General features: G+C 33.1%; 1 long non-coding RNA gene across 2 annotated transcripts; it reads left to right on the top strand.

The window, feature by feature from the left end:
• The first annotated feature begins 16,495 nt into the window (after positions 1-16,495).
• On the top strand, positions 16,496-60,815 carry LOC140687741 (uncharacterized). 2 transcript variants are annotated; one of them, XR_012062260.1, is made up of 8 exons: positions 16,496-16,565; positions 29,857-30,009; positions 35,518-35,619; positions 35,731-35,894; positions 37,775-37,874; positions 51,873-51,911; positions 57,660-57,780; positions 60,739-60,815. It is a non-coding gene; the product is annotated as an uncharacterized lncRNA (long non-coding RNA). The 2 variants fall into 2 exon arrangements; XR_012062259.1 differs by lacking the exon at positions 60,739-60,815 and having other exon boundaries at positions 57,660-58,281.
• The last annotated feature ends 11,274 nt before the right edge of the window (positions 60,816-72,089 follow it).

Raw genomic sequence — 72,089 nt, 5'->3', positions numbered from 1 at the left:
TTTCCTGAATTCTTCCTCTACACCTTTCCAGGTGCCTTCACTGAGACTGTTATCCCAAGATCTAGCAGATTAAAAATGAATTAGAAGTATTGAAGATATAATGTACATGATCGCTTTATTTAACACTACTGTATACTATATTTTTGAGTTGCTAAGAGAGTAAATCTTAAGAATTCTCATTCCAAGAAAAACAATTTTTGCAACTCTACGAGATAATGGATATTAACTAAAATAATAATAAAGAAGAAAAGAAGAATGAGTTATGTAGGACTGAATGAGCTGACAAGGGAAATATTATTTCTTTGAAATACCATTGATGTTGTTTTAATGTTCTGTTTTATGTATAAGGATATCTTTTCTTTTTAATATAACTGTTGCTCATGAAGAGTAGCAGAATATGCCACCCCAAAATATTCCACTTTGGTATATTAATTATTTGGGGTTGTAGGAACTTGGAAAACAGCAAGGGAGAGGCTTTCTCTGAACTCCTCTTTTCTGCCCCAGGACACATCCTCCTAAAGGCACTCAATTGTCATAAATTCTCTCCCCTGGAGTTTCATCAACCAGGGAAGATTGACATTTATCACAGGAAAGGAGACTACAAGTGACACCATACCCAGATAAACTTTGTCACAAACTATTATTTACAGAAAAAATAAATAAAATAGGCATATTGATACAAGAAAATGAGATGCAAGAGGATGGTCATGTCCCACGTCTTGGACAAGTACTTAGGATGCACCCCACCAAGTAAGGGTCCTTGGTTTTGTGTAGGAAAGAATTCAAGAGAAAGCCATAGCTGAGTAAAAGTAGATTTATTCAAAGAGATGTACACTCCATAGACAGAGTGTAGGCCATCTCAGATGGCCAGAGAGGCCATGAGATGTTGGGGAGGTGGGTGGTTTAAAGTAAAAATAGATACACGTTCAAAAAAACAGTATAGGCCATCTCTGAAGGCAGGAGAGGGTGACCACAAGATGTGGCAGTTAGTTTTTATGGGCTTGGTACTTCATATGCTAACAAGTCAGAGGATTATTCCAACTAATTTGGGAAAGGGGAAGGGATTTCCAGGAATTGGGCCATTATCCACTTTTTGGCCTTTTATGGTTAACCTCAGAACTGTCATGGTGCTGGTGGGTGTGTCATTTACCATGCTAATATATTGCATTGAGTGAAAAGTGAAGCTCAAGGTCTACTGGGAGTTGAATGTTACACTGTTTTGGCCTCAAGGTCCAAGGGAGTTGAACTTCAATTGCTGTGTCATTCTTTTAATGGTTGTACCCTGTCCCCTTCCCTCCTGTCTCAATATTAATTTTTTTTAAAGTTTATTTGAGTAAAAATCAATTTGAATAGGGCAGCACCAGACCTTAAATGGTTAGGAATGTTTCACAGACAGGAACTAGGGAAAGGCTTTTGTAGACCAGACACAGAAAAAAATTAAGAATTTTTCGTTGGCTAGAGGTTAGGTGGTTGCCTTATTTGGGAAAGCCTATTTGGTTATTTTTGATTGCTTGTTCTTAGATTTTAATTTCTTAACCTTGTGGCATTTATGGGAATATATTCTGGCTTAAGTTTTTGTTCAGTTTTGTAGGCTGCCAAGGCATTAGAACACCTTCAGTCTAACAGTCTTCTTGTTCAATTACTGTAACACTATCATACCTCCTATCTATTCTTCATGGAGCCCATTCATCTTTCCTGAAAATTGTTTACTCTCCTCTGTATGACCTGCATGCCCCCCTTTTTTTCCCTAGTAAGATAGTATTTAAGTCTGAATTCTAAGCCACCTGGTGAATTACTCATTTTTCCCATGGTAGCTCCTTTGTGTACATGAGTGATGCATGTTAATAAACATCTAAATGTTTTTCTCTTGTTGATCTGTTTTTTTTGTTATAGGGTCTCAGCTACGAGCTCAGAAGGGTAGAGTGAAAATTATTTTCTTACCTTGTGCCCACAAAAGTAGTGGTAGTAGTCTACAAAAGTAGTAGACTCTACTTTTGTAAAATGGAACATTTTTAATTCTTATCTAATTTTCCTCTCCCCCACCCCCATCCTCTCACAAGAATTCAGAACATTGCATTGAGTTTCCTTCCTATATGTGGTTATTATATTATTTGCATATATCCATTAAGAATATGTCCTTCTCTCTACCATGGTGTAATTGTTTACCATGATGTTAGTGGGTTAGTTATTCCCACTAACACCTGGCCTTACCTGAAATGTGGTATTTGAGAATGATGCAGATTTAATCAGATCTGACCAACCACTTTAAAAGAGCTAATTCTGATTTTATGTAATCCAGATTTGCAAAGGCCACCCAGGAAAATTGACCTGGTACCTGATTTATAGAGTTTATGGTAAGGGAATTCATCTCAGGCGAGTTGGGCACCTTAGAATATTTTGGGGACCTTAGAGAGTGGAAATTATCCAAAGTTGTAAGTACTGTAAATCAAATCTCATAGAGAAAGTTTCTCAAGATTGGCTCCCTGGGCTCAATGTAGCAAAGAATAAAAGACTCTTATTAATCTAATCTGAGATTCCTTTTGATAACATGCAGCAAAGTAAGTTTAAAAAGATCTAATTGGTAGATTAAGATTCTTGTTGAATTTATGTAAATAATCAGGCCAAATTTAATAAAGCCATTTTTATTTTATAGTCTATAATAATCTTTCTTTGAGATTATTTTTTGAATTAAGTGGGAGGAGCTATAGAAACAATCTGTGCTTTGATGGAAAGCTATACATTATCTAGAGCACTCCATTCCTTCTTATTTGATTAGCCTTTCACTGACTGTGAGCTGTTTTAGAACCTTTATATTGTAGGTAAATGACAGAAATGCAAATTCTTGTCTATAGACATGCAAATACATTCTGTCTGATAGAGACTCAGTTGATTTCCCTTAGCATCTTGAAGCCAGTTTTGCTTGTATTTGTACATTCATTTCAATATTCTTGATCTATAAACTTGATGTATTTAGATTCTCTTTTTTAACATCTTACTAGTTTCCTTATTAATGATTTTAAAAGAATCTTTAACATCTGTTCATTTCGTATCTGTATGAGTGTTACGATTTTGCATTTTAAAAAAATGTTTAGCATATTGTAAACATTTCTTCTGCTTTCATACCACTCTAGTTTGAAAATGTATCTTCTTTGATTCCCTCTCAGTTTTCCAAAATTATTTTGGAAGTTTCTTCAACTCCCCTTGCTCAACCACTCTCCTTTGTGCATGGTGGGGAGGGATGAAAGAGGTCATGGGGATAGAAAGTGATCAACAGCAGAGTAAAAGCCACTGTTCATCTTTTCTATTTTTGTTTCCCCTCTGGTTCTTATTTTTCTCACTTTTAAGGATTTTTTTTCCCCCAGACTTATCATCTTGTTACTTGATTTTTGCTTTTAAGTAATAAAGATGTGTCTGTTTTACCTTCTGGGTTACAATTTCTTATTTTGTTATGAAAATGAAAAAAGAGCTAATGTGTAATACAAGTTAAGCACATTGTTCTTACTTTAAAAAATACTCAAACATGAGAAGTATTTCTATGTGGAAAGCCCAGGCTTAATTCTAGCAGTAGTCCTGCATACCAGGAATAGTATTATTTTTATTTTGAATATAGTAAAAAAAATTATATTTAAAATGCTGGGGAATATTCCCAAATTTGCACAACCACTAGGTAGATATGTTGTCAGAAAATGAGACACCAAGGTCAGGAAAACAAAGCAAGGATTCATTAAGGGATAGATAATACACTCTCAAGGCAAGAGCAGGTAGACCCAGGTACATAGATGCCTGGGCTTCTTTGGCAAGCTGGTTACATGGGATGTAAAAATGAATGGGAAAAATATTTATTGGCAGAGAGAGATTCGGGGTTTCCTGATCATTATTCCAGCTCCACCTTCCTGGGTGGAAGGAGGGATTTTTTTGTCCTAATTTAGTCTTGATCAGAAAGTCTGATGAGATCATGATGAGCAAAGGTTACATTCAGATGAGGGTATAATGAGCAAAAGGTTTCATTGGGGTGGTGGAGATTCCTGTCTTGTCTCACATTTCTTTGTCTGCCTCCAAGACACTTGTCAACCCAGAATGTATGGTTTCTTATAAGTCCAGAGGTTCCTGCTTTTCTTGGTCTGTTTAAGGACCTATGTTGTTCAGAAGATGTATGGTTTCTTGGCACTTGGTCCATGTTGTTCTTTCTCTGCTCATATCTAGCTACCCACCTGCTCTAACAGATAGAAAATAAAATCAAAGTGGTAGGGGGAGGTCCAGATGAAAATCACTTGTTAGTTCAGACTATTAATTTCCTTCTGTTCTTTTATTGTCATATCTCTTCTCATATTTTCAGAGAAAGGTTATGGTGAAATATTTTTACCATATTTTATATCTAAGTGACTGATAAGTCCAGAAGTTTGTCTTTCTAAATTATATTTTTGTATATAAAGTATTATGGCTAAGTAGAGGTAGGAGATATGAAATATTTCATGTGGTTCTTAAGCTTAACTTACTTTTTTCCAAGAATATTATGACACACAGTCAGTCAAATGCTGGCTCCCCAAATATCACCAACACAACCTATTGATAAAATGAAGCTGAGTAATCATGACAAGGCAAGGTGCTACCTGGGAAAGTTTTGGCACTGTTTTAAGGGGAAATAATACAATAGTTTAGGATTTGTGGAAACAGCAAGGCAAAGATTTTGAAGTGAAGGTTTCAGTGAATCTTAAGGCACAGAATGTTTGTTGATATTTTCCATTGGAGAATTGATGAATTTTGCAAGTAGGCCTGTAGTGAACAATCAAATAATTTTTCTGGACAGCATAGCCCTAGAAAAAAATGAAGTCATGTTACTGAGGACAGAGAAATCGCAAAACCATGCTAATATAGAAATAAAGGTGTGGTTTCAGTTCTCAGTGTTCAAACTGAGTATAAGAGTAGCTAGTTTTGTTTCTGAAAACTAACATTCAAATGCAAAAAAAAGGTTTTAAAAGTTGTTTTGAAACTTTTTTGTTACCTTTTAGTCTCAGTAAGATTATCATAAGAAGCAGAGTATGTCACTTGTCATGCAGTGACTAGGAATGTAACTGACAATGAAAACAAGGATGAGAAAGCATTTCCTTAGTCTAATGAAAAGCTAGTCAGAGTATTAGAAAAACAATTGAGATAAGGAGCACAGAGTACTTAACAACACACACACACACACACATACACACACACAAATAGAAATTCTTAGCACTAAGGTATCCTGAAAACACTTGTATTTTACCCAAGTAGATCTCTTGAAAATGTACTATCATTGACAGAATTTGTACCATATTGTCAATACAGCTGCCACTGCCTCATTTCTGTCTCTTCAGATTTCTCTAGAGCTCTCATAAAATAAATGTGTCCATAAATGTTATCACATTAAAACAACAAAATAATAAAATTCTAAAGGGGACTTCAAGATGGTGGAATAGAGGATATGGAGCTCACCCTCTCCCATGAATACATCAAAAATTACATCTACACATGGAATAATCTCATAGAATACCAACCGAACTTTGGCAGAATATCTCTTACAATTGGAACTACAAGAAAAATCCTCACAAAACTGGGTAGGAGAAGAAAAAGGAAAAGGAAACCAGAGCAGGATCTGCCCCCTCGGGAGGAAAGGCAGAGAAGGAAAAGTGCCCTCACCCTAAGAAGCCCCCTCTCCAGTGGAGAGGTTGCCTGGGACAGAAAGGGAGCTCCAGAGGCTTGTAGGAGAAAGTAGTAGCTGCTTGTCAGACAGAATGGAGAGAAACCAGCACAGAGGGTCAGTTCAACACCAGGAATGACCCGGGAGCCGATGAGTGCAGGCTGGGACTGGGTGCTGGGGCTTGGGTTTCAGAGGATGGGCCCAGGAAGAGAACTGGGGCTGACTGCAGAGGCAGCCTCAGGGGGCTGGAGTGTGGTGCAGGCTGAGGCTGGGACTGTATGCAGAACAGCCTGGGTTTACCATAGGACCCTCCACTACTAGCACAGCAGAAGGAGGCATTCAACACAGCCTGGCCACAGCAGCCTTTTTCACAAGCCCAGAGGGTATCCCTCAGCACGATGGTTGGTGTCACACAGGTTGGGGTCCAGACATAGAAATCTTCTTGGTTTGCTCTGGAGGGCCCCAGTTGCTGGTGCACAGCTCCCAAGAAGAGGCAGAGATGAAAACTGAGTCTACTTTCAGTGGTCTCAGGACTTCTCAGGTGGGACTGAAATTTAAGTCAAGCCTCAGGCAGATGTGGTAGATTTGCTCCACTGGAGACTTTGTGGACCAGCACCTCTGGGATAACTGAGTGGAGTTCTGGTGTGTGGAGGGGGCAGCTCTTAGATTAACAAGGGTCTACACATGTGGAGGTGGGGCCGGTATCTGGGTTGGCCCTGTAGCTATTGCTGGATCATAATGCATGGCTGCACACACACTATGGTGGTCCTGGTGCCTTATGTCAGCAGATCTACCCTGGTGGCCCTGCGGGCACAGAACCTGGGAGATACACAGGTTGCCGACATTCTCGCAGCTGAGGCAGGGAAAAGAGCAGTGTCAACAAAGTGTACTTTGAAGCCCACACAAGTGACAAACAACATCACAGAGGGCACTTACTGGTGGACCTCTCCTGCAGAGGAATACTCAGTGGCGCATCTTCTAGCAAATGTGCTCCAATGATCAAAGGAGCAGTACAAGAAGAGGCCATTGTACCCATTAACACATATGCACCCCCATATTGGAGCATCTAAATATATAAAGCAAATACTAACAGACATAAAGGGAGAAACTGATGAGAATACAAGAATAGTAGGAGCCTAACAATGACATCATTGGACAGATCTTTGAGACAAAATCAATAAGGCAACAGAGATACTAAATGACACAATAGAACAGTTGGACTTAATTGATATTTTCAGGACATTACATCCCCAAAAAACAGAATGCTTTCTTTTCAAGTGAGAATGGAACATTCTCTAGGATGGAGCACATACTAGGACACAAAAGAAGCTGCAGCAAATTTAAGAAGATAGAAATTATTTCAAGTGTCTTTTCTGACCACAATGGCATGAATTCAGAAATCAACCACAGAAAGAAAAATGAGAAAACAACAACAATAACAACAAAGAGACTAAACAACATGCTTCTGAGAAACCAATAGGTCAACAATGAAATCAAAGAAGAAATTAAAAAATACCTTGAGACAAATGAAAATGAAAACACTACCACACAGAATCTATGGGATACAGGAAAAACAGTCCTAAGAGGAAAGTTCGTAGTGACACAGACCTTCCTTAAAAAATAAGAACAATCTCAAATAAACAGTTTAACTTACCATCTGAAGAATTAGAAACAAACAAAACCTAAAGTCAGCAGAAGAAAAGAAATAATAAAGATGAGGGAGGAAATAAAATAGAAATTTTAAAAATAGAAAAAAATCAGTCAAACCAAGAGCTGGTTTTTGAAAAGGTAACAAAATTGACAAATCTTTGTCCAGGCTCACAAGAAGAAATGAGAAAAGACAAAAATAAACAAAATAAGAAATGAAAATGGAGAAATTACAACAAAGACCACAGAAAAACAAATAAACAGACAAAAAATCATAAAAAAGTACTATGAACAACTATATGGCAACAAATTGGACAACCTAGAAGAAATAGACAAGTTTCTACAAACTTACAGTCCACCAAACTGAATCAAAAAGAAATGGATAATTTGAATAGACCATAACACTAGAAATGAAATAAAATCAGCAATAAAAAAACCTCCCTGCAAACAAAAGTCCAGGACCAGATGGCTTCACTCAGGAATTCTACCAGATATAGAAAGAACTTACATACATCCTTCTCAAACTCTTCCAAAATATTGAAGAGGAGGGAATACTCCCAAAGTCATTCTTTGAAGCCACCATCACCCTGATACCAAAACCACCCAAAGACACTACCAGAAAAGAAAATTATAGATTAATGTCTTTGATGAATATAGATGCAGAGATTCTCAACAAACTATTAACAAACAATCTAAGATCCACTATGATCAAGCTGGATTCATCCCAGGGACAGAAGAATGGTTCAACATACACAAATCATTCAATGTGATACAACACATTTACAAAAGAAAAAACCAAAAATCACATGATTATCTAAATAGTTGTAGAAAAAGTATTTGATAAAGTCTAACACCCATTTATGATAAAAATTCTTACCAAAGTGGGTATAGATGGAACATATTTCCAAATAATAAAAGCTATTTATGACAGACACACAGCCAGCATAATGCTCAATGGTGAAAAGCTGAAAGCCTTCTCATTAAAATCTGGAGTAAGACAAGGATGCCCACTCTCACCACTTCTATTCAACATAGTATTGGAAGTCCTAGCCATAGCAATCAGACAAGAAAAATAAATAAAAAGGATCCAAATTGGAAGAGAAGAAATAAAAGTGTCCTATCTGTAGATGACATGATACTATATATAGAAAACCCTAAAACCTCCACACAAAAACTACTTCAGCTGATAAAATAATTTGGAAAGGTAGCAGGATACAAGATTAGCATAAAGAAAGCAGTTGCATGTCTTTACACTAACAATGAATTATGAGAAAACAAAAGTAAAAAATTCCCTTTTAAAATCTCATCAAAAAAATAAAATATGTATGAATAAACCTAACCAAGGAGGTAAAAGACTTATATGAAGATAACTGCAAAGCATTTATTAAAGAAATTAAACATGATTTAAAGAAATGGAATTATATTCTATGCTCTTGGATTGGAAGAATTAATATTGTTAAAATGGCCATACTACCAAAGCAGTCTACAGATTTAATGTGATCCCTATCAAATTACCCATGACGTTTTTCACAGAACCAGAACAAATAATTATAAAAATTATATGGAATTATGTAAGACCCAGAATTGCCAAAGATATATTGAAGAAAAAGAAAGACATCGGAAGAATAACCCTCCCATACTTTAGACAATACTATAGCTACAATAATCAAAACAATGTGGTATTGACACAAAATCAGATATATGTATTGATGAAACAGAATAAGAGCCAAGAAATAAATCCACACACCTAGGGTCAATTACTTTTTGACAAAGGAAGCAAGAATATACAATGGAGAAAAGACAGCCTCTTTAGCAAGTGGTGTTGGTAAAGCTGGCATATATCTAGAGGGAACTCTAATTTGAAAAGATGCATGCACCCCTATGTTCATAGCAGTACTGTTTACAATAGCCAAGACATGGAAACAACCTAAATGTCTACTGACAGAAGACTGGATAAAGAAGCAGTGGTGTGTATATGTGTATGTATATATATGCACATACATACATACATACATATGCATACACACACACACACACACACACACACACACACAGACAATGGAATACTACTCAGCCATAAAAAATAATAAAATAATGCCATTTACAGCAACATGGATGGACCAGAAGATCATCATACTAAGTAAATTAAACCAGAAAGAAAGAAAAATACCATCTGATACTACTTACATGTGAGAATCTAAAAAAAAGAAAAATGACATCAATGAATTTACTTACAAAACAGGCTCACAGGTGTAGAAAACAAACTTAAGATTACCAGGGGTAAAGTGGGTGGGAAGGGATAGATTGGAAGTTTGAGATTTGCAGATACTAACTACTATATATAAAATAGATAAACAACAAGTTTATAATGTATAGCACAGGAAACTATAATATTCAGTATCTTAAAATATGCCTTTAATGAAAAAGAATATGAAAATGAATATGTATATGTATGATTGAAACGTGCTGTACAATTATAAACTGACTATACTTCAATGAACATAAATATAAAAAAATTAAAATTAACAAAACAAAAGAGATTCTAAAGAATAGGGGAACTCATATTTTTGTTAAACATGTTAAATGTTTAAAAGGTTATTTATTAGATCTGTGTGTTTGTATGTACGCATGTGTGTATGTAACGTTGAGCTTTACCTCAGCATCCTTTGTTTTAGGGAAGCAGTTTTTTTGTTTCCCAATATCCCCCCTTTGTCTTTCAAGAAAAGAACTAACAGCAAAGGGCTACTCTGCCCTGACATATTCCAAGATAAAGGCCTTCTCCATTATTCCTCATGACTTCTAGAAGATTTACCAGGGATTCCTTTGTTTACCTTCCTGTCAAGGACCCAAGTTTCTCTTCCTTTTCTTTGAGATGTTCTTTATTAATGAATGTTCTCCATAGTGCAGTAAGTTAGTACTGAAAAAATAATCTCTGTAACTTTCTGATGTTACGTATGCATATATGGATATGTATACATAGATAAACATGTTTGTAGATATAAATAATTATATTCTGTTAGATCGTAAATGACAAATTAGATAAACTTTCTCTTTGATGTCCACAATGTCTGTTTTTGGCCTCTGTGTTGCTGCCACATCATTGACAAACACCAAATGAAGGGGCATGAAAAGACACATTAAGAGAAGAATAAAAGTTCTATGTTATTCAGGCTTAACTTTATTCACATATATGGAGCAGCTCATTTTATTCACATGTATGGAACAGCTGTAGAAAAGTATGGGGCTTTGGCATTTGAGGCTTTAAATTTTAGTTTCTTCACTTTTTATTATAGTTGAGCAAATCACTAAATCTTACTCTCTTTATCTGTAAAATGGGAATAAAAGAGATCACACAGAAATATTTTTAAGTTGTATAAGATGTGTATACATTTCCTAGTAGAAAGTAGATGTCAGTATTCTTCCCTCCTAATTACTGTGTTTTATTCTATCACTTCATTAAGAAAGATATCTAATAAGTTCATTTATATTAATATATAAATGTGGAAGCCTAATGTTTCCTCTATTACAGGTATTTGATTTGAGACATTATCAGAGCTATAATCCAGAGAAAACACAAACAAGGATGATCTGATGCAGTTAATATAATTCTCTGATATTATAAAGATTATGAAAATGTTCCTGAGGTCAAACCATCAGGCAGGCATCTTCTCTGCCTCTGTGTAGGTTCAACCTAGAATGCAATTTGAATATGCAGATACAGTTATCCATACTTATTATATATTTCTGTCTTCATTCAAACTTAGTTAATTTGGTTTTCAGACTTAGTGGGACAAATAATATAACTTCCGTTTGTTCAGAAATGACAATATATATAAAACGGAAATGATAATATATAAACATCTCTTATATGTAGGCACATGTGTGGGAAAATAGCAACCAGACATTAGGACTTTTGAAAACCTGTATCCCCAAATCCAAATCTCACCTTCAGATTTAATTACTTGATTTCCCTAGGATTGTTGTTAAAAAAACAGGAAATTTTGATAATCATTATCATAACTGTAGTTTTTTTTTATGTGTGTATACTTGGCATACTTTGTTTTCGTAGTAAATTGGCAGACATTTAAGATTAACCTATCCTTTGCTGTATAAAGTAGTCTGGAATTATTTGAGAAAGTGTTTAAATCTCTGTGGAGGATTTAAAAATATTGAGGAATTGAGATGTATGCCTTAAAAAAAAAGTAAATGAAAATCCTTGAATAGTTAGTGCTATGTTAAGGTGACCACACTAAAAGTGTTTCAGAAATTCAAAGAGGAAAAAAAAAAACAGTATAAATTAGTGTAATTGCATTATTGGCTTTCAAGGCTAGAATATTTGTTGCTCTATTTAATTCACAATAGGCAATTGATCGTGTTTTTAAATGAATAAATGAATATATGAATGAATGATTGAATGGTAACACTCACAGGCACATACATGTACAGTAAAACATTCATGATGGGATGTTAATGATCCATCTCATGTTAATGATTTGTCTTTGACAAATGTATCAGCTAGGTTAATGTAAAGAAAGCAGAAAATAATTACACATAGAAGGGGAATGATGAGCAAAACCACAGAAACCACAATTACAATGAACTAAATGAACTATAGGGTTAAGTAAAAAGCATCCATGACAAAGCTATTTAGAAATAGAGTGAATGGGTGAAATAAAGCATCTTTTAAAACTTATGCATATATATATTTTTAAAAGTCAGTATTTCCATAAAAATCTTTATAAAAACTACTGATATCCTTCCATCTACCTTCCCTGCTCAAAACCTTTTTTTCATTTCTCATTGGTAACACCACTTTCAAATTGTGACATAATTTATAGGTAATCAATCACCTCCATGTTTATAAATAGAAGCTATTACTATTTTTAATATTTTAGAATAGATATTATCAAATGATGTCTCAAAATAAATGATTAATACTTCGATTACTTACTGTCTTACCTCCTTTTCTCTTTTTCTTTTTCTTACACTCACACATGCATACTCAAATTCATGCACTTCTTCCAACTACCCAGTATAATTATATTTTAAATTTTAGGTTGTTCAATACTTACTGTTTATGTTACCAGAATTATGTAAATACTATTATTAAGAGTTGAGTCATGTAGAATACTACAATTATATATCTTTTCTTAATATAAATATTTGTTTTCTCTGAAGTTGATAGTTGTCTCGTATTACCATTGGTTTAATTTCTATAAATTTATCAGCATCTTACATTAAGACTTTTTGCTAGTAGTTAAAATCTTCTCAGTATGTCTTAACAGACCAAGCAGACTATCAGTGTTCTCCTCTCATTAAAGACTTAAAGCTCTCTCTTCTGCTTACTGCTTCTCTCTGAAAAGGCAGCTTCAGACTTGAAATGTCATCATTTTCTGGGAATCTGTTTTCTCGTTTGTCATGGGGATTCCCATGGTTTCTCTCCTTTTCCTAGATTTTAGTATTTAGACATCTTGGCTTACTAATTTGTTTTGATGGGAAAAAAAATACTTCAATAGTTCCTTGAAGAAAACCACATAGAAAAATTAATATTTTGCATGTGTTTAAATGATTAATTTATCCTTGTCTTGGTTTTGTATAAAATTCTTGATTGGACTTTATTTTTCTCAGAATTTCAAAGTCATTGTACTGTTTCTTCTAGGTTTCATTGTAGCAATTTGACAAATCCAATGCCATTTTGTGTCTATATGCCTTTTTTCTTAAATTCCTGGATGCTTTTAGCATGGATTTGTCTTGAATTTTATGGCTACGTAAAGTGACTTTCTGAATTTTTGCCCTTCCATTGTGGTAAGTACACTGTCCATCAGTTCTTGAAAATGTGTGTTTGTGTGTGTGTTTAATATACTTCCTGTCTGTTTTGTTTAGGGGCTAGTTATGCTCAGAGATTGAGATTGTCTTGCCAATTGTTTCTTTAACATAGTCATGTTTGCTGTGGTATTTATCAGAATTTCACAGGCTAATAGCATATAGGATAATGTCCTTAATAAGATGATCAAGAAATAACATAATCCAAGTAAATGATAAATTAATTACACTATTGTTCCAGGCAGTGGGAGGTGGTAGAAATAAAGTCCATGTTTAGTTGAGCTCTATGTTTTATACAAGTTTGGTTTCTCCAGAGAGCCAGCTTACACGGAACCGACTTTCAGCTGCCAGTGCAAAAATCCAAGCTGCTTGTTGCTAAAGCTCATTGCTAGGGAATGAAAGCACAAGGTTGGCGAGCAGTCTAGCCTACACCCAGGGTTATTATCCCTCCAGAGACCTGTTTGCACCATTGCCGAGGAGGGACTTACTCAGGTAGGAACGGATGTCTCTTCTCTTCCTGAGACTGTTGCACAGTTCAATACCACTGCCAACTAAGAGTAGCCTGGCCATGGCAGGAGCAAGCGTCTCAGGATCTTCAGAGAGCTAGGTCAGTAAAGGGTAGCTTTTCCCTGAACGAAACTCAAAATAGCCCTCACAAACTCTCAGTATTTATAGTCTGCATGTCCCCGCATCATAGTTGCTTCCATGTCTCTTTTTATTAATAAGCCCCCAGCACAGCCCCTTAGCAGCTGAACTGCTAAATGCTTATCAGAGACAACAGATGAGATGATGACATTCTAACCCAACTTCATTCTTATTTCAAAGCAACTTTACTTCTGAACATAAGATTTTGTGTTTTTTTTGTCATAAACAAGTGGACTAAAACAATTTTACTTAACAAGTAGATTGAAATTATATGAAACCAATATTCAACACTGTCATTTTCAATGTCATCATTTTTTAGAATTCTGAGTATTTACATCTGTAATGCCTATACTGAGTCTATAGTTTTTTTTAATCATTTCTTTGCCATTTCATCTGTCTCATTTTTAATGTTTTACTCTTTTAGTGGTACCGCATCCTTATCTTGTAATAAATAGTAAGACTTCTTTTGCTTGTACGAATGATCATTTTTATAGTCTTCTCTTATGCCATGATTGCAGTACCTTTTCCGCTATCTCATTTACCTTATTTACTCTTTTTGTTTTAGATTTTTTTTATCATTCTTTTTACTCTCTTTTTTCAAAGTTCCTAATTTTTCTTTGTTTATAATGATCTTCATCTTATATGTTAGACCCTTAGATACCCATGAATCATATAAAATTTTTGCCTTTACTACTATATAGATGTTTTCTCCATTAATGAATCTTTTAATCCCATATCTAGGGTCATAAACCTGGCTGCTATCTTTATGTAAGTTGTTGCAGTTAACTTGATTTTAACCTGTATTTTCTCTATGACCCTTGATCTCACTTGTAACTGAAGACTCCAGTCCAAAGTTTAGTTGAAATTCCAGTTGAACTTTCCAGAGAGTAAAACTTCAGTTTTAGGTCTGGGTGGATGGGGGAATATGTGATTTCAATCACTTCAGTTTTCAGTCTTTATTCTTTGTTTTAGCCACACATGTATCCACCCTTGTCATTACTTTTTTAGCTTTACTGTCTTTTTCAGTGCTAGATATGAACAGTTTTCTCTTATTTCTAGCTTAAAGTTGGTCTTTTAGGTTTTAGTTTTCCCTGTTCTGCTAAGCCACTTTAAACTTATTTATCTGCTTTTCATATTTTTAAATGATTTAAAGTGTCTTTTCCTGTTCTTTGCTCATGAAGCTTTTATTAGTTTACAACAATTTTAGTTGGACATCAAAGTAAATTGATATGTTTGATTAACCACAATTAGTTGATACTGAAGCACTATTTAGAAAAAGTGTAAACTACCATCAACCAAGCTAAACATAATCTTTCCTTTTGTGTTAATATGTATGAATTTCCTGTAGTAGGTTGAATAATTGCCACTGCAAGATATCAGGACCTAATCTGTGGAACTAGTAAATGTTATCGTATTATGAAGAAGGATTTTTTTCAATTTATTAAATTAAGTATCTTGAAATTGGGAGATTATCCTGGATTGTTTCGGGTGTCTCCTAAATGCAGCACAGTGACCTTATAAGAGAGAGGCAAAGGGAAATATGATACAGATAAAGGAGAAGTTACACACACACAGAAAAAAGTAATGTGAAATCAGAAGCTGAAAGAAACAAAGAATGGAATCTGTGAAAGCCCCCAGAGGTGCTGTGACCAAACAAACACTTTGATTCGCACAGTGAAACTGATTTTGGACTTCTGGCCTCAAGAATTGTGAGACAATTCATTTCTGTTGTTTAGCACAAATGTATCTATACTGTCCCACGTATCTAGACTTTAGATTTGTCCCTCTTCAAAACTATGGTTCAACTGATTAAAAAAAATTAGATATAACTTAACAATGGTAAAACAAAACCACATTTCTGTGTGACAAGACCATATACCATAACCATCCTAAATGAATAGGTTTAATGCAATGAAAATCAAAATCCCATCAAGAATTTACAAAGGATTTTAATATTTATTTGAGAGTGAAAATGGGAAGACTAACTCAAAACAACTTGAATAAATTAGGACATAAAATTGCTGTATGGGTAGAGATTATGTCTTACCATAATATATTCCATGTAACATTCTATTAATAGTTTAGAGTGAATGAAAATGAGAAATGAGATAGGCAGAATTCTAAGATGATACCCAAGATTTCTAGATCTAAATATACACATTCCTGTATAATTCCTTCCCCTTAGTGTAGCGGGGGCTTGTGAATGTGATATGATTTCACTCCTATAATTATCAATTATATTTATCAGTTATGTGATAACATTTACTGGTTTCACAGATTAGGACCTGACATCTTGTGGTGGCTATTATTCAGCCTACCACAGGAAATCCACACATACTTAACCATAATTAATTGATACTGAAGCATTACTTAGAAAAATTGTATGCTATTGTCAACCAAGCTAAACTTAATCTTTCCCTCTGTGTTAGTATATATGCCTTTAAAAGAGGGATTGGGTCCTTCATGAAGAGAGAATTTTGAAGTCAGAGATTCTGCTGATTCTGAAACAAAAAAACAAACAAACAAAAACACGACAACAAATGTCATCTGTATGGGCTGTGTGGTTTGGACTTGAGGGCACTCTCTAGGACCTGAGAGCCACCCGACCTACAGCAATCAAGAAAATGAGAACAGAGTCCTATAACTATGACGAACTGAATTCTTACCAACAATAAGTCAAGGTTCTAGTTGAGAATGTGGCCTAGCCAAAGCCTTGATTACAGCCTTGTGGAGAACTCAGCAGAGGACTCAGGCCATACCCAAGCATATGTCCCACAGTACTGTGAGATAATAAATTAAACTGCTATGTTTGTAGTTATTTGGAACATAGGAATAGAAAACTAATCTAAGAAGGAACTTGCTCAAATTGGTATTAAACATATCATAAATGTTCAATAATTAGAAGGTTTTTCTTACATAAGATTTAATTGGAAGATCAATGGCTCTAATTAGAAATAGACATAATTTTATATATCTAAATTTTATTTGTAAGAAATGTACATTATTAGCTAGATTAGAAAGAACATTTATTCGGTAAATGGCCTTAACATCTAATTATTACATCTAATTAGAACATCTAATTATTTTTGATATTAAAAAATAGCTAATCACATGGTATGTTTTAAAATATATTACAGATTGATTAATACTTTAAATGAAAGAGATAAACTGACAAAATAGTGGAAAATAAGGTTGAATATTTTTTCTGAACTAAAGAAAGGGAAACATTTCCCATATGTTAATAGCAAATGGAGAACTCCCAAGGACAATACATGCAATGATGACCCTATCTGTTTTAACAAGGTAGACTACAATAAATAAATCCGTTTGACAAACTGACATATTTAAATTACTTTCACTCAAAGATCAAAAACTTAGAGAGATCCATGAAAATATATTTAAAACATGTATTGAAAACAATACAAATTGTGCACGCCTAGTAAAAACATGGCCAGTAGCCTTGTTCCACATGCATCATAACCTGCCCTGGACTATTGCCCTATCTACGTAAACTGCTACATTATATCATCATTAGTATATGTATAATGGTGTCCCACTCCAAAGCCATTGAATAGTGAAACAGGCTGATACCTAACTCAGTGGTTTGCCAATTTATGGCCTGGCTCAGACAGAGAAGTTGTAACAGTTAAATCCTTTTCAAAAATTTGACACAAGAGCCGCAGAGACTATTGTCCCTTTTACGAGCACTGAACTAAGGGATCTAGGTCTGCCTTTTCATGGCCTTGTGTGCCTAATGAGTAAAGTGAGAGACAGACAGAGAGAAAGGAAGGAAAAGAAAGTAACGAAGAAAGAAAAGATAAAGAACAAAAGAGAACAGAACAGAAAAGGCAAAGATGATGAGAGAATAGTTCCAAGGAAGGGAAAAGGGAAGAAGAGAATATTTAGAAAAGATTAAACACGCAGGGTCTGAGTATTGCAAAGCACAACACCCATGAGGACGTACAGAGAAGAGAGGAAGGCATCCCAAGCTATGGAGATTGGTGTGTACAGATCATATTTGGAAAATAAGAGGAGCATGTGAAAACCACAGAGGAACCGTAGATCATGAGAAAGCAAAAGAGCTGAGAAAAGTCTTACCTAAATAATCTGGTATTAGAAAGTTGTATTTAATAATTACTTTCTGGGCAACAAAATATTGAACAATGTAGGAGAAATGATGCGTACCTCTAGTTGATGACCTGTGTGTATAAGCCTGCTACAGAAACTACTCAAGAAGTAATACAAAACTTACTTACCTTTCCTACTCTCTTGTGCATCAAGGAAAGACAAAGATAAATTACAATAGACAATTTTCTCTCATCTGTTAAGTTTTCCATCAAATTCCTGGAATTTCTTTAGGTCATTTTGGAACATGCTAACAATCTATGTATTTAACTTTTACTTTGTTAGTTGTATTATGAAGATCTATTTTAACACTAATTCACAGAACTTGATACATTGTTCAGTTTCTATATTTTAATCTGATGCTTTGGGGATAAGATTCTGGTAGTAGGTATGTTAGAGATATTGATTATAATTTTAAAGATGTGTTTTTAATGCACGTATGATATCCTTGCTTGTAAATTTCTTGACCTTTACCTGCCTTCCATCATTTTCTAAGGAACCCTAGTTCCTTTTAGTGAAATAGGCTTTTGAAGATCCCAATCTGGTTCAGTAGGGTTACTCATTGTTACTGGGTTGTTTTTACTTTTAGGACCTTATAGTGTGCAGAGCTTGAAAATAAGTATTTTTTTGAAAGAAAGGAAAATTGAATCCTGAGTTTACACTGTTTATACTTCAAATATAAAGTTGTAGGATTTTTCTTCTACATTTTATGTTTCATTTCTCTACTACCTACTATTGTTTCAGCCACACTTATTCTGTTAATAATATTATAGTAATGTACTTTCATTAGATCCCAAGAAATTCAGTTTATTTTCCATAGAAATAAAACTCTGTCATTTTATGTAAATAATGTACACATTTTCTTTAAAAATAATTAAGTTTTATAATCATATTGCTTTTATAATAATTTGCATGCTGTTATATATAGTAAATATGTTATATATAATAAAGGGAACACACACAGAACTGGCACAAAGAGATTTATGAACAACATAATTAACTCTTTGTAAGCACTGGACTTTATTTATGGTAAATACAAGGTACTATTGAAAACTACCTAAATAGCTTTGTAAAAAATTAGTAAAGGAAAACCTCAATAAATAGAGTCATGATCAGAAGGAGGAACTTTCATGCTCTGAGGCAATAGCAGAGCCTAACAAGAAAAAGTAAAACTCCTCCTCTTCCTTGCAAGAACTCAGCCAATGAAAGCCATGGACTCTGTTTATTACTCCCAACTTCTTTTACTCTCTATAGAAGCATTCTCTCCCTCTGCTGTGTAGGGACTTGCATGTGGCTCACCATGGTTACAGACCCCTAACTGCAGTTCTTTACTGATCCTGATTAAACCCGTCTTTGCTGGAGAAATATCTGGCAGTCTGTTATTTGTCTGAGGGCAACAGCTTCAGGCATGTTACAAAGTAAAAAAAATAAAATAAAATAAAAAATAAGGTGATGTGGGTAAGTGGAATTTTTGAAGATAGCTTCCACTGTTTAATTAGGGAGAATTTCCATCTTCACCTATGTCACATTTGTTTAAGCTTCCTTTTTGATTCGTATTAGAGTTAAGTAATAATACTCACACAGTCCTGTATATTTGGAGTTGTTTCTTCCCAGTGTTTTTAAAGTTTATTTGTAAATGTAAATGGTATCTATGTTTCCATTACACTTTGTTATCTAGGCAAAATCTGCTTTTATTAAAGTTGATGCATCTGTTTTGAGATTCTTTCTCCTTTCCAATCCATATTCTATACTCCTGTCAAATCAGTCTTTTAGAATATAATTTATTCATTTCATTTATAAAAACTATTAAAGTTATGAGATAAAAATAATCTGAACTCATGGAAGACATCTCTATTGATAGTTAATTTCCCTTATTTTCTTATTATAAATTAATATTAAATAATCCATAAATTAAGTGCTTAATTTGCTACATTTACCAGCAGAGATTTAATCCCTAATTAATTGATTTGTTTCATTTCTTTTGAAATATTTATCATAATAACACTTAATGGCTTATAGTCTTGGTAGTAATGGTGGAGGAGCTGATAAATTTTAGGTTTAAAATTTAGTGGTGATCTGATCCATCCGGGTGAAAATGAACAAGTGATGATGTCATAGTGGCTAAATCCACTTGATTTGTAGAGTGTAATATGAATAATTACATAAAAAAATTTAGTGCAACTTAGAGCAATGATTTATAAATTCCGAATTTTTCATTGCTTTTGTTATAAGCCCTTTTGTCTGTTGCTGTCTTTGGTCAGATAACTCCTTTCAACCTTTAATTACAATCACATTGAGAGGGAGACAAATGAACAAATAAATGGGTAGAAAGGTTGCAACTATTTATTTGAAATTTATTTATTTGAAATTATAGTGTATAAACTTCACAAGACAGTTTCACTCCCAGATAGTTGCCTCTTCCTAGCTAAACACTTACCAGGTAGCCTAACATTCTGAAAGACTAGGGAGTGAAGATTCTGCATGAAACTGGCTGCATATTTTTTGTGACCCTTGAATCAGTTTTCCTGTCTCAGATTATACTTCATATAATACAGAACCTCTTATTTGTCCCCTTTGCTGCATTATAGAACCAATATTGTCCAGATGTAACCCAAAATAATGATTGTTTCTTTTTCTCTTTTTTTTTTTTTGTTCTGAGAAATGTTCTTTTATTTTTTCAAGATAAGCTACTCTCATGGCCGTTGGCAGTCAGTGTAAAAGTAGTAAAATCCTATCAAATGTCAGCACTCAATTAACAGTGAAGTTTCAGCAAACTCTATTTGTGTCCACATTCTATTTTATATACAGGCTTAAAGTTGTGATTCATTTTTTAGCATCGCATATACAATTGAAACCCTGTAAAAGACAAGAATAAAAGGCAGAAATGATCAGTTTGAATGTAAAAATAAATATTTTTACCTATAGGAAGCCATCCTATTTCTTGCTTGAGGGAATTGAATACCCTGTAACATAATGTAATCTTTAAAAGCATAATGGCACAGAGACAACTCTGAATATAGTGCGCAAATTCTGACATTGACAAATTGTCCAAGAGTCGATGGAATATAAATGGGACTGACAAACTTTCCTATTCCATTGACGTTTAGGTACTTTAAAAATCAAACTGCTCAAATCATTTTAATGCTAGTACTCATGCAAGATTTTTAAAGCCTGTTTTTAAAAAAGTCTGAAAACACAATATTCCATTGTGTTATTATATAAAGTTAGCAAGAAAGAATCTAATATAAATCCAAATTTATAAAAAATCACTATTCTAAAAGAACAGAAATGTTGATGTAGTAAAAAAAAAATAACAGCTACCTCTCCTCTGGCACTAAGAAAAACTTAGCTATCCATTAAGAACTTCCTCACATTTCTGCAACAACACCTACAAATCTTTCTGTAAACATTGTTAACTTTTTATTCTATCTGTTCCTCTCTGTCCCTTCCAGAGAACTTTGTCCCTCTGCCCAGATTCTGTCTGCCTTCTCTAGCACCTTGCATTGTTTAATTATCATATGTTGTTCTTCCTCCCTCTCTGTTGAGTCCTTTTCATGAAAAAATTAAACTTTCTTTTTTTTATTCTCTCCAATGCCTCAATCTCAAAATAAAAATTTGTTTTCCTCACTCCACATTTTTTCTCCATTTTGTTTACTTTATTATAACCTCCACATTTTTCTCCATACTGCACTTCTAACACAGGAGCTGTCAGGGTTTTATTTATTTGCAAAATATTCTTTTAGAATATTGAAATGTCTAAGGATTCTACTGAAGGCTGTGAGTATTCACAAGACTATGAAATGCTTAGAAAAGAAACTTATGTATTAAATTATTAATAGGTACATATCACACCTTAATAGAATATAATGTATAATTTTAAAATCCTTCCCAAATAGAAAAACCTTGAGTGTGTGTGTGTATAGCAATAAAAGTAGGTACTTGCTACATACAACTATTTTTAGTGAAAGAAGAAATTTTAGGTTTGGATAAATAGAAAAGGAAGGGAAAGCTAAAAATTATGAAGATGTCAATTCTCCACAATTAAATTTATAGTTTTGATACACACAAGATTAATATTCCAACAAATCTGTTCTTGAATTTGTCAAAAACTTTCAAATGTTTATCTTTAAGAAGAAAATAACTGAGAGCATAAAGGGAAGTTCAGGAATGTTCAGGAGGAAAAGAGCCCTATGTCATACTATAAATTTGAAATTACATTTTAAAGTTAAAAGAATAATAAGCAGTGTGATAATCAGAAAGGATAATGATTGTTGATTAATAATTAAAGGATAATTATTATTGACTAATACATTAAAATTGAAAAACAAAAATGCTTTAAGACCTAAACAAGCAATTCTCCAAGGAAGACATACAAATGATCAATAGGCACATGAAAAAATGCTCCGTATCACTAATTATCAGAGAAATGCAATTCAAAACTACAATAAGGTGTCACCTCACACCAGTCATAATGGCCATCATTCAAAAGTCCACAAATGACAAATGCTGGAGAGGCTGTGGAGAAAAGGGATCCCTCCTACACTGCTGGTGGAAATGCAGTTTGGTACAGCCACTGTGGAAAACAGCATGGAGATTCCTCAAAAGACTAGGAATAGATTTAATCTTATGACCCAGGAATCCCGCTCCTGGGCTTATATCCAGAAGGAACCCTACTTCAGAAAGACACCTGCACCCCAATGTTCATAGCAGCACTATTTACAATAGCCAAAACATGGAAACAGCCTTAATATCCATCAACAGGTGACTGGATAAAGAAGATGTGATATAATTATACAATGGAATTCTATTCAGCCATAAAAACCGACAACATAATGCCATTTGCAGCAACATGGATGCTCCTGGAGAATGTCATTCTAAGTGAAGTAAGCCAGAAAGAGAAAGAAAAATACCATATGAGATTTGCTCATATGTGGAATCTAAAAAAAACAAAAAACAAAAACCATAAATACAAAACAGAAACAGACTTATAGACATAGAATACAAACTTGTGTTTGCCAAGGGGGTGGGGGTGGGAAGGGATAAACTGTGAGTTCAAAATTTGTAGATATTGACAGGCATATGTATAATAGGTAAACAAGATTATACTGTATAGCACAGGGAAGTATATACAAGATCTTGTGGTGGCTCACAGCAAAAAAAAATGTGACAATGAATATATGTATGTTCATATATAACTGAAAACTTGTGCTCTATAGTGGAATTTGACACACCATTGTAAAATGACTATAACTCAATAAAAAATGTTTAAAAAATGCTTTATGTAAGGAAAAAACTGAGGCTTTGTTAAATAAAAATTATACATTCTGATAAAGTGATGGATCAATTAATTCCTAAACAGTCAATTATCTTTTTTGCAAGGGGAGAGACTAACTTTCAGATAGGTATACCCATAGCAAAGTTATCAGTAACTTCTCCTAGACCTCTGTCTTGATGACTGCAAGGCATCTTAGAATCAACCTATCAAAATCCATTGTCTGTTTATACAAGCTTTTTCTTTAATGTTCCCTGTCGGAGGTAATATCATCATAATCCTTCAAGTTGCTCAAACCAAAAAATGTTTTTATGATTGACCAGTGTAGTTTTTCTATGTAGATTTATTTTACTTTAAAAGTTATTCCCCATATGTCTATCAATGAAAATTCTGCATATGTAGTGCAATTCGAAGGATGAAGTGATCAAAATGTTTTGTTGATTGACAACATAAGTGGTCCTTTCTGATTATACTTAAAGATAGCATTCCTTGTCAGCTGTATGTGACTAGTAGATTCAAAACTGTCCACAAAAATTCATAAAGTTTCTTAGGTATTTTCTAGGGAATTTCACCAGATAATAATAGAGTTGATGGTATCATACTACTTTATTCCCTATTAAAGAATTTTATCCAGTAAATCTACTTGCATTCAACCTATTTTATGAGTAGGTTGAATTTCTTTATCTTCAGAGAAATTAGTCCATACAAAAATAGACATTAACATCAGTTAATATGTTACCGTAAACAGTTTTGCATATGTATATTTTATTTCTTTCAATAAGATTAAAATGTAAGGTATTTCATTGTTCCCACTACATCTCTCATATAGGTCACAGGCCCAGATTTAGATTCAGTGCTTTGAAAGTTAAAAAATATTAGGAATATTGAATGCCTATTATGTGTTAGACTGACATATTTCATGTCATTTAAATTTCTTAACAACTCTAGAAAGTAAAAGTTCCTTTTTTGTATACATAAGGTAATTTATTTAGTGGAATTAGGCTAAAACTTGAAATAGACTTTAAATTTAAAGTTTGTTTCCATTTTATAAAATACTTAAGGAAAATAAAACATTACTTTTTATGCCATTTTAATGATAGTAAAAATATAACACCAAAACTTTAATCCAAGAGATAAGAATTTGTAATGCATGTAAAGAATATAGGTTAGATGACAGCAACTTTGGCAAATGTTGATTTCTGAAAATGGTAATTCAGTGTTTTATATAAAACCATGCTAGAAATTACAGCAGTCAGTATCCTAGGTGATGAATTTCTATGAATTTAATTAAACAGTATTACAAATTAATTATGAATACAGTTAAGCAGTATCATAGAGTTGTTGCCATTTTGATGTAGTAGAATTTGGTAAGTTTGATTTAATGAGAGATGCACTTTAAGGAAATGAACACTAAGATTTTATTATTGGATCTAACTGGCTACCTTAATGCCATGACTAAAATTTTAGGAAGACAGATAGTTCATAAGTTGTATCAGTAATGTTTTGTGAGTTTGTTTTACAGACAAATTAAATAAATAATAAAGATCAGAGAAGAGTTGGGAGTACAGAAGAGAACTTAAGTACTTTGTCTTAAGTAGTGCTGGCATTTATATTTATTCTTTCATTTGATATAAAAAAATCTTGATATTTATAAACATAAAATATAAGGAATATACAAATCATAAACTACATTGGATTTTACTTTTCTGTGGGTCTTTCCATCTTCCTTCTCTAAATAAAACAAGGATCCTTGTAGGTATCCCTACAGCATTTGCAAGAGGAGGCCATTCTTTTTTCCACACCTCCTATATCTCTAGTACATGTAGACGGATAGGAAGCTTCTTGGTTCCCTACTGCCCTTTCTGTTAAATGTCTCCTTTCCCTATTTTTTCCCCCTCAAATCTCCAGCATTTTTGAAGTGTGTGTAGTCAAGATTTCATATACTTCTACCTTCCCCTTAATGTCATCTAAGAATCTTCCAATTGTGTTCCGTCACTCTGATAATTTAAAAACTTGGGTCACTGTCTTCTCTACTTTTCCTCTTATCGTTCTTGTCAAATTCAAAATACAGTATATGATTACTCCAACACTAATCTCACATTCTTGACCATGCCACTTTTGAGGATAATTTCTTCCTCTCCAATCCATTCACTTATGCACAGAGTTATAGCCTATATTCTGTCATCACAATACATGTTCTACCTCCCAGTTTATATGTAATGCTTCCCTTTTCTGATCTTGACCTCCAGTAAATCCAGCTCATCTAATATCATACTCTACTGCACTCATTAACACAGTATATTTCTCTTTTTATTTTGGTCTTTAGTTTCTTTCAGCAGTATTTTTTTAGCTTTCAGTATATGACTCTTTCACATATTTTATCAGGTTTATCTCTTAAGTGTTTAATAATTCTATACTATGCTAATTGGTATGTTTTGTTACTTTCTATTTCCATTTGTTTGCGGTTAGTATATAGAAATGAAATTGATTTTGTTCTTGATATTGCATTCTACTATTGTTAACTCAAATTTTAGTTCTATTAGCTTTTTTGCAGATTTTATCAAATTTTCTATGTAGACAGCCATGTTATCTTCAAATAAAGACATATGTACTTTTGAATTTTTTAAAACTTTGATTTTATTGCCTTATTTCACAGATAAAGCATTGGATGTTGAATAGAAGTAGGGAGAATGGACAAATTTATTGCTAATCTAAGGGGTTAAACATTCTTTCAAAATATAACTAGTCACAAAATAAAATTTAATTTAGCAAAATTGCTAGTTCTCTGAGAGTTTTTTTTTATATCAGGGGTGGATGTTTGATTTCATCAAATGCTTTTTCTCTGTCAGCTGGGACTTCATACATCTTTTTCTGTTTAGTTTGTCAATATAATAAATTATACTGTTATATCCAAATGTTAAAACAGCCTGGAAAGTATGTGGCTACTGTTTCTTCAAGTAACATTTCTTTCTCCACCTTTCTCTTATCATTTGGGGACCCTAATTAGGTTAGACTGCTTAAAGTTGTCCCAGAGTTCACTCCATGTTTTTGTTTTTAACAGTTTTCTTTTCTCTCTGATTTTGGTTTGAAAAGTTTCTACTGTTACATCTTCAGTTTCTGCCATGTCTTATCTGCTATTAATCCTATCTAGTGAGTGTTTTTATTCTCTGTTTCTCTTTCTCTAATTTTATACATTGTGGTTTTTATCTTTAGAAGATTAATTCACATTTTTCTTTTGCTCTTACATATTACAACTTATTTTTTTAAATATATGAAATACAGTCTTGTGTGTTTTTTTTGTTTGTTTGTTTTTATATTCATGGATGCTAATTATAACATCTATGTCAGTTCTAAGTTAATTTTGATTAACTTATCTTTCCATTATAGGTCCTATTTTTTGGCTTCTTTGCATGCTTGGTAATTTGTAATTGGATATCAGACTTTTTTGAACTTTATTTTAGAATACTGAATTACTTGGAAATAATTTAAACCTTTAAAGTCTTCATTTTAAGATTTGTTATATAGGACCAAAGAGGTTTTCAGTCTAGTCTTACCCCACTACTGATGTAAGGCCTTCATTAGTATTCTACCCACTACCTCATGAATCATGAGGTTTTCCAGTCCAGCTCTTGGGAGAAGACACAATTTTCACTTTTGTGTTCACTGAGGCAGTGTGACCTCTATTCCTTTTGATGCTTTTTCCCTCTGTCTTGGGTAGTTCCTTCACATGTATTTATTGGTCATTATTCACCTGAATACTTGAGAGAGACTTACTAAAAATCTTCAGTTTACTCTTTGTGCAGCTGTTTTCTCTTCAGTATTTCTTTTTTTCTTTGGTTTTTGATTTTTGTTTTTTTTTTTTGGTAAACTAGTTTTCTCAGACTCTTGTGTTCATATCCTCAAATTACAGAGTTCTCTGAGCTCCACCAGAATTTCTCCTTCTGGAGCCATGACCTAGAATGGTTTTTAAATATATGCTTGAAAGGAATGCTAGGGAAAGTAAGGTACAAAAGTGATGGCTTGATCATTTTCTTCTGTATTATCTTGTTTTCTTTTTTATTTTTGTGACTCTATTATATACAAGGGCTTAATTTCCAGAATATATAAACAGCTCATACAACTTAATAAGAAAAACAAACAAACAACCCAGTCAAAAAATGGGCAGAAGACCTAAACAAGCAGTTCTCCAATGAAGACATACAAATGGCCAATAGGCAAATGAAAAAATGCTCAGTATCGCTAATTATCAGAGAAATGCAAATCAAAACTACATTAAGGTTTTACTTCACATCAGTCAGAATGGCCATCATTCAAAAGTCCATGAACAATAACTGCTGGAGAGGGTGTGGAGAAAAGGGATCCCTCCTACACTGTTGGTGGGAATGTAGTTTGGTGCAGCCATTGTGGAAAACAGTATGGAGATTCCTCAAAAAACTAAAAATAGACTTACTATGTGATCCAGCAATCCCACTCCTGAGCATATATCCTGAGGGAAAATTTTAATTTAAAAAAATACATGTACCATAATGTTCATAGCAGCATTGTTTATAATAGCCAAGACATGGAACAAGTTAAATGTCTATTCTTAGATGGCTGGATAAAGAAACTGATATATTTATATGAAGGAATACTATTCAGCCATAAAAAATAATGAAATAGTGCCATTTGCAGCAACATGGATGGACCTGGGGATTGCCATTCTAAGTCACATAAGCCAGAGAGAGGAAGAAAAATGCCATGTAATATCACTCATATGTGGAATCTAAAAAAAAAAAAAAGGACAGGTGAACTTATTTACAAAATGGAAATAGACTCACTGGCATAGAAAACAATCTTATGGTTACCAGTGGAGAAAGAGGGTCGAAAGGGATAGATTGGGAGTTTCAGATTTGCAGATTCTAACTATATAAAGTAGATAAACAACAGGGTTATATTGTGTAGCACAGGGAACTATATTCAATGTCTTGTGGTAACCTATACTGAAAAAGAATATGAAAAATTGTATGTGTATGTATATGTATGACAATTATTACGCCAGAATTTTACACACTGTAACTGACTATACTTCAATTAAAAAAAGAAAGTGATGGCTTCATTTGAAAAGATTTTTACATGTCCTAGCTAATAAAACACTAAATATGTTACATATATGAATGAAGGAGCAGATTTTAAAAGGTTAAGTAAATTTAATGAAGAAAAGAAAAACACATAGTGCACATTATGGCAATAGAAAAATAGAGTACTAAGGAAACACATGCCGAATGAATTTAATCAGGAGAACCCACTTTAAAAAACAAAGCAATAAACAACCAAGCAAAAAGATCACTTGAAAATACATTAGACACTTTCTTCCAAAATTGATACATGTTAGTGTTTGTACTAATATGACATGTCTATGAGGTTTTTAATGTTCATTGTTTGTTTTTCTCCTAAAATATGATTCCTATTGTGGAAATTAATATTAATCTAAATTTTCTTCTTCCCCTATGTCAGTGAATGAAGAAGAATAACAACTGTCATACAATCATCAAAAAATATTCTGTAATGAAATAGGAATAAATGATAGATATGGTCTATCTCCAGTAGGACTTTGTTGGTAATTCATTTTCCACAAGCCTCCAGGTGCTACTGCTCCTTTTAATAGACTCTCTACTGCCTTCTCTGTAGTGTGTTTTGAACTAACACACTGACACAGAGGAATAATGCTAAGGGGGGAAATAGGACAACTCAGGCCTTAGTGAATGATTCAAAGAATGATTGAAACATTTTTCTTTCTAGGATAGAAATGAGTTTTGTTTTTCAGTTCCACATTTTTATTATCATAAATAAGGCTTGTGTTTTCTGTGAAAGAATTTGTCTTATTCTTAAAAATACTCATTGAAAGTATATAGGAAAGCAGAGGAGCTATAGTAATCGTATTGGAAAAAAATACAATGAAAATGACATATGTTCCTTTAGTAGATATCTGATCCCTGAGAGTATCATTCATACCATCCTGCAGAAAACCCACCATCCTCATAAATCTTTCCTGTATAAGGGACTGTTCAGCTTCTTTTACTATATATAACAGAGTTGTTAAATTGCTTCTCATTACTTCTTAGTCCTTAGAGATGATAAGTATGTGGAGTTAATGGTTTTATACATATGCTTTATTGTTTTCTAAGTCAGGTCAAAATAATGTTTGCTTCTACTCTTTGGTTCAATGCCCCTGCTTTTCAAAAAAAAAAAATTTCTTTGTCCTTCTCTTGGGTTTCATGCTGTCCTCACGTCAAATATTGGCATTTGGCTCTTTATAATCTCATATACTGAATGACTGACAAATACTTTATAATATCAGGAAATATTAAGGTTTATAAGCCAGTTTTGGGTTGGGAAAAATTACAATGTGATGTGGCAAAAGGGAAATAAATAAATATAGAAAAGAGAAAACCTGGCAGGATTGTATGATAGAATTTGATGTGGGGACAGTGAGGATGGAACACAGTGATATTAGGGGGAAAAAGGAGACAAAAAATAAAATAATGAAACTTTTCAAGGAGGGGGCAGGGCCAGGAGGAATAAGGCATTTGAAATATAATTTGAGTTTTGAGGTGAATTGGAAATTTAAAAATTTTCCAAGTAAGTAGTGTAAGTAGATGAAAAGTTTGAGATACTGAGAAATTATTTTCCCTTTCAGAAGAAGGATTCAAACTCCACTCTGGTTAATTTGAGGGAATAAACAATGGCAAGAAGCAAACAATGGCAAGAAAATAGTCATCAGTTTTCCAGGGAGAGTTGAATGTGTCAAGTTCAAGAATTTTCAGAGAACTTTTCTGTCAAGCAATAAAATGTGAGTTTTTAAAGTCAAGTAGGCAAGAATAACTGAATACTTCCTTTTTTATTCATTTGTTTATTCACTTAATGAACAAGTACTGTTTATTAGACACTGCACAAAGTGTGATGACAGAATGATAGAAAGATAAATACAATCCCTGGACAGTTGAGTGATGATGGTATATCAGATCCTAGAGGAAGCAATGTTGGTGATGAAAAGAGGAATGAATGTGGATACATACTGAAAATTGAGTAGATATGCTCTCCTGATGAATTTGGATTCATGATGTAAATGAATAGGATCATGGATGACACCAAGAATTTTTACTACACAGCAAGATATAGTTGTCTTCAGCTGAAGTCAATAATTTAGTTTCTGGCATGTTAAGATATATTTAGATGTATGTCAATATATATCCAATACATGTTCAATATATCCAAGATATATTAAGTTATATTTGAGATATTTTATAGAATATGTTGAGTAGGCAGCGGGGCCTAAAAGATTAGATTCAGGAAGAGCTAATTAGTCTGGAGAGAGAAAATTGCAAATCTTTGACATGTAGAGAGAGTATTTAAATCTATGGGAATAGATCAGATCAGCAAGAGAGAGAAAATTTAGAGAAGAGATACAAGGACTAATTCCTATGGCATTCTAAACTAAGAAGTTGAGGAGAAGAGATACAGATAAAGTAGATGGAGGAGGAGAAACTAGAGTGACAGAAGGGAGTAAGATAACAAGAGTATGTTGCTTTGGAAGCCTAGTGAAGGAAGTTTATAAAGCAAGAGGGAGTGATTAATTGGCAGTGTCAAATGCTGATGAGTTAAATGAGATAAAGACTAAAAAGTAATATTAAAAGGATACATGTTAAGGGATAGAGAACAGTGCAATAATGGTGACATAAACATACTGAATATCCCAATCTTAACAGACTGTTGGCCTTGGGGTACCAAGGGAGTGAGATGAAGGAAGTGATTAGGAAGTAGGATAGATGACCCCGACATTTAAGATGGCTACAGTGGTGTGTTATTCAAGTTATAGTTTGATTGTAGTAACAGATTGTTTAATTTTCAGGCATTTTTATGGTTGTAAAACCATTAGTACTTTAAAATCAGACTTAAATGGGGAGTTTGTATGACCAAAATAAGCAAATTGTACAAATCTGGGTTTTTTTTCCCCTGTCTCCCAAAGCAGGTTTACCAACATATCATGAATATTTGCACATAATTATTATTGCAGTGTCTGTGATATAATTATTAGAATGAGTGCTAGAGTAAGCTGAGAGCTAAGCTAATAAGAGGAAATGAGCTCAAATCATTGAGAATCCAATGTAATGAAAGTACCATCAGTATATTTTTCTTCATATGTATGTCAAAATAATAAAAAGTCAAGACAGCACTGGAGAGAGTAGCCATGAAGTGGAAACTAAAAACAAGTAGAAATGATGGGGTATGAATATTCAGTTGTCAGATAATAGCATTGAGGAATAGTGTGTAAATATACCTGTGTGATATTTGATACAAAGTTGTGGGTGTTTAGAATAAGAGAAGGAGAATGGTCTAAAAGTGGCAATGGGGAAAGGCATCCAGGTGTTCCCTGTCCAGGCTCTGTAGTAAGAGAACTGTGTGAGGAAAAATAACCATCACTATGTGGGAAGCAGAGTGTGTGGTGGGAAGCTAGATTTTTATTAGAGCATGAATATGAAGGGAAAATTCAGAGGAAAAGATCAGGATATAGGAGACTATTTTGATAAAGTGTATTTCAAGAGTGTCATGAAAGATTTTGACAAATTAGAAAATTATGCATGTCTAGTGCTCATTATAATAATTATACCATAGGCATTACAGTGATAATTACATACAGATATTGAGGGGATCACAGAGACATGCATGTAAGATTGAGAGACATGGTGGTTAATCTGGGAGACTGAGACCAATATAAAGAGAAATACAGGACACAGTAAGATTAGTTGTAGTGAGTTCAAGACAGGTAGGATGGTGAAGTTGTGTAGAGTGGCAGCAGTGGCAGGCTTCCTCTTCATCTTTGATGGTGAAATTACAAGATTTGGAAGGCATAATCTTAGGCCAGTGTACAGGTCCACTCTGACTTTTTGGAGAATTGAGACTTCTGGGAACCAGTGTGTTATACTGTAAGCTCCTCTCTGACTTTTTGGAGAATTGAGACTTCTGGGAACCAGTGTGTTATACTGTAAGCTCCTCCACCTATTTTCATTGGTGATGTGGGAAGAAGGCCTAAAGGAAGTATGACCTTTAGTCCCAGAGCCCAAGCCCACATTTGACCTCTGAGACTGAGGCTCTTTCAAACTAACTATTTTCTAAATATGGAAATGGGAATTGGTTTTTAAACTTGTGAAGATTTTATTTTATTCTTCATAAGTATAATAATGTAGCTGTCCAGGTATAGATCAAAGATAGTCATTGATGTGCAGGTGGCAATGGTTCAGAATTTAAACTGCCCACTTATCCTCTTGTGGATGAAATGCATGTATTCAGGGTCCATTCAATACCTTCTTTTGTTTGGTTGGTTTTTTGCTGTGCAGAGGTGAAGGAAGGAAGCATATTTTGACCTGGGATTAGGATTTCATTACTTGCCAGTCAAATCTGCAATACCATGAGGATACAGTGCAAGTAAGCAGTAAGAACTTGGCATAAGGAGCCTAAGATTCTTCTAGGAAGAGAGGAACCTGATACCCTAGGTACTTTCTGAGTCTCAAGTCAAGGAGGCAGGGTGGCATGAGATTGCCCTATCCTGTATCTCATGGTAGAGAAGAAAAGATAAAATAACTTGAAGGGAAGTGAAATCTGGGTTGATGTCACGGTTTCAGGTAAATAAGGCATGAAGCTTCTTGGTAAGTCCTGAAACCATTAGTTTACTATGTATAGGTGGAAGGTTCTTGGGACCCAGATTTCATTTTACAGTGTGATGTGCTGTGCTCTAACGGAACTGTAACTTAAGGACCTGAGTGTGTCACACCACACAGAACTGGGCTTGGGATGGTTGCTGAGTGGATAGACACCCCTAGAATTGTACGAGCCCATGACAGACGCAGAGTCCACAGAAGAGGGCTTGTATCCCTCTTGCTGGGTAACATTTCTCCTCCAGATGACAGACAGACCTTCCTTGCTCCCAGATACTTTGGTGTAAATGAGTCTGGATTTCCTGGATAATTCAAGAATATTTTTTTAGAAGAGAATTTTAATAACATTTTTTGGACTCCTGTGACTAAAAACATGATTGAAAGAGAGGTTACTATGTTCTATTATGATTTCATAGGGCAGTTCATACTAGAGTTACATTCTTAAAAGTTCGTCAGTTTATTATTTTAAAATGTATGCTTAATTACTTGTATATTTTATTTTTCTACTTGCAAAATGTCCATTGGTTATTCAACTTTGGGTCTTTACTACCTAACACAGTGGCAAATACCTACAAGGCCATTAATTAAAATTTGTTGAATGGGTTCAAAGGTTATAGCTATCTTGATTCTCACTTACATTCAGCCGCTGGTGTCCAGATATAGCACTATTACAGAGAACCAGCTCTAAGGTATTTAAAGAAGAAACCACATGCTGAGTTAGAATTAGCCTTTTCAAGCCATTAATTCATAATTGAATTCATAAATTAATAAGTACATGGATTTTTAAGTTTATAGAAACATAAACAAACATTTTAATTCTGTTATAACCTATAACTTGGTGCTCTAACTTGAAAACAATTAATAGATTTATGCCCAGCAGGTAGGCAATATATATTATTAGAAATTTCATGAATATATGCTTCTGAATTCTTCAAGTATTATATTAATAGTTAAATGGATTATTTAAGCTTCTGATAAAATAATGAGATTTATGACTGTTCAAAGTGAATGAAGGAACTCATAAAGCTCAACAATAAGAAAACAAACAACCTAATTAACTAATGAGCAAGAGACATGAACAGACACCTCATCAAAGAAGATATTACAGATGGCAAATAAGAATATGAAAAGATGCTTGCCATCATATGTCATCAGAGAATTGCAGATTAAAACAGTGAGATACCATTACACACCCATTAAAGTAGCTGAAATCCAAAACACTAGCAACACTAAATGCAGGCAAGGATGTAGAGCAACAGGAACTCTCTACAAAACCTTCACATAAATGTTTATTGCAGCTTTATTCATGATTGCCAAAAGTTAAAAGCAAAAGATGTCCTTCAGTAGGTGAATGCTCAAATAAACTGTGATACGTACATACAAGAGACTATTATTCAGCGAAAAAAAAAAAAGAAAAGAAAAAAAACTATCAAATGGCAAAAAAGAACTCTAAATTCATAATGCTAATTAAAAGAGGCCAGTCTGAGAGGACTATGTACTATATGATTGCAATTATGTAATATTTTGGAAAATGGAAAACTGTGGAGACAGTAAAAAGATCAGTGGTTCCCAGGGGCTCAGAAATGGGGAAAGGTGAGAGGAAAGGATAGGTGGATCACTGGGGATTTTTAGTTCAGTGAAACTGTTCTGTATTATACTATAATGGTAGATAAATTTCATTAAAAATTGGTAAAAACCCACTGAATGAACATCACAAAAAGTGAACTCTAATGTAAAATATGGACTTTAGTTAATAATATATCATTGATTGTTGCAAATGTGCCACATTAATGTAAGATGATAACAGTAGGATAAACTGTGTATATGAGAACTCTCATACAAATTAAAAAATGAAGTCACTTTCTGTTCTCCAGAAATCTGTTAGTTACAGTAAGTTGAGAATTACCATTCTTATTACAACATACACACACATGCACGCACACACACAAGTATCAGAGGACCGTGTTGGTTTCATTGAGCTCCTGTACAAGCTCTGAAACTGATGAGTTGAAAAAAAAATGGTGGAGAATGAATATGATCTGGTTAATAGTATTCCACTGGCTTAGAAGCAGTTTGGAAAGCATATTTCTCTGTCCAGTGGTTTGCTGTACCCCATGGAGCCCAAAAATGATTCTCTCTCCTAGTTTCATTAAAATGTTTTACTAGGGAGCTGTCTCTTGAGTGTCCGTTTTTGAAAGTAAAATGTAATGTTGAACTAGTTACTTCTTTACCAAAAGGAGAAGCCATATTTACCTGAATAATATTGTAATTGTGAAACACAAAATGACTCTATTGCTCAGATTACCCAGGTGATACTAGTTCTTAGTTCAGGCTACTTTTCGCACATTTAGTATTGTGTGTGTGGGTGCATGTGTTGTATGTGCTGGAGACCAAGGAATTATGCCCAAATCCAAGAGACCTTCCATGAATAATTTTGATAATGGAACTGAACAGAATTTTAGAAATACTGTCTTACAAGTAGAGGTAATTGAGGAAAGAGGGAAGAAGACCCAGAGATAATCTGTAATATATGTAATATATAAATAATATGTAACATAATATATTATATGCAATATAGAAATCTGTATATATAATATGGCATATATTATATGCTTTGTATCCATGGTCTCTTTATATTACTGCAGGCATATTTACTAGGAGAAAATCTAGATTTGGAATAGTTGCTATTGGTCTTGACCATCCTCCAGTCGAAGCTACAAACAGTTGATGTGCAAGTATCATACACAGTATGTAATTAATAGACTTTTTTATTTCGACATTCTACAATTTACTTTATTGAGGGATTCTGTCTTCAAGTCTTAATAGTTACAAATTTTACTGTTCATTTGGTTTTGTAGACTCCATTCCCTGTGACCATAAAAGGACATCTTATAGAGATCCCAGCAATTCTGATTCATTGATTTGAATATCGTTAAATTTCCTAGACTTTTTTTGCATGAGCTGTAAACAAGCTTTCTCCATATTTCACTTTGGGAATTAGGTACCTCAGATGCTCTTTGAGGTAGGTGAGGTCTGTATTATAAATTCATGAAGCCATAAGTAAATCTTAATGCAACATTTTATTGATCTTAATGGCCAGAATATAAAAATTTCTAATCATTATTTTTTAAGTTACAGAAATTCCTCTCAACATCTACTCTTATAGTGAACTTTTAATAGACTAAACTATAAATGCTTTGACTATGATGATCACACATTCTTAGCTTTATATACTGTTCTCTCTGGGTCTCATGCTCTTTTAAACATTGTAGAGTTCTAGGATAATTTTGTTAAATTGTTAAAATTTAGTAAAATTAAAATGTATTTATTTTTCTTTAAAACACGGTTTAAAATTCAAATTTGAATTCTGCAGTGAAGGAAAGTGTATATTATTATATATGTAATTATATATGCAAAGAGAGCAATCTGTTTACCTAGTCAGAATCCTACTGTGAAAAACCATTAACGTTTAACAAATATTTTTACTGTCTGAAGCCTAACTACTAGAGAAATGCTATTAATCATATTAATACTTTTCATGGTAGACCATTACTCATCTTGTTTGATGAAAGTGTAGAGTTTTTGACAATCTCCAGAGTGTCATCTGATTAGGATCATCATCACTCAAATCCAACAGATATTGACATCTATGTTTCGAGAACATACAGCTCCTACTTACTGACATATTATTTGTAACTTTAACAGAAATTCAAGAGGAGGCAGTATCTTAGATGTCTATGAGGGAAAAAAAAAGCAGTCAGTTTTTGAGATAGATCAGCAACATTTTCTGTAAAACAGTGCATTCTTGTCTAAGTTAAGAAAAAAGTTATTTAGGCTTCTCCTACTTTATAAATTGTTCCCTTGTGGAAAAACAAAAGCAAAAATGTTCCCCAAATTCATTAGAGCAAAAATCATGGAGAAATTCAAAGAAGCACATGAATTCTTGCCTAAATGTTATCTAGAGAAATAATAATGTTAATTTAAGGGAAACATTAGAGATTTTAGCTATTAGTTTACATTCAATACAACCTATAAATTTGCTTTTGTTGACAAGCCAGAATAAAAAGTTTATTTTTTTCTAAAATACTCCAATATGCAGAAATAATTTTTCCAGCTTATTGAGGTATAATTGACAAATAAAATTACAAGACATTTAAAGTATACATTGTGATGATTTGATATATATTGTATATATTGGAAAGGATTTCTTTCATATAGTTAAGTAGCATATCTGTCACCTCACAGATTTATCTTTTTACTGTTTTTTGTTTGTTTGTTTATTTTGGTGAGAACATTAAAGTTCTATTCTCTTAGCAGTTTTCATTTATGCAATACAGTGTTATCAACTGTACTCACTATGTTATGCATTAGATCCTTAGACCTTATTCATCTTAAAGCAGAAACTTTGTACAAGTCATTTAATGTTCATGCTTTCTCCAGCATTGAAGCAGAGAGTTACTAGGCCTGGTATAATTTCTGTAGGTCACATTTTAAAATTCACCTATTCTAGATTACCCTGATTTGCTTTAATTTGATATATACTTTGTAGTGACCTGTGTATCTTTGACAATGCTTTTTGTACTATGTGTCTGAATATGAAAAAGGAAGACATTAAACCCCACTACTGAATGGAGGCACAAATAATTGATTACTAATGCTGTGAATCAGTAGTTGGCAAACACTTTTTTTAAAAAGTCCAGATGAAAAGTGTTTAGGGTTCTGAGCCATTCTTCTTTTTCACAACTCTCCAACTCCACCATTGTAGTGTGAAAACAATCATAGATGACATGCAAAGAAATATGTGTGGCTGTTTTCCAATAAAAAAATTGTTAACACTGAAATTTGAATTTTATATAATTTTTATGAGTCATAAGTATCAATCTTCTTTTGATTCATTTTCAGCTATTTAAAATGTGGACAACATTCTTAGTTTGTGAGCTATATGTACAAGCGATGGCCTGGATTTGATCCTCAAATTGTAGTTTGCTAACAATATAGACATGTAAGTAATAGAAATATGAAAACAGTTACATAATTTAATATGTACATGAGATTATAATATAAAATGCAGAAATTTTTAACCATTGTTTGAGTTAGTCAGAGATCGATTACTGGAAAAAGTGAGATGATTGGCACTGAAAGTAAGTCTAATTAGTGATAGAGGACAAGGAATTGGAAAACAATAGAGAGAGAAACAAGTTGTTAAGTAAGGGATCCAAAGCAGAAATGAATGAAGTGTGCCTTGGTGATTTGGAACTTAACATTTTATCATTGATTTGGATATTGGTAGTGCTTACCAATGATCTCTTTCATCTGTTATTCTATAAATTTCTATTTTTTAAGCTTATGCTGACTGATAAAGTGCTCATTTTAATGATTTAATATTATATACAGTCTTTCAATATAAATATAGTTAGTAATTTAAAAATATCTAACTTCAATATTCATATTAAATATGGGCATTTCATTTTTTTTATGGAAATCTTTGTAGAAAGTTGTCTTTTTTAACTGTGATTTGATTGCATCTGTCTTTTTTATGGTTTTTAACTCTAAAATCGAAAAAAGAGACTATTTAAATCAAACATGCAAATAAACAGTATGAAAGTAGTACCTCTTCTAAGATAGAATTCTCGGGCCAATGATCTCTTCTTGGTGCTGGCTTCAAAGATACTGAATTTCTATTATAACTTCTAAGATAAGAACATGACAACTTAGCAGACAGAATCCCTCTTTAAGTACCATATCTCCACATTAAAAACTGTGTGTTGAAGCCTCCAAACTAAGTAATTTTATTGAAAGAAAAACACGTAACTTGTGTGGCAAGGATAAAATTAATTAACCAATTAAGAGAAGTCTTTTCAAAAACTGATTACAGTATCATGTGAGCAAATCAAATCATGGATCTCCTCAAGATACCAGCATTTAAATTTGTATATTACAGATAGTCATGATGATAGATTTTTATTTTCAAAGAAGTTAAACTTCTTGGTGCAGGATGCGGAAAATATTTTCTCAGAACCTATTAGCAACACTAACTTCAGTATTATAAAAATGGTTTGGTAGTATCATACTTGAACAGATGTCCCCAGGCCAATATATACTGAAAGCAAAGGAAAGCAAATTATTCATAGTTTGAAAGGTATCAGCTAAAGAGTAATAATGAATCAAATCCCTGCTCTCAAAAAACATTTCATTTACGACAAGGCTGTGCACAGAGTGTTAAATTGTCATGCCAGGTTTCCAGGCCATACAGCCTGATCCAAGAGTCCACACTCTTCACCACTATATAAAATATTCATTACTCCAGAGTGAGTTATACCAAGTTGTTAATTCATTGTAAATTTTTCTAGTGAAATATTCACATAGCAGACATTCTGGCAATTTGCGGCAAACACTACTGAATCTGATTAATTTCTGCTTCATTTGCATTTCAAAATTTATTTACATTGAGGTAGAAATATTTTGAAGTCAAAATAATATGGTAAGAGTGTGAAAGTTGAAGAAATGGTCTTAGCAGAAAGAACAAATAATAATACGTTGAGAAATGAAGAAGGACACAATCTTGTCAGAACATTTTTTAGTCATCCAAGTATTTTACTAGAGGGTGGGAAACACTGAAAATTCCATGATGGCTTAGTTGTCTTAGTATCAGTAAACTCTCTGTAACATGGGGTTCTGAGTCAGAGAATGCTGAAATATCCTCCATTGGTGCCAAAGTGCTTATGAAACTATTACTGCCTGGTGACCAAGCAGGTTTACTGGCTTATAAAAATAAGCCCAGCTTGAGGCAAAGAATTAAAGACACTCTTAGATTTTGCTTCTTCATACTAATGTAGCTATTAATGTACTGGCCTGAATGATTTTTCTTACTTACCTTCTTATACCAATATATTACTTTCTCAAGAAAATTATAAATATCCTAGAAATACTAATTTCATTTTGGTCACAAGCTTCATGTGTAGTAAATATTCACTCATTCAAGCATACTTTGATTCATTCTGTGGTGCTTCAGTGATATCTATGAATGTATCTGACTGATATATCTGAATGAATTTCAGTTATAGAAAAATGACCTCATATAGATACCACCTTCAATTCCAAACCATTCTGGGATTATTTTTCAAGACTTCTAGATTTCTGGGTGGGACTTCAGGGAGATAACGTACATTTTAGATGAGTCCTATATCCCTCTATATTTAATGCTGCATACTCTCCTTTTTTAAAAATTTGTTTTTATTGAGATATAATTGATAAATAACATTATATAAGTTTAAGATATGCAATGTGTTGATTTAATACATTTATATATCACAGTGTGATTAACACCATAGCATTAACCAACACCTCTCTCACATCACATAATTATCATTTCTTTTTTTGTGCTGGTAACAATTAAGATCTAGTCTCTTAGCAACTTTGAAGTTGATAATACAGTATTGTTGACTGTATAATCACTGTGCTTAGTGCATTAGACCTCCAGGGCTTATTTATCTGCAATTTGCACCCTTAAACTATGTCTCCGCAGTTCTCCCACCCTGTAGCCTCTGGTAACCACCATCCCACTCTGTTTTCACGAGTTTGAGTTACTTTAGATTCCACATATAAGGGATGTCAGGCAGTGTTTGTCTTTCTCTTTCTGACTTAAATTACTTCATAATGTCTGTCTTTAGTCTGCTTCTCCCTATATATTATATGTACTATATAAAATGAATATAATTATTTCATTATATATTTTTAAAATTATATGTTTTATAAAAACACATATAATTACGCATACAATATGAAAATTAGTTCATACTGAATTGCTAGATTGTTCATCTACTGGTTCACTTAAGTACATTTTAGAAACTTCTTTAACAGCCTACCCTTTTCTGAAAGCACTCTAAATATGGAATTTTCATTGAGTACTCTGAAGAGATCTCTCTGATGTGCCTAATTGAGTGCCAACTGGGCATGAAGTGGGTCTAATTGTTCTTTATAGCATTTAGTGCATTGTTGATGCTCAAAGCATCTTTAAATGATGACAATAGAAACAGTGTTCCCTGGCCTCTGGATAGAATGTTTCCTCTCTTGCTATTTTCTCTCTGCTGGGTGTATTACAAGACCCAGTCTCACAGTCCAAATTGCTTGGATTGTGATCCTTTGTTTCTATGCTTTGGCATTGTTCTTTCACTGTATTTATTGGTATTTTGGCATTTCTTCCACTCAGGAGATATGGGAATTGGCTTGTCTCTATGTCATCCTTAACCTGTGAAAAATACCTCATAGAAAACCCATAAAGTTCTTAATTTTTATTATTTTGATCAGGGAATTCATAATTTGAAGTAAAAGTATCAATTTTCCTTTTCTCCAAGGAGGAAAAAAGTCACCAAATGAAACCTGGAGATTTTTTTCAACTCCAGTATCTTGAGATGTTATTCAATTTCTATGCCCAGTGTTATAAATCACAAAGACACTTATCTTTGCATTCCAATGGATCAGCAGAAAACTGAAGGGAAGCTTTTAAATTATTGCAAATTCCCAATAGTTTCACTGTTATAAACCTTTGTCCACTAAAAATCTCTATTGCTTTCTTCCACAATCTGACGTGGTTGCATTATCTAATTCACACAGTGGTTGGGACAGGCCCTCCTCACACCCCACATCCATTTTTCCTGCATCAGTTCTTGAGATGTGGCAGTAGCATTATTTTATTTTATTACTCAAGAATAATATAATAGCTTGCATTCCTAGAAAGCTAATTTTTATTTCAAAATTAAAATATTTTCTTTTTATTTTAAGTGTTACTAATATATAAATGCATCTTTTGGAAAACATAAAGAAAATAATATATATGTGTATATGTTTCATAAGTAACATATGCGCACCTCTTCCACCAAAATTCTAGTAATAAGCTAGAAGTCTTCTAATACTTCCATACTGAAGTCATGCAATTCAGTCTTCTAATCATGTGAGAACAAAAACTTACTCCATGAACTCAACTTGCAGATCTGTAAGAAGGCCTGTGTATGGATTAAGAAAAATTAGGCCTTGTCTCATTCTGTGTAGATGATTGAAATTCTGTGTAGATGATTGAATAATGTATTTTGTATAACTCAAAGCATTGTTACAGTCACTGGTATTTAGTTTGTTCGTAGGATTCCCAAACACAAATCTCATTCATAGTCTACTGACATCTTTTTAAATAATGGAAAAAATTAACATGCAGAAAATGCATTTAGTGAAATGAAACTGTTATTTCTGGCAGATACTTAAACTCTAAGCCCCACTGTAATCCTCTGGTGGCATAAAATGAAGAAAGTGGAAAACTAAGTTAGATTAATTGTAATGAGCATAACTAACATTTATTGAGTGTTACAGACACTATACTTGGACATTTTACATCTTATTTAATCTTTACAGCAACTGCAAGAAGTGTTACTGTCACCAGTTTACAGGTAAAGAAAATAAGCATAGAGAGATTTATAGACTTGGACAAGGTCATTTTGCTAACAGGAAATAAATGCAAAGTTCTAATTCAGGTAGTCAGATAGAGAATGCATAGAAATGGTTTAAGTGATTTCCAATACCTAAAAAGAGTTAGCAGTTTCCTTTATTTATTTATTTATTTTTCCTGTGCCAGTCCGTATCACTATTGGAATCCTCTGTATTTTACTCCTCTGATGGCAGGAAAAGTCCCAGGTAACTCAGGGTAACAGCAAATCAAAAGGCATTTACACCAATAAAAGATAGTTGGTTCTCATTCTGCCATTACTCTTTTACCAAGTCTTGGTGTCCAAATAGTATCTTTGCATATGACATGTTCTTTCATGCATTCTTTTTATGTGGATATAGAGTTAGAAAAGGAAAATGCTAGATAATGGGCTGGGACAGTAAAGATGGGGTGACTTAAGCTGTTCCAAGTGACCAATAGCTGTTAAATATGTTATGCATTTATTAATTTATTGAGTCAATACAAATTTATTGAATTTCAACTAGGAATTGAAGTCTGGGGTAGATACTGTGGCACATAAATAAGAAATATGTAGTTGAAATAATTGAGCAAAAATACAAGGAATTGTGCTACACCGTGGGACCCAACACATCAACTTTATCACACAATCCTTTTTTGAGATATTAATATATATATATATGCATATATATGTAAACAAATTTAAATTCTCATTCCCCAAAATATCAGAAACATTGGTAAGTATTATTATTATTATTATTATTAATATTATTATTAATTTTTAAACTATGTATTTGATCATGGAAAGTAGGTATGGCCTACTTACTCTAATTTCAATAAAACATCTTACAGAGTCTTTCTCACATCAATTAAGAGATTATTTCCATGAATCCAGTTTTAAAAACTAAATTAGGGCAATCTGGTGTATGAATTTGGTTACAGAGCTTTTTGGCTCTCTCCACAGACATATTGTATTGCAGTCTTCCCAAAATATTCCATTTGAATAACTAAGAAAATAGTAAGTAGGATCTGGGAGGAATTCAATATAGTTTACTGGATTTTTCTTACAAGAGTGACTCAATATTAAGCCTGACTGCAAAGAAGAAAACTAGAAGTGGTTAGAGGAACACCATATCTCAGCATTGTGTGATCTTTAAAATTTCTATTCAACAGATAGACCTGAAGCAGCTGTTTTCTTCTACATTTCCTGGATTCTTGCCCTGCTTTTTCCTAGCTTAGTATATGGTCAATGTCCGAGGAAAACCTCTGTGTAACATAAAGGCCTGTAAACTTGAATAATTTTTTTTAGCTATTTTAGTGGAGTGATAGATTTAAGCTTATAGTCAATGTTATTTACATTTAACATAAAATTGAATTCTATTTGTAAAATACATTAAAAGAGGAATATTGTAATGTTTACAATAAAATAAAATAATTTGAATTTCAGATAAAATAGAATTTTTAAGAATATGTTAGAAGTAAAAAGGTGTATACAATTTATGAAAAATAATGAAGTATGTATTAATGATGTTCTTAATTAAAATTTATTGAAGTTAGTATTATCATTTTATCTCAATAATTCATTTTAAATATTGAAATAGTTATGATTTTGACTTTATAATAAATATAACATTACTTATATTTGATATAAAAATTATCTCTGTATTAATGACTAACTCTTAGCTAAGATTTCTTATCTCATGGGAATATGTGTAATAAAAACTGGGTCATTGGTGTTGAAGAATCCTTCAAGTTGCTCTGTGACAATACAAGGGAAAAGAATTGTTGAGTAAAATAAAACATTAGATGGGAAGCTTAGGTTTATATCTCACTCTCAGAAAGGCATATTTCAATAACTTCTTTAGTTTAAAATATACAAAGTAAAATTTGCCTGTACAGATTTTTCTTTTGTTTCTGTAAGAATGACAATATTAAGAAGAATGAAAAGAGAGAGGTATAAATGTTTCTTGAGGCTTACAGTATATTGATATTTCTTTTGTATTTTTGAATTCTCTTATATTCTTAATGCAGCAAGACAGTGTATTCTACTAAAATATTTGTGAAGAATTAAAAACATCACATAAAACATTATAAAATGTATTTGTTTTGATTGATTTCTGTTGCATTATCCACTTTTTTTTTTTTTTTAGTCTGGCTAGGTTTAAAAAAAATCTTATTATTAAGTTGGGAAGAATCTCTACTTTCCAAAGTGGATTAACTTCAAGGAGTTTGCACAGGAGTGTGTCCAAAATTTACAATGTGATGTAAAACTAAAACATTTTAATTTTAGTATTTTATAATTTAGTATACTTTGTGGTACCCCAAAGCATTACCTAAACCTTAATAGAGAATAAGTCTTTACGATTCGCTTCAATTGAATGCTTCTAAGCAGGTGAAAATGAGGAATCATTATATGCACTAGTGGAAGGAAGCATACTTTTAAGCTGCAGTTTTGTTTGTCACCTTACTCATGACAGCTATAACAAATAAAGAAACTGAGGATGAATTCATAGGGATAATTAAGCAGTGTTGATCTTAGGACAGTTTTCTTTTCAATGAAACACTGATTGCATTGTTCATAACAAAACTATCTCTGCATGACAGAACTAATTACTGACCATCTGAACTTACTTAGCCAAACGAAAAAAGCAATTAAAAACACCGTCATCACTGAATCTACCATAGAACAGCTGGTTATATTGATAAGCAATCCCGCAAGCTAAAGCTACTTTAGAACACAATGGAACATAATCTGTTTTCTCAGTAGTAATTAGAGAGCAATAAGAGAATATGAGATTACTGTTGAGAAATTGTAGTTGTGATGCAAACCACTTTTAAAATACATTTTTCCTCCTGAATTGACATAATAGGCAAAAAATTTGATGTTCTTCAAGATATTTTATTTTCCCATGGGGTTTACAGATCATATTGTAGGATTTTTCAATAATTAGTCATCTGTTTAAAACAGGATAAATTTTTATGACATTGCAATTCGATTTACCAGAGCAAGTAAAGACAGTCTTTACATAGGAATCATTGTGACACTTAAGAAACTGGAAGAGAAGTTACATGTTGTTGGGATTCAAACTTAGTTTTTGCAGAGGCAGAGAGACCAGTAAGATCTCTTTAAATTCATTAACAAAATTGTCTTTTGATGCAGTTCCTTTGGGTAAAATATTTTTATTCATCACCCAATGAAATAAATTCAACAAAATGTATATAGTACTTCTGTTTGTCAGGAATTTTGCTAAGTTTTATTGTCACAGTCAAGCAGGACACTCCTTTTCTCTCTCTGTTTTTGGCTACTAAGTATTTGATCCTTTGCCTTTATTAGTAAAAGTACTTTTTTTTTTTTCTGGACTTGCTTAAAACAAAAGTAATGTTAGATTTACTCTTCAATAAAGGGATGCTAAAACAGTGAAAATGTGTTAGAGAATATATTTCATTCTCCTGTAACTTCAGCATCATCTCTTTGCCAAGAACTATACATCTATTGACAGTCTTGTATGTGTCAATCACAGAGGAGTGAATAAAGGAGTCTAGAAATTGGTATTCTTATGGTGATGTGACAAAGACTTACAATGCCTGACTCTTGGCAGCTTCAACTACTCCTTCATTTGGGTGGGTTTTATGATTTCAGCTGAACTTCAGGTCCCTCAAAAAGGATCAGCCTTTGTGGGCAGCATAAGCATGAGATAAAAGCTCTTTCGGTTGCTAGCAAGCCAAGATAGGTTAGTGAGATCAGCTTTTGGCTAAACTTCAGTCAGATAGTCTACATCACTGATTGGCATCATAAGCTGATAAAAGGAGCATGGTTTCATGTTGCCAAGGAACAGAGCATTTAGGGGAGAAACACATGCCTACGCTTTAATCTGTTCCCCAAGACATTTTCCCAATATCTCTTTGGAATGAAAACCAGGGCCATTTTCCTTACAAATTCAGGGTAATTGTGTCAACCAGGGAAATTAGATGAAAATGCTAAGGTTTTTTTAGGATTTGAAATCAGCTCTTGTGGGTTGCTTTAGTTTCCACCCTCTTATTGTCTAATAATATTTCTCTTTTACTGTGTATCCTAAGATATTACATTGGTATTTAATTTTACCTATAGTATTTGAGTTTTATTATAAATGCTATCATTAAGTCATTGTTTCCCTACTTAATGCTTGTTTTCTTAACTATAAAAATTTGTTTTAACCCTAAATGTTCAAAAAAGCATTAAAATTATAAAGTAGAGTGATGGATACTATATTTTAAAATATATAATGAACACATAAGGGTTGAAATAGAATTTATTGTATAAATTATAAATAGCAAATAATAGAACTTGATTATTCAATCCTAATGTAATTAAGACTTTTGAGGGAATTTTAGCTGATTTATATGTACATTTACATTTGGCTCTGTGTTTTTTACCTAACAATTTCTGAATGCCTTATGTATTTTAATCATTCTTTATAAGACTCTTGGATGTTATACATTATTACTTCCACATCATGGAGTATTAAATGTAAGTCTTAGGAGTGAGAAAGATTTAAGTGTCAAAATGTCGGACAGCCAAATGTATTATTTAGTAGACTATTCTTGATTCTGTAATGAAATTTTTCTTTTTTTCCTGAAGTACTTTGGTAAATGCAGTCATTTAGACTTTTAAAATTTCTATTTAGATGTTTTAAATTTTTAGATTTATAGATGAAATATCATTATATTAGTTTATTCCTTTCACTATTTGGCATTTATATCATAGTTTTTCGTTAGTAAAATGCTCATGTGTGTGTCTGTATCCAGTGTATACTCCCTCTCTCCTATATTTTCCCAGTGAATGGTGTAAATTTCTATTTTGCCTCCATTGTCACCCTTTGCCTACTTACTCTCCCTACTATTTTCCTGTGTTGCCCTGTCTTTTACTTACATGTATGTATGCATATTACATGTCTGAACCTATGAAATACTCTTAAGAATTCAAAACAGACATTTGGGAATTAAAGCTAATGAGCCATCCAAAAGCAACAGTAGAAAAAGTAGTGAGTTGCCTATGGTTTTACATCAAACTTGTAAACTTATGAGGAAAAGTGTTTCAGACTTTTGATTTCTAGTCCAGTATATAAGGAGCTTGGAAATCATCACTCCCATCCATACAACAACAACAACAACAACAACAACAACAATAATAATAATAATAAAAAGCTAAACAAAAATAAAAATTCTTAGATCTATCAGGGAATTGAGGTTGCAGGGCAAACTGCTGGCCCCCAAAATTAGAAAGATACGCAGATACAGAAAATCACATCTTAGGCAGGTAGAATCCCATGAGCAGAAACCTTGGTGGTAACCTGCATCACAGTAGGAAAGTCTAGATGGTAATTGACAAAATGCTGGAGATACAGTGTGGACAAGTTTGCGAGTTCAAAACTCTGGAGTGACCCAGTCCTCACAGACTGCACACTTTTGTTAGTTTTACCTCCTGGAACTGAACTAGATTCTGACACTGAAAATGGGAGAAAAATCTTGTACTTCTGGCAAAGGGAGAAAAATAGTGGATATTTTGAAAAAGCTCCAGATTATTCTATTCTTCTAACAAGCCCTGCCTTCAAAATAAACTATTTCATTGTTGGTTAACCAGCTTGGCTTTTTACCGGAGTCTAATTGAATGGAGAGAAGGGAAATACTCAGCTCTAGCCCCTGTAGGGTTGTTTTGTTTATTTATTTCTTTTTGTCTCACCTAAGTTGAAGAAAACAGAAGCAAAAACAAAAACTGAAGGGCACTGTGAAGTTTACCGTTTAGAAGCCCTAATCATAGGACTACAGGACTCTTCCTACCCATGCACACAGCTTACACCACATTGGCAGGGCTCTTGTATAAAACAAGGGACTACAACAGGGGAGACGGAAATAAGACATAAGAGGAAATTTTAGCCGGTAAATACAGCTTCTCTTCAGAAACCATGCAGACATGAAAAGAGGGGACTGAAATGTTTAAAGTGTTGAATAGAAAAAAAAAAAAAGCCTCATCAACCTAGAATTCTGTATCTAGTAAAATTAACTTTTGAAAGTGAAGGGGAAATGAAAACTTTCAAAGAGAAGCAAAAATTGAAGAAAATTGTCACGAGTAGATCTGTCTTGTAAGAAATATTAAAATATTCAGAAAGAATGATATAGGTCAGAAACTCAAATCTACATAAAGAAGAGAAAAAATTAGAGAAGGAGTAAATGAAGGTAAAATAAAATATTTTATTTTTCTTTATTCTTAATTGATCTGCACAGATTGAACTTTCCTAAAAATAATAATACCAACAATTATTAGGTGATTGTAGCTTATGGATACGTGAAGTGAATGGTAACAGTGTTATAAAGGTTAGGAAAGAAGAATTGGTATTACTATGTTAATATGGTGTTTGCATTACCTATGAAGTAATATAGTCTTAATTGAAATAGGACTTGAATTAGTGATAAATGTATACTACAAACTTAGGGCAACCACCAAAAGAAGTAGTTAAAAATTTGATATGCTAAGAGAAGAGGAAAAAAATAGAATCATATAAAATGCTCAATTAAAACCAAAGCAGAAATAGAGTAGAAGACATTAATTAATTAATTAAAAGATACTAAAGACAAGGGCAATGAATAGAAAACAGTAACAAATATGGTAGACATTAATCAAACTGTATCCATAACCACTTTAAATAATCTAAATATACCACTTGAAAGAAACCATCAGAGTGGAAATTTTAAAAAAAGGACCAGTATATGACACTGTAAAAAAAGCAAAACTATGGAGACAGTAAGATCAGTGGTTGACAAGGGAACTGGGGAGAGGTGGGGATGATTAGATGGAGAAATGATGTCTTGAGAGCAAACTATTCTGTATGATACTATAATGGTGAATATGTGTTATTATACATTTAATAAGACCCATCTAATGTACAATGCAAAGAGTGTACCCTAATATAAACTATGGACTTTCATTAATAATCATGTATTAATATTGTCTCATCAATTGTAATGAATTAACACAGCAATGCAAAACGTTAATAATAGGGGAGACTGGGAGAGGAAAAGAAAAAATATATGGGAACTCTGTATTTTCCACGTATTTTTCTGTAAAGCCAAAACTGCTTTAAAAAAAAAAAAGGAAAAAGATCATTTTAAAACTTTTTACCTAATTTTTTTTTTTTTTTTGCAATTGAATAGTCTAAGGGATGTAAAACTTTTTTTTTCTCTTTAAATTCCCCACTCTCACTGTCCCTTATCTGAGCGTTTGCTTTCTGAGATCTGGGCTTTCTTGAGTCAAGTGATTGCTTACAACATTCTTGTTGGGAGGACAGCTCTGTCCGTTGAGGTGAAGTCGTGTAAACCGCCTCTGGAATACAGAAAGCGAAATTCAGATCTTTGAACTGAAGAGAGGGAATGCTTTACTGAGAGAAGAGAGCTGTCTTCAAGAGTTAGAAAGTCACCCGTACTTGAAAGAATTAGAGCATACTTAAAAATCCACGGCATTTCCACTTTTCTAGACCACCACGCTCATCAGTGTGGAAAGTTGTTGAGAACACATCAATCAAAGACCACAGTTTGGGGGCATTTTAAAAACAAGCCCAAATAGCCATCCCTTGGTTATTAATCTTTAAGCACTTGATATAATTTGTTATGTTTTACTTTCAATAGTGATATAATATTCTTGTGAATCTTTATAGGACTTTCTTTTTCTTTCTTTCTCATATCTCCCTGCATTAAGAAATGGAAAGAGTGATCAGAAATTTAATTATTTTACCTGATAATACATCCTACATAAAGAGTGCTTGAGTTTTCTTTCAACAACTTTCTCTTCTGCTTCAGACACTTCATATATGTGACTTGCGGTCACATATAAAACAATTAATGGCACCCTGGCCTTTGGGCGGTATTGTACTTAGGTATCTAATAAATGTGAACGTCTTCTAAATTGCTGATATTTTTCATACTTTTCTCTTTTTAAACAGTGAAATATTTAACTTGAAAATTGCCAATGAACAGATCACTCTGAACTGTTGTTTTTCTAAAGAAAAATCACGTTGATTTATGATCAGCTTATGATATCTGAGTATAAACGAAAGGTTATTGATGCAGCTCAAACCTTAATCCTTCAGGCAGGTTTTCTGATTAACACCTACCTACTCTGATGTCTCCCCTTTCTGATCTCCATAGCAATCACCATCTTCCTAATGCCTCAGCATTTGGTTAATTTCTATTTTGTACCTATATTGCTATCAATAATTGTTTTTGAATTTTAAAATAATTTTTTGTCCAAATTTTATGTCCTCAAGCAGATTGTTACTATTGAAATGAAAATTCTATATACCTCTTGTGACATGTAAGAATGTTGTTAAAGCCCCTTGATGTTTAGAAAACCCATTAAATTTAGGTCCTGTTTCACTGAACTTCAATTACCAGCTTCTCCATGTTTTAACTGTGTGTTCTTAGGAAAGTAACTTAACTGTTCTTTGCCTCAATATCCACATATGTCCAATAACAACATAGATACCAAATTAACCTTTGTCTTGTGAGAACTAAATCAGATGAAATATGCAAAGTGATTGACTCATAGTATGCACTCAAAAATTCTTGTTTTTCTTTAGCAAAAATTTAGTTTTTTCTATTCTAATAAATGCTGTATTTTAACTGGTGTGTTGAATTTTAATATTATTGTATTGAACATAGTTGCAAAGGTGAGATTTATATTGTAGAACTTTGTTTATTTGTTTGTTTTGCTCTTTTAAAACAAGGAAATGAAATTAGGAAGTAATTTTAAAGTTACCTAGTTTAAAAAATTTACTTAAAGCAGAAATTTCTATAACCTTTCGAAAAACCTCAAACTAAAGTCTCTAAGTGACTTCTTTTACAACTAGGAAACCTTGGCTTTTCAAAACATCCCACCCTGCTCTTTGATGACTCTAATTGTTTGAATGTTCTTTTTCATTTTGAACTAAGAAAGACTTTTTCTCCCTTTACCTTCAAATAGTAGCATAGTATTCTGCTTTCTTAAGCCACATAAAATAAGTCTATGTCCAATTGTAAATGATAGCCTTCTGTGAAACTGCAAGAGAAATGTATCAAACATCTGTGGATAAAGATACTTAACTAGATAAGAATATCTCTAGTTCTGCTGCCATTGACCCATATCTCTTCAGCTTAAATCCTAAATAATTTGAGTCTGTGAAATGAATTACCAAAGGTAAACATATCTCAAATACATTATGAAAAAAATGCTTTCTCACATTAGGTAAATATCTGTAGCATCACCATATTATTCTAGCTAATAGCACTATCACAAATTAAAATGAGGTTAGCTTGGGCTGACTTATTTTTGGAGTATACAAATTGAATTTTAATAATATTTTCCATTCATTGTTATTTCTTAATGGTATTTCAAAGACCTTTGACAACAGTTCTGAGATTACATTGTAAATTTGTTGCAAAATAATACGTGGAGAATTCCATCTAAACAACTGAAGATGATTACCTTGAGGCATCATTCATCTTAAATATTCTTTTTTTTCCTCTTTTTTTCCACTTCAGTTTATATTACTCAGTTCCAGTTCAAAGACTGTTTGCCAGGTGAGAGTTGAGTCATTTTCCTGGTGTTTTTGGAGGGAAGATGGAAAAAATTCATTTTGATATAAACACAATTCTAATTGAGCTAACAGTTCCTTTCCCCTATTAGAGTATAGACATTTGGATGGCTCTGAAAGAGGATCAAAAATGGAAACTTTTATTTGCCAAACCAACAGAAAGAAAGGATGAATAATATTGATTTACAGGCAAAATTATAAAATTTTCAAAAATTGTATAGAGCAACAAGAATTAGTTTTAGTATCTTCTGACTTTAGAAGTTTTGTATATACAGATTGATACTTTTATGTATTTATAATTTATGTTATTGTTTTTCTCTTTAGTTTAACACTGAATTTTAACATCTAGAGTGACAAGGATGTTGACTCATACTTAATATATTCAACAGGGTCAACTAGAATGGATACACTTTTAAAAATGTCTTTATTTTGTATTTGTTTTTATATTGAAGTAACATTACTTAATATGCACTGGCCAATTGTTAAAACTTTTGCTTATATTGTTTACTAATTTTTTTGTTCCAGATGTATATTTAAAAATTTAATTTTAATATCTGTTTTCTTGCTCTGCTTCAAACAGGGCACAATTACTGCTTCATAGGTAATATGAGATAGAATTAAAATAATTATAAAATGGATTTCTTTCTCTCTGCTCCATCTCTCAATTACCAGTGTCTACTAGACTTCACGTTAAGTCCTATCAATCAGACCCCTGATATCTGATAAAACGTAGATTTTTGCATTGCTGGTGCTCAATAGAAGGTTATTACATTGAAATAATATTTAATGTAGTTATTTAGTAGGTACTTCAGCTATTGAAAATTTTGATTGTTTTATTTTATAATGCTCTTTATGAATAAATGGAAAGTAGGCAACTTTATTCAACTCAGCAATATTTGTTGAATGTTTACTCTGGGACTGCAGTAGGCATTACTTGGGATATTTAACTCAATACATTTGTACCTTCTTGCCTCGAAGATTTCTGTTCAATATCCAGGAAAATTATGTTGGCCAAAGGTTTCTTGTTGGGTTTTTATAGCTGTTTCATGAAAAAAGAGCACTCACTGACTTCTTTAAATGGAACTTCCTTTTTTCCTTTGCCTAAGACCATTTAACTTGCCCCAGACCCTACCAATTCTATAAAGGGCATCTTTCATGTCATTCTCTCATCCTCTGGTACCCTCCTATTCTCCGGTAACTAGGTTAGTGTCTCTTGTTATATATTTTCATAGCACTCCCTACTCATTGTGATTTCCATAGTTTTGTTTGTTTGTTTAATGTTTATCTTGCCTATTGGAGTGTATGTTACCAGAAGGCAGGACCCATTTTCATTTACTTCCATATCTCCAGTGACTAGTGAATGTCTTACTCAATGATAATGGTTAAATAAATAAGGAGGAGGGATTGGTTAAGACTCATAGATAATACTATTTTTGTGAATTCTTTATTTGGAGAAAATTGAAAGTTAAAGAAAAGCTGTACTGCATCCTTTTACTAGATTCAACATATTATTAATACTCACCATGTTTGCTTTTCTCTCTCCCTCACCCCTCCTTTCCATATCTCCAATAAACAAGGACACCCTTCTACCAAACCACAATATGATAATTTCCCCAGTGAACTTAACACTGATAATATAGAGTTATCTTTCTAGATCCATATTCAGATTTACCCCAGTTGTTCCTGTAATCCTTGATCCAATCAGGTATCATAGATATTTTAAGTTCTCAAGCTACATTTATTTTAAGTATTATTACTTAGTATAATAATTTTACTTGGTTTTTGTTTTTTTGAAACGTAACACTCAGCTTACTTTTACTTTCAAAAAACATGGCTTACTTAAAACTTTTGAACTATTTTAGGTTTTCTGGTATACAAATTATCAAATGAATGAGTGCCCTGAGGGCAAAATTTACATGTCTTTATTTATCCTGCATGAGTAGGAGTATTTTAAATCTAGGCTCTTAAAAAGCCATTGCCAATGGTATAGTATGTCAATATTAAAATGTGATTTCAAAAAACAGGACTCTCAATGCTGAACATTTACATAGTTCTGAGGAACAGATTAGAAAATTTTTCAGTCTTTAATTTTTCTCCTTGAATTACCTTCTTCATGAATTTATGTTTACCCACAGAGCCCTAAAGAAAATGAAAAAAAAAACCCTGCCAGAAAAACATATAATATTAAAAATTATTACTTTTTAATGTTTTATTTTCAATACCATGGAGCTTTCTGAGAGAAATCAGTGTTAGAGAAGAGATATAGCAGGGACTGCAAAGAACTTATGCTTTTTAAACTCAGCACCATCTTTTTAAAAGCTACGAGAATAAACATTGTTGCACTGAAGAAGAGTCTGTAAGAAGTGTGAATAGATGTTTCAGTCTAGGCCCATTTCACTTTCACTGTGAACAGTTGGGTATTATTGAACAGGCTTTGCCCTTTACTAGTAAATCCTGCAGCTAATCTTATTAAGAACCAGTGGAAGCAGAAGTTACATAGAAATCAGAAGTCTCCTCTGCAGTAGAATGTTCAGAGAGGTTCTCTGTCTCTCTCTCTCTCTCTTTTTTTTTTTTAAATGCTTTTTCTGTGTTTGTTTATGGAAGTTATCTTATTGAATTAATTAAATTTTGAACATTTTCCAGTATAATCAGGTGGGTTTCACACTGCAGTCCCTCCTTATGAACACATTCAAACGTAGACCAATTTGTCTGGATCATTCTTTTAGATAATAGTAAGGCACTTGTTTGAAGAATATAGACTATTTCTTTAAAATGATTTCTCTTTACCTGTTAAATAAGTCTGATAGAGGAGGAATGACTATGTAGATTCTCAATAAGCTTTAAAGTCCCCTAAAGTATAATATCTAAAGGATGTGACCATTGTGGTTTTGTCACCAAGTAATTTATGCCAAGTTACTAATGGTTGGAAGATAACAGATCGTAGACTGTTGTTTTGTTTGGGAGCAAATTATGTGCAGAAACTGAGATTGCCTTTGCCAATAGTTTATTTCACACAAATAGCTTCACTGTGAGATTTATTATAATTTCACAAGCCAGTAGTATATAGGGTAATGTCTCTTAAGCCAATAAAAATTAACATACTCACAACAATAGATTAGTCATACTGTTGTTTCAGGCAATGGGAGATGACAGAAATAAAGTTCAAATTTAGTCTGAGCTGTACCTTTTCTACAAGTTTTGGTTTCTTGGGAGAAATGGCTTTGCCAACTGGGTGATGCCTTTCAGTTGCCAGTGTAGAAGTAAAAGTTCCTTGTTGCTACAACATGGTGCTGGAGAATGATGGTGCCAGTGTTGGTGACCAGGCTAGGATTCTCCAAGGGTCTTCAGGGATCTGTACGTGGTTTGTGCCACTGTCTACGAGGAATACCTTGCTCAGGCAGGAATAGTTAGATGTCCCTTCTCTTCCTGAGGCTGGTGCACAGTTTAACACCACTGCCAACCAAGAGTAGCCTGGTCATGGCAGAAGCACGTACCTTGAAATCTCTGGAGTTCCCCTGACTGAAACTCTCAGATACTCTTCAAAAACTCTCAGTATTATCAGCATCTAAATATCCCCTTGCCATAGTTGCTTCTCCACATATTCTTACTGATAAGGTTCCGGGGTTCCCTTAGCAGCTGAACTACAAGTCCTTATTAAGGACAACAAATAAGATGATGACATCCTGACACAACTTGCTTCATTTTATATCAAAACAACTGTACCTCTAAAAATAACATTTTGTCTTTATCATAAACAAGTGGAATATAATAACTTTACTTGTTATTAACAAGTGGATTTGAAATAGTGTCAAACCAAAACAACAACTGTATTCTGTTTATGACTCTGACACTGGTCATTCTTGTAACTTGGACCCACCCATTAATCACTGACATTTTACAAGCCTTGGTTATATGCTAAGGATAGACTAGGATGACTTGGTAAAATGTAAAGGATTATATTATATTGGATTATATCAAATTCTTCTTTTGCTTATGACCTTTCAAAGTTTCTCCTTTGCATTCAGAATAGAATAAAATGATCATAAAACAGCTCCCAGGGCCCTTTGTGATATGACCCCATTTACATGTCAAAACTTGTCTGGATCTACTACACCCCTCTAGCTGCTGTCACTTCTGTGTTTCAACTTCTGCACTTCTCCAAAGCTTTTCCTTAAATACTGCATTCTCACTGAGGGCTAGCTATGCAGGCATCCTTCTTTAAACTTATAGTTGTTGCCATCTGCTCTGTTTTGCCCCAGAGCGTGCATTGTATCTGTGATACATAAGCAAGAGTAGAGTAAGACAAAGATGGTGACTGAAGTAGTTAATTAACTTGATGATCATTTCTACTATCTTATTTTTGAATACATCACACATAGTGGGAAAAGTTGGAAAATCGGTGATTTGATCATCATCAAAAGGATAACAATTTGAGAAAGAAATATTGATAAAGAGATAGATTGGCAAGTTGAATATGGTGTAGAAAAATTATATAATTACCAATAAATTCAATTCAATTACTGTTTAACATTGGAATGGTAACTGGATTTATGTATTGTTCTCGCATAATGCAGATGCATATCACTAAAAAGGTACTTAGAGTAACTGGAGGAAAACACTTCTCAATAAATTGTACATGATGTCTTAAAACAGGAAGTCTCACTCAGCATTTGGATAAACTGCTCACCTAACTTAAAATAGTTATTCATATCTGAAAGTTCTAATAATTCCCTTGGTAAACTAGATAATAAGTCTGCCTACAGATAAATTATTTAAATGACAGCTATGAAAATAAAATTGGGCTATTAGGAAACATGTTTTGTTGATATTGTAGATTGGTCCTTAGGGGTGGTTAAGAAAAAAGGATGAATATAATAGTAGGCATTATCATTAAAATAACTAAAGTTAAAGTTAAAGGTATAGTTTTACCTAATTTAGAAATATAGCTTATTTGTCCCTAAAATGTGCTATACAGTGTAGTAGAAACTAAAATATGCCTAAAATTATTTAAATTTTGGGAGGTAAAATCTACTTTCTGCTATTACTTTGCAAGGAGGAAGATTAACTATGATGAATTTATAATACCATGAGAATTACTGTTCTAAGGGAAAAGGTACAGGATTAAAAAGTTAAACTACACTTAGTGGCAAAATCCAGAAATTCTGGAAAAATTGAGCAGTCTATATATATCATTAAGGATGAGTGAAAAAATGCTTCTTCATTAATTTCTGAATTTCTACAACATTTGAATAGAAGGTCCATTAATACCGATTAGGAGGACCATTTTGGGGACTCTGTGTGTCTGCTTGTGTGAATGGGAATTTGGAGGGAGAGAATTCAACAGTGAGGTAGGACTATTGTAAAAGGTCTACCATTTATATTGCAAGCATACCTCATGTTGAACCTACAAATGGAGTCTAACAATATCATAAATATCTCAAGAAGTATTATAATTTGCTAAATGACTAAAGAAGAAAGGACCTCCCAGAATATTTTCAAAATTCAGGTTTCTACTTTGAGTGCTCCCCAGTTTATTAAATATGAAAACTGTCATGGTTCTTCCCTATTTTGTGAACTTAAAATCAATATATATTCTGAATTATTTAGTTTTAAGTAACAACTTTGGTGTTTTTATTATGCTTACAATAATATATTCATGTACACACATTTTCTGTGAAATATTTCTTCTTTGAGTGCCTTGGGTACTTATATTTACCTTTTTTTTTTATCACAGCCTTCTTGTTATAACTTCATATCACCTGCCAAAAAGTCCTGACCTCAAGCATTGAATCTCAAAGACCACACTCCATCTGGTTCATAACAAAAATTCAGTTAAGGTTTAGTTAAAGCAGACAGTAAGTACAAGAAACTATCTACATTTCTCTATATGGAGACAACATATTCATATTTTGCCTTAACAGGCTTCTTTGACTTCCTCAAATTGACCTTCTCAACCTCAGGCAAACCACTCTCTTCCACGTAAGTCCTCTGAGCACATCTTTGCCTTGGTGTTCAGGTTCAATTGCCCTAAAAAGAGAAAATATTTACCCTACATTAAATCCTTGTTTCCATCTTCATTTCCTTCCTCAAAATGGAATTCTTTGAAATGATTTATAGTAGGAATACCAGTTGCTTCATGAAAAATTGAATCTCCTAATGAAAATTTTAGAATTTTCTTATGGCTCAAAATAGGTCAATTTATATCACGTGTAGTTTAACGATAATCTAATCTCTCCAGTTTGAGCTGAGACACTCCCAATTTGAGATTACTATTAGTACCTGAAGGTTCATCCTACAATCTTCTATTTCAATTCACTTCCCTTGAGCAGCTATTCAAATAAAAAATATGTACATCCTGAAGTATACACAATTATTTTAGAGCCATAGGAAAAACTAAATACATGGATGTAAGAGAAATCTTCCCTTTTTACCGCATTGCTACACAAAGACTCAGAGATGTCGCCACTACTCAAGTAAAAAGAATTAATAATGTGATCGAACTGTGATGTAACTTCATCTAAATCTCTATTGATTACTTACCATTTCAAATAAGAAAAAAATGTTTATTTTTGTGGGAATAATGACCTTATTTGCAATTTCTATAAAAGAAAAAAAAAGGAAAAAAATAATCTGTCCTCAAAACACACTCTTGTAGGATTAGAGGGAAAAAAGAGGCGTTAGCTGTGATTTTTGTTAAAATTTCAAAAATCTTAAGGCACACTTGTAGATTCTTATGTTCATGGTGTTATTACTGAGATTTCTAAAATATATCTTCTCCAAATATTCTTTATTTTTTATAGGCCATGTTGTTTATTTGGCTCATAATTTATAATTATATCAAGATAATCTCTAATTTCATATATGTGTGTGTTTATTAATGAAGAAAAATTTATATCTAAGAATTCAAATTTGAATTTCCATCAATAAAAGAGATTAACATTTTATTGTATACTCTACTTTTTTCTGTAATATATGAATTTGTTTCTGTAAGCATAAGCATATAATCACATTAGACAGCTTATAATTTTGTATTTATTACTTAACAAATGATGAAAAATTTTAGTAATAGATCATAAACAATTTACTATGTATATTAGGTGCAATTTTGAATATTGTACAGAATTTTATAATTTTGATTTTGTTCATTATTAGTTGCTGTTATGAATTACTATAGTACATAAGCCTTTTATAAATTCTCATAATTTCCACTGGTTAAGTTACTTAAAGAGGGTTGACTGGATTAAAAAGTACACAAAGAATTAAAGTTTCAGCTCCTTTAACACTCTGTACAGTTACAGCTTCATCAGCAGCACATGGCAGTGCCTATTTCCCCATAAGTATTTTACATGGAGAATTATATGGTTGTATTTGGTTATGTTACCATGATTAGAAAAAAGATAAGCTGTCACATTTCAGCTTAAGTGTGGAATCTTATGCTAATTTTATGTGAAGTTAGGTCAATTCAGTGAAGAAACTGATTGAGTAAAGCTGTGTTTCCACCCCTTTCTCAACCTTTTTTTCCTACCATCAGTCCTCTCCTGCCCCTGCACATGTGTGTATGCACACACACACACACACACACACACTCATATATGAAAGAAGTATGCTGCATTCTACTAGATAATTCACTTGAAAATGGTTGTACTGGAAATGGGTAAACCTACGTCTGACAAAATTGGAAAACTTCCTGATAATTTATCTAGGAAGAGTGAGTTATATATTCTTTAGTTTGTTTTCTATTTCTGTTTAAAACATGATTATTAAAGGTTTCTATTAAGCCTTTTCATACTTGTGCAGTGCTCTATAATTCATCTTATTGTTTATTCTTTACCACATTTGAAGTCTAGCTTTTAACTCTAGCTTTATACTGAAGTTCCGTCAGTAACACCAAAAACAAAAAATGGCTACACTCAGATTCCTCAGAGATTTAAATATACGTATGTATACCTCGTATCATTAATATTATGTTGTATGTAAGTTTTTAGATGATGGTTAAAATCCCCACAGGTCCGAAAGATATCCTTCAATAAGCTTGTGAAAAGGTAACAAAACAATAGAACAAAAGCAACACTGAATATTAAAACTAGAAGAGAAACTTGAATATCTGCCAGTATTGCTTTTTTTATTTTGAAAAGGAAGGAAAAAGGTACTAAGAAGTTAATTATACTGACCTATAAAACCAGGGAGAAACTAACCCTTACATATATTTCTTCTAACTTGAGTCTAAATACCCTTACTATATACTGCATACAATGTACTAGTTTATAGAAAAAAATTAGCATGTATAGTATTAAAGTCTAAACCCATGTATATCTCTACATAGGAGCAATAAATAAATCTAGGTAGCATTTTAAAGATTGTGTTTAAAAAAACAAAAGTTAAATAATAATCTCAAAAAATCTCATTTTTAAAGACCTCCATTTGGCTTGAAAATATAACGATGTTCTCATGTTTTTAAAATCATATCACATATTTAAATTTTGCTGCCATAAAGATAAACATTCCATTGCCTAGAGAATTATATTAATTACCAAGTTTCAATTGATCATATGCTAATACATTTTAATGCTGTAAGGAAAGCCACTTGATCCTGAATATTTTCAGCTGAGTTTTCTGTCTTAGCTTTCCTCCTCTAATGCCTAATAAGAGGGTATTTGTTATTAGGAAATAAGGAATCTGGGAAAGATTTGTTAAGAATGGAAGTGTCATGCTCAGAATCATTTTCTATCTTCTGCTTCTATCAGTTTTTGATTTTATTCTAAGTATCCTAGGGTAACTTTCTTTTCCTGCGTTCTCTGCTTAATAACAAATAGGCAAAAGCCAGATGGGAATGAGAAATATGAGTCCTGGGTATAAATGCTGCCTTAACCCAAAATCAAATGGATCTCTTTGGAAGAATCATTTACCAAATCAGGACTTGAATCTCATCTAGATGTAAGTTACAGTCATAGACAAGCTGATTATTATATAGGAAATAGGCTAATGGTTTTAAATGATTAATATTTGAATCCACTATTATCTTTTTGAGAACAAGTCCTTTGACCCAGTTGGCCAGAGGCATTCATCTTTCTGGAGAGTGTGGCAGACTAGGATTTATTACAGAATGAATTTTTTAAAAGTTACATTCAGTTTTTGATATATATAATTAATGCAACAAGACTATAGATGTGAGGAGAATCATATAATTTGGAAGATTTTTTTTCCCAAGTTATCTTAGCTCTCTTATCTCCTCCAAACTGGAAGACTCTTGCCCACAGAGATGATACCCTTTATATTCATGACATTGAGGCCTTGAGGCTGTGTTACTGTATAGAATGGAAAGTTTTAACAAGAGCAAAAAAAAAAATTATTTAAGCATTTATCTTTTCCTTCCCTTGAGAAATAGTGCAAAGAAAGAAAAATATAAACAATTAGAAATAATTATCCAATACCACATGGGGAATATAGCCAATACTTTGTAATAACTGTAAATGGAGTGTAACCTTTAAAATTGTATCAAAAAAGAAATAATTATCCATTTTCTCTTTTAAGGCATTTGTTTGGTAAGAAGGATATGTATTATATACTGACGGTAAGAGAATGAGCAGAAGGAAACGTAACATCTTCTTTAATGTTCAGGTGGTAAACAGTAAACTCTTGGGTCTTTTCTGAATGAAGCTGAAATGTAGCAAAAATGATTTGGTAAAATTCCTTGGACCCGAGGTTAATTTCCCCAAGTTACCTTCAGTTTTCATGAGGTATAGATGCTGAATTACTAGGCAGTTACCTTTCATAGGACCTTTTGTCAGGGAATATTACCTTACAAAGCAGGGAGAAGACTGCCCAGCAGGAATAGACGGAGCATTAGGAAGATGCTCTCCAGCCTGAGTCGGGGGGACTGAAATGGAACCAGAGGAAGTCACTGGACTCTGTCTGAGCCATGAGTCATGTCTGCTACAGAGCTCAGCCATGTCTATGGCAGCTAAGATGGCAAGTGCATGAAAGGAATCGAGATTAGTTTAGTCATAGGTCACAGTAAAAGTCTCCACTGCTGCTTTCTCCCAGAGAAGATGAGAGGAGGCAAGCTGCCCATTTTAAATTCACACCAAATTTAGCAAGAAATATGGCATTGTTTATCTGAACCTAGGTTACAGCCCTTTCCACTGTGCTTCAGTTAATTATAAGAACCTAGATTATCTCAAAATGTTTGTTTTACTTTAAATGTCTAATAAATATTTTATGTAAATTTGTTAGGGTTGAAATGAAGTATTAGGTATAACTCTTGTTCTTATCAGTTTACAGGTTATTTAGGAAAAAGCTAAAGGCAAAAGTAAAATATCCATAAGCATCATAATCAATGAAAACTTGAGATAGTAAAGTGTAATTGTTTAACATGAAACACAAAAATGGGTTTTAATATTTTAATATAGAAATACTTTATTAACATTTGAAATTACTATATAAGACATTTTGGGGAGAATAGTCTTAAGATACATCTTGATATATTTGTTCATTTACGTAACCAAATACTATATAATAGAAAAATCTGTTTTGCCATGAGGATACAGAAGTAAATAAAACAAAAGTCTGATCCTCAAGAAGCTTACAGTATAAATTTAAGAAATAATAAATATAATAAATAAGACAAATACAAAATAGGAGGATTAGTTTGTTTGAGGAGACTTCATTACAGAAAAATGTTGTAAGCTAAATAGTAATAGATAAGTCTGGAAGTTTGGGAGACTAATAATGAATACTAGGACAAAAGAGAGTTTTTGAATGGCAACATTGTGAGAAATTAAACTGCAAATATTGATGATGGCCACATTTTGCAATGTGTTGATTATCATGCTCTGTAGCTTGGATTTTGTATGATAGGTAGAGTGGAACTGCTGAAAATTTCCAATCATGGGAGTGTCATTTAAAGTTTTTCTTTTAGAAGTAAAATCCATCAAGGCCAACAGAGTGGAAATAGAAGCCTGTGCAAATGACTGGAGTCCTGTGACTCAGCTGAAGTTGCATAGCAGTACACACGTTAGGTAAAGATCTTTGGGTGCTTAGCATTATCAGGAGGCCCTTAAAAAAGTTGCTACAGAAGAGGAACTTGCTCTGTTTGACCCCAGTTCTTGCAGAGGTGCTTGCAGTTTGGGCAGATGAGTAAAAATAAGGTAGATAAGGAACCTCACTGGTCCCCTATTTATTCACTCATTTTATTCACTTACTCATTTATAAATATACTCACACAATCCTTTTTGAGTACCTTTAATGCACCAGGAATATAGTCCATGGTAAGTATACATGACTAATAAAGCATGATGCCTTGTACTAGAGGCATAGAACAGACACAGTTTTTGTTGTTGTTGTTGTTGTTGTTTTTAAGTGGGATAAAGAAAAAGGAGAAGGATGTGTGGAAGCAAGGGAGGCAGAGAAAAGACGTGATTCACTGTGCCTGTGGAAGGGAAAGGAGAACAAGAATCTTCTCTCCTAGGAATTCAGATTAAACTGAGTCTTTAAAAAATACTTTTTCAAAAAGTAGCAAAAGTGAAGGGATAAAAAGAACCCCTGGGGGAAAGAGATCAGGTAGGTAGGGAACCAAGGGGTTAGGAGAGGACATAACAGGTGAAAGGAACCATGAAGACAGAGCTTTGTAGGTTTATATCCCAGGTGTGAGAAGATAACAGGTTTGTCTAGGATAGTTGTTGAGGGAATGGAAAAGATAGCCTTTCCAAGAAAGCACTGATAACACGTGATGATTGACTCCTACCTAAACACATTGAAGTAAAACTTATGGCATACCTATCTAAGTGAAGGCCTTCAGCCTACACTTGAAGTACAAAGACTGAATCATGGAAGAGGGATCGGGCGTAGAGATTTAAATGTGAAAGGCAGTCATGCATGGAAAGAACAAAAGAAAGAACATTTTTCTTTTATGTTTAGAATTAAGTATTTTTAAACTCTTTCGTTCCTTCTACAGTCAAAAGAACGGAAATAAAATTATGTGAAACTCCTAACTAGACTTGACAATGAAATAAATGACCTGTATCTCATTCGATATTGTTATATTTTCTTTTACTATTTTTAATCAGAAAAAAATATGATTATTACTATTTTTTCTAATTCTACCACCAGGTCTGTTTAAATTATGCTGTTCTCTTTTAGATTATAAATTTATCCCTTTGAAAATCAGTACTTCAGCCCAGAGCTTCCACAGGATGGTAAAGTAGGAAGACTCTAAACTTACCTCCTCTCATGGGCACACCAAAATTACCACTTACAGAGCAACTGTCTATGAGAGTGATCTGAACTCTAGCAGAAATGACTTTCCACAACTAAATATTTAAATAAGGAACCAGAACAAGACAAACAGGAGGGGCAGAGATGTGGTATAGTCAGGACCCATACCTCAAGGTTGGTGACCCACAAACAGTAGGAATATCACAAGTACAAAGATACTTTCAAAGGAATGAGGGAACCAAGCCCTATATCAAGCTCTCTGAATCAGGGGACTTGTACTGAGAAAACAAGTCCCCAGAATGTCTGGCTTTGAAAAATCCCTGGGGCTTATGTTCAGAACAGCTGGAGGGTTATAGGAAACAGAGAATGCTCTCAAGGATATGCACACAACCTCACATGAGCTGAATCCCATTGCATACGCATTAGATTGAAAGAAGCCTGAGTCAGACCAACTTGCTGATCTTTGAGAGCCTTCTACAAAGATAGAACTTCCGCTAGGGGTAGAGATGTTGGTAGCAACCATTTTGGGGAGCTCATTCAACTCCAGTGACAACTGTAATGCCATTTTGGAATCCTTCCTGTAGCCTATTAATCCATAGACATAGCCCTATCCACCAGTGGACCCACAGTAACCACACAAATATCTTTGTTGACAAGGATGTGGAGAAAAGGGGACACTTGTGCATTACTGGTGAGATTGTAAATTGGTGCAGACACTATGGAAAATAAAATGGAGTCTTCTAAAAAAATTAAAAAATAGAACCTACCATATGATCCAGCAATTTCACTCCTGGGTTTTTAACCTGAAGAAAACAAAGACACTAATTTGAAAAGTATATGCACCCTGATATTCATTGCAGTATGATTTACAATAGTCAAGATATGGAAGCAACCTAAGTGTTCATCAATAGCTGAATGGATAAAGAAAATGAGTCATACACACACATATATTCACATGATATTACTCAGCCGTAAAAAAATCGTATCTTTCCATTTGCAACAATATGGATAACTCTAAAGGGTGTCATGGTTAGTGAAATAAGTCAGAAATAGAAAGACAAATGCTGTATGATCTCACTCATATGTGGAATTTAAAAAACCAAAACAAAGCAAAATGAAAATAGACTCATAGATACAGGGGAAAAATGAGCAGTTACCAAGATGGGAGGAGTGTGAAGGACTGGGCATACTAGGTCAAGGGGATTAAGAAATACAGACTTCCATTTATAAAATAAATAAGGATGTAAGTGTACAGCATAAGGAATATGGTCAGTAATATTATAATAACTTTGTACAAGGACAGATGGTTGCTAGACTTATCATGGTGGTCATTTTGTAACATATGCAAATGCCAAATCACTATGCAGTACACCTGAAACTAACATAATATTGTACATCAACTATATTTCAATGAAAATAAAATAGTTGATTTCCTATTTGATCACAAAGAAAATTTTGATGCATCTTGTTGCTTCAGTTTTTGTAATAATCATGTATTACTCTTATAATGCAAAAAACACTAAAATAAAGGAAAAACTTTAAATTAGTACTTCAGAATATCCTGTAATATGAAGTAGCCAAGATGAGATTTTTTTCCTAGATATTTTTGGCTTAAATTTATATTTTACAATTCAGTATTTTCCTTGGCAGTAATCCTTTTAACATCGAATGAAATTATGCTTTCTTAACATAAGAAATAGAAGACTAAAGGAGGTCTCTTACAGATGTTTATACTGGAAGAAAACTTGAATAGCTTTTAAAGTCTTCATAGTGTGATCATAAGATTGTCCAGAGTGCATTCTATGGTTTAGAACTGTTCAAAGGTGGAATCGGGATTCTTCAGGAGGCAATGAGTTACACTGAAGGGAGAAACAAGATGAATTTAAAACATATGGTTACATTTAAGAGAGCAGAGATCTAAGTGAAATTATTTGCTCAGCATAGGTAAAGTGACTTGGACTTAGGTCTTTTAACTACCTGAACTCTTGTCTTTTGTCTCTTGAATCTTTTATATTCATCAAAGTTGTCATGCCATTTTTCATTAGACAATGTTTAGCAAGCAAAGGTGAATATCCACCCTCAAATAAACAAAATAGTCATCTTTCTTATCAAGGGGTTCTGCGAAGTTTGAAATAAGGCATAATTGTTGACTGAACATCCCATTTGTCTTTATGCTAGAACCTGTTTTGTGTCTAGGAGTCAAAGTGCATTAATTAAAACAATCAATCCAAATCTAGATTTTACTCTTGTACCAGGATACTGAGTGACTACAGTTATTCTTTCAGAACTTGATACCTTGAAGCAGAAGTTTTTGAAACTGACCTGTTCAGAGATGTCCTTGGGCTGACTTATACCTCCTGAGGTTAATGTAATGGGAATGGATCTGCCTCAGGACAGCTAAAAGTGCCACCTCCAGCTGTTTTTTTATTGGTCAACTGCTAGCTTGAGAGCAGAATAAATTGTGCAGCAGATGCTTAGAATCTTTTACCTGCTCTAATGTAATGAGCAATGCAGGACTGAAACATGCTAGGTCAGTTGATAACTATAGGAGTGGTCTTGAAATATAATTTTCAAAAAATTTTAACCTTTTTTATATTCATTCAGCCAACATATATTTACGGATCCTCTTCCAAGACTGGGGAATACAGTGGTGAAGCATGCCATGCTAAACAGGGATAAACATCTAAAAGCATAGAAACAAAAATTAGTAGTAAGTGATCTGAAGCATGTAAAATAGGGTGAAGTGAAAGAGAATGTAATACAATGATAGTCCTGCTTTAGCTGGACTATCATTAAAGAATTTCTTGATATTTGATTTGAAACCAGGATAATGAAAAGAAAGCAGCTGTGTGGAGACCTGGGAGAGAAGTGTTGGAGGTTTCCAAGAAATAGGTATATAAAGTACAAAAACTATAACACAGAAATGCACTTGGTCATTTTCAGAGACAAAAAGGCCAGCTGAGCTGTATCTTAGAGAGTTGAAGAGTACTTCTTAGAGAACCTTCTAAAATATGATAGGTAATTTCAAATTTTATTTATATTTTAACAGAACATTTTTTTTAAAAATTTGAGCAGTGAAATATAATTCGTATGGTTTAATGAGAGTTTAATTGTGTAAGGGATAGAGTGGAGTCAGTTTAGTACAGAAGCTCCTGCAGTATTTCAGGGGACAGCTGACGGTAGCTTTGATAGGTAGGGTTGTAACATTTAAGAGAGTAAAAGGATCTGATTCAGAATATATTTTAGACACTGAGCCAACAGGATTTACAAGTTGAATAAGGAATGTAAAGAAATAAAGCAGAATGACTCCAAGATTCTTGGCTTAAAAAATCAGGTAGTGCCAATCTGCAGATAAAGTATGGGTGAGGGCAGGAAAGAATCAACAAATGAAGAGTTGAGATGCTTGTTAGACTTCTCTGTAGTATAAACTGACTCTTGGGTATACTACTCTGGAACTCAGGGGACAGTCCAAACTTGGTCATCTGAAAGTCATCAAAAGCAGAAGACATTCCAATACTTACTTGTTTGATAGTGGAGTAAGGGACTGTAAAGAAACACATGAAATAGAGAATGGTTAAGAAGAAACAGGTCTATCATGATGTCTTAGAGAACTAGAAAATACAGTGATCCAAGAAAGAGGGAGTGATCAATTATTGATATGTAGTTGATAATTTGAGTAAGAAGAGGAAACAAAAATTGCTCATTTCTCTGGCAAGATGTAGTCATTGGTGACTCATTGACCCTAATCAATAACTCAGCTACACTATTTTGGACTATATTCACCTTAACCTTTTTATTATTATCAGTGATGTAGTAATAGTAATGTAATCACTAGAATTACTTAAAAAAATCTTCCCTGAAGTGACATAAAGATTCTAAGAACAGGATGGTCAAAGAGAATGGCTGTTACCATGTTCTGACATCCACAGTCACAGATACCAGTTTATCTTCTTTCTAATAGACTCACTATTATTGTGCAAAGCCAGCAATCCAGCAAGTACAGCCAGTTGTGGAGCCTCTCTATCAAGACTAGACATCATATTCGATTTGATTGATGTGAAAGCTTTTGAAATTTGGAACTTAAGATAGCAACTGGCTGCTCTGAATTCAACTTACTGTCTAAAGAGGGGAGACTTGTACTTGTTAGGCTTCTGAATTTTTTTTCCATATGCATGTTCTATTATTTATTATATCTGATGGTAATTGTAAAGGGCAAAAGAATAAACTTACTTTCTTCCTAAGGTTAAGATAGCAAAAACATAGGAGAGTAGTTCAATTCATTCTGAACATCAATCAATACACTATCTGATGTAGAATAAACCCTGTTAAGTAAACATAGCTGTTTCTAACATGAAAAGACATGGTGCCTATCTAACCAACATTAAATTATAACTAAAGAGATTAACCTCTTGGTAGATGCTGATCAAATATTGTTATAGTTAATTACCACTTGTAAAGTATCCTGGAGACCTCTATACAAATGCAGCATAAATAAACGTATTTGTATTTTGGTTTAAATGTTTAATTTAGTTGATTTGCTTTTCAGTTGCTGAATTTTGCTTTCTACTACAGGCTTTTAGTTTCCTTAAGGATGCCACCGTGAATTTAGCATATAGCTCCTGATGCTAAAAAACAAATTTGAAAAGCAGATGGAATTTGTAGCACACTTGTGCTTTGTTCATCAGTGAAGGTTCAAGCTGGCAGGGAAGACAAAAGATAGATGACCAGGAATTCCTGCTGTAATTTTGACTCTTAGTATAATCCATAGTAAGTCACCTAACCTCACTAGAAGTCACTGTCTAAAGTGGTGAAGTCAAGAGGAAAAGGTATTGTTTTTCTATCTCTCAGAGGCAGGGTGTGATAATAATTGAAGCTTTTGAATAGAAATAGGAAGGGGTTGTTTCATTACAAGTAAAGAAAGCAGATGTCTGTGAGTTTGGAATATTAATCTAACCTAAGAAAATCAAAGCTTTTATTTTCTTCTCGGAACATGTATAGCTCAATCCTTCTGCAGTTAATGTAAAAGGCACAGGTTTCCTCTGAAAGCATTAAAAAAAAAATCAGCTTTAGTCTGAATGTTAGAAATGACTTCAGAGTCAGTGGTTTTCTAATATTTTGTTATTGTTATACAATATTCTTGATAAAATAAAATTTCAGCCTTGTCAATATTTAACTGAGATGAAATGAGAATTGTCTCACTTGCTTTGGAAGCGTGAGCAAGAACCCCATGATTTGACCTCCCTTGGCCTCACTTGTAGCCCCTGATACATTTTTGGATAAGAATATGGATGTACTCGATTAGAAATTTGAGAAAGGAAGTGTTTTTAATTAAAACATTGATATATGTATATAAACTATTTACCATTCTTGCCCCCTTCTATCCTGAATCTATCTTAAAGAGAGTCGGACTATTTTGCAAAAAAAATAACATTTGCTTTTTGGTCACCCATTCCCTGCTTTGTATTCCTTATATTTTTGTTCATTCTAAAATATTCAGTGGGTTCTTTATGTTTCTTAATCTTTCTCCTCATCATTACTAGCTTTCTTACTTTCACAGGTAAAAATCTCCCATGATCTGGACATGTAATTCTTCCCAGTCTATCAGGCTTACCTAATTTTTGACCCATTTCCTCACAGTCTGTCAAGTGGTGAATTCACTCATCTTTCCAATAACGATCCACTGGCTCTTTGCAAGGAATGGGACACTAACACAGACATAAATAGAATGTAGTTTCTTCTCTCAAGGAAAGTGTAGTTTAGGGAAGCAAACAAGGAAGTCAGTAGAAACTTTAATAAAAGTTATGTTTGAGGTATTTTGTTACTTAAACTCAGATCATGGAACAAATCAGGTTTATTGGTTTATTGTTTACCGATGAGCATAATGTGATTCTGTGGGATATGAATATGGATGCATTTTGAAATATCAAGACCTTTACAAGGTAAAGTGGTAATAAAATAATTATCATATGTAAAGTTTTAGTGTACAGGCCTATTAGGTCAAGTTGTCAAAAACTACAACATAAGACAAATAAGTGCAAATAAGATGACTCATTTCTATTATTTCCCTCTTGCTTTCACTTAAAAGAAAAATTCTCCTGTCAATAACATCACTCTTCACAGAGGCAGAAATTACAAATATCTTGATTTCTGCTTTAGGCCCAGCCATAGGACTAAAGTAGAATTCTTGGAAGGATAATAGGTAGAAGCATTATTTTTTCTCAATTTTTGCTCTTTAACAAGTACCTCTATACAAAATGTGAATAACTTGGTTATTTCAATCATTATGCCTGCAAGAGTGGGAGAGACAGAGGGAGAGAGGAAGAAAAGAAGAGAGGAGGCACAAGTGGGATTTGGTATCCTGCAAATTTTATTTCATTGTTGACTGAGTGCTGTGTTTTTAGATGTGACCATCAGTGTTTTGAAAAGCAATCCTTATACTAAGTGGTTATTGTATAAGTTAAGGAAAGAATGGATCTGCTTGTTGAAAGGGCAAGCAATAAACATCCTCGGCAAAACAAAACCTAACAAATCTTGAAAGTAACAGCTGCCATTACCCAGCAAAAGATTATTTTTAGTAAATCTCAGCGTGAGGGTTTTTGATCACAGACAATCTTTTCAATAACAGCCTAATACATTAATCATGATAATATTTATCATCTGTTACGAAACATAGCAGTAAAAATATGGGCATGGTGAAATAAAAAAGGATAATGAATGTCTAGGAGCAAATTGTGGCCTAATAATCTTCATATTTTAAAGTGGAAAGCAATCCCCTTGTCAACATTCCCTTTATATAATTCATATCACACCATCTATAGAATATCTAGAATAATATATATGGAATAATTTAAAAAAGAATATATCAAGGACCCTTACTATAGAATACAGTTTGAGGAGAATTATGTTCTTCTACTTAATGAGTTTTGAAATTGATTTTATAAAGAATATATTCCATTTTTATTTAATGTTAAAGTTAAAGGAATACTAATCTTTTTGTGAAAGAAAAATTTTAAGGTATTTATATAAGCAGCCATCTTTAAACTTTATATTTTTAAACCTTTATACTTTATACTGTTACATATTTATTCTTTGGTATACTCTGGGCTTTCGTTTTAAAGATTAATGTTTATGACTTTATAGTTTGTTGCATTTTATAAATTGGTTCATAGTCTAAATTATGGTAAAGATGATTGCTTTCCAAGCCTTGAAGACTTGTTCCAGTTTATAGAACAAAGCTGTTATCATGCCTGTAGAACACTGTATTACTTTGCATTTTTATGCAATGTTTAGAATTTTACCAAATTTCAGAGGATGATTTCAAAGTGTTTCACCATTTGGTTATTCTTCATATAACATAACTAGCTAAATAGAAGTTTGGATTTGGGTTTCTAAAATTAGAAGACCACTCCTGAACATATTACAAATAATATTTACCCTGTGTTGATTACTAGAGCAAGAAAAATATAAAATATGGGTAAGTTTTTTCATATATGAAAATAACCTAATATTTGTGTATTTTCCACCAAACTATTGAAATTTTAAGTATATTTATTTTTGAAATCACACTGTGTAAATAATCCTCTGTTCTGCTTGTTTCACTTGACATTACTGAATTTCCTCATTGTATTATTTCAAAATCTGTGTATAATCATTTATTGATGAGAAGAATTCTAATACATGGAGAAAAATAATGAAAATGTTTCCTGCTATTGAGAATTTAATATGCATCTAATTTTTTCATTGTTTTACAAATTATGTTAAAAGAACATCTTTTTTGCATGAACACTTTTTACACTAAAGGAAGTATTTTCAGAATTCATATATGTCTTAGTCTTGGTTCTTTAGGAAAAGAATAACTCTGTTGCATAGCTTAGTGCTAATGCTTTAAATGAAGGTATAATCCTCCAGGACAGCAAATTAAAGAAACTGAGAAGTGACTCTGAGTAAAAGT

This window comes from Vicugna pacos, chromosome 2, assembly GCF_048564905.1.
Source record: "Vicugna pacos chromosome 2, VicPac4, whole genome shotgun sequence".
NCBI classification, from domain to species: domain Eukaryota; kingdom Metazoa; phylum Chordata; class Mammalia; order Artiodactyla; family Camelidae; genus Vicugna; species Vicugna pacos.
The sequence above is the reverse complement of the archived record's forward strand: the minus strand, read 5'-3'. Positions and strand labels throughout refer to the sequence as shown.